Source organism: Xenopus laevis, chromosome 7S, assembly GCF_017654675.1.
Source record: "Xenopus laevis strain J_2021 chromosome 7S, Xenopus_laevis_v10.1, whole genome shotgun sequence".
Lineage (NCBI taxonomy): Eukaryota > Metazoa > Chordata > Amphibia > Anura > Pipidae > Xenopus > Xenopus laevis.
Genome location: NC_054384.1, coordinates 110,318,181 through 110,390,269, shown reverse-complemented (window position 1 = coordinate 110,390,269; position 72,089 = coordinate 110,318,181). Strand labels below are relative to the sequence as shown.

General features: G+C 42.9%; 2 protein-coding genes across 4 annotated transcripts in view; one reads left to right on the top strand and one right to left on the bottom strand.

Moving 5' to 3' along the window:
* Window positions 1-11,683: 11,683 nt before the first annotated feature.
* On the bottom strand, window positions 11,684-42,136 carry tmco4.S (transmembrane and coiled-coil domains 4 S homeolog). Of its 2 annotated transcripts, XM_018228340.2 has the most exons (15): window positions 41,793-42,127; window positions 38,116-38,207; window positions 34,350-34,509; window positions 34,082-34,256; window positions 33,743-33,770; window positions 32,869-33,001; window positions 27,067-27,164; window positions 26,075-26,218; window positions 24,844-24,963; window positions 22,540-22,704; window positions 22,323-22,459; window positions 19,188-19,272; window positions 17,668-17,785; window positions 16,249-16,366; window positions 11,685-13,230 (listed from the first exon to the last, which is right to left on the bottom strand). In XM_018228340.2, exons 3-15 carry the CDS (start codon window positions 34,478-34,480, stop codon window positions 12,835-12,837), a joined length of 1,848 nt encoding a protein of 615 aa, XP_018083829.1. In that variant the 5' UTR covers window positions 34,481-34,509; window positions 38,116-38,207; window positions 41,793-42,127; the 3' UTR covers window positions 11,685-12,834. The 2 variants fall into 2 exon arrangements, with proteins under 2 accessions (XP_018083828.1, XP_018083829.1); XM_018228339.2 differs by lacking the exon at window positions 38,116-38,207 and having other exon boundaries at window positions 11,684-13,230; window positions 41,793-42,136.
* Window positions 42,137-53,026: 10,890 nt separating this feature from the next.
* Window positions 53,027-72,089, top strand: part of otud3.L (OTU deubiquitinase 3 L homeolog) — a 27,177-nt gene continuing 8,114 nt past the window's right edge. The window contains exons 1-5 of one of the 2 annotated variants that reach the window (XM_041570550.1): window positions 53,027-53,171; window positions 62,480-62,628; window positions 62,714-62,826; window positions 64,738-64,860; window positions 68,703-68,813. In XM_041570550.1, coding sequence (XP_041426484.1) covers window positions 53,152-53,171; window positions 62,480-62,628; window positions 62,714-62,826; window positions 64,738-64,860; window positions 68,703-68,813 — 516 coding nt within the window. In that variant the 5' untranslated portion in view covers window positions 53,027-53,151. 2 annotated transcript variants of the gene reach the window in all.

The window sequence follows — 72,089 nt, the reverse complement described above, 5'->3', positions numbered from 1 at the left end:
CCACAACTGCTGGCTTCTCCTCTGCTGAAAACCAGTGATAATATGCTTTGTGTGCCATGAGCCTTAAAAACAAATATATATATATATTAAAGTGGACCTGTCACCAAGACGCAAAAATCTGTATAATAAAAGTCCTTTTCAAATGAAACATGAAATCCAATTTCTATTTTTTATCAAAGCATTCATAGCTGTTGTAAACTCATTTAAAAATCTCAGCTGTCAATCAAATGTTGTCTGCCCCTCCTCTATGCCAATGGCAATTACTTTCACTTTCCATTCAGCACTTCCTACATGTCACTGCTCTCCCCACATTCCCCCCAATCTCTTCACCATTTAATTGTGTAACCAGGACATGGGGATGGACATCAGGTCCCCCATTCTGGTGCACAAACAAGATTCTGAGATGATACAAGACTTGTCTTAATAACAGTGTCCACAAAATGGCTCCTGCCTGCTTGTTATAATTATGAGTTCCCAGACTGAAGGAAACAAGATTCAGATAATTTATACAGTGTAATTAAAGTTCATTTTGCTTGACTAATGTGATAAAATAGGATTATGAATAATTTTTTTGGGTGACGAATCCCCTTTAAGGAAATTATAGAAAGCACAACGAGTACCAGACCATTTTCAGCCCGACATCTGCATCAGGAAAGGTAACACAGGTCCATGGGGGAATCCGGGCTCTACGGCTGCAAAACACTAAGTATAAAGGCCATAGTCAGTAAATGCTAGAAACAGGCCCGGAAAGCTTTCATCCTCTTCGGTAAAGTCAATGCTGTGCATCCATGGAATGGTTCCACTGTCGGGTTACATTAGTGAAGAAGCACAATATAAAGTGCTCTCAGTGGGAATGACATATCCATCATATCAGAGCTTAGCAACGGTACAAGAGCAGCGGAGAGAATATAGAGCTTTTTGAAAGGGTACATCTCCCCCTAATAAAATAAAATGTTAATATGTGGGAGACAGTGGCCATCGTATATTTATTGAGTGTTTTAAATCGGATATAATGCAAAAATGGGGAGAAATAGGAGACCATAAGATACCTAGGGCAAGTGAAGGGAAATGTTGTCAGGAAGGCTGGAAGATTGGGGCAGGGGAGCAAAAGGTGGTATTATTAGTATAATTCTTTATTTATAAGCAGATAGGCAAGGGGTTGACTTGTAGGGGGTTTTGTAGGTGAGAAAACCATTCTACACACGTGGGATAAAATTCACTGTCCAGCTTTATTAGAATGATTAAAACAACAAAAGGCATCTATTACAGATGTACTCCTACCCTATGACATGTTAAGTCACCTGACGCGTTTCATGCCTCCTTCTAGCACTTCATCAGAGGTGAGGTCACAGGATATCCTGTGCCTTATATACCTGTGTTCATTAAAAAAAGGGGTTGACTTGCTTTGTTCATGATAGCACAAGGCTGCTGCCTCTGAAATGATGCTGAGAATATGTTATGTGAAGTCTGAACTAGATACTTGGGTAAAGATGGTGATGGACTTTTCTACAGGAAAGAACCCCGGGCAGGTGAACCTTTCAAAAAAGTTCAATGGTGCCCAGGGTAGGAAGCAAATCATTAGAGTGACTAGGGGGTGACAAATTAGTCCCCACTGGCCCCCTCCATTGGCCTGCCTCCCCTCTGCACAATCTTACCCCAGAATTCTGTCCCCTCTTGAAATAGTGACCTCACGTGCAGAGTGAGAGCAGCGGAGATTACAGGCGCCATCTTCTTCTCTTCGGCAATCTTCATGAAGTGAGCGGCATTGCCCCAAACTGGAAGTGCTGGTCTCTTACTGCCAACATGAGAACTACTTGTGAGCTTGGGAACATGGAGATTGATTGAGGTCATGAAGCTTTTGGGTTCCATGAAGGCTCCAACTTGAACTTTTGATTGTGAATGAAGACATTTAATTGTTTTAAGTTTAAAACTGTTCCAAATGTACCCTCCTTTTTTTGTTACCAGGAACAGGTTGGAATAGAATCCTTTGAATTTTTGTTGTTCCGGTACTGGCGTGACGACTCTCAATTGCCACAGGGATGTCACCTCCTGATGTAGTGCGTGTTGCTTGTGAGGGGGTACTACTCAAGGACGAACCATCTTGGTGGAAGAGTAGTGAAGTGTATCATCTTTAATATCTAATGTTTCTAGAATGTCTCTTAGGAGTTTCTTGGAGATCTCTGGCTTTGCTGTGACCAGTTTATCTAGAAGTCTCCTTCTCATTGTGTCTCTTCACTGTCCTGTCCTTCTAAGGTGACTGAATTGGTCTCCTGTGCAGTATCCTAAGGCAGGGATCTCTAACCTTTTGAACCCGTGAGCAACAATCAGAATTAAAAGTAGTTGGGGAGCAACACTAGCATTAAAATTGTTCTTGGGGTGCCAAATAAGTGTTGTGATTGGCCATTTAGTAGCCCCTATGTGAATTGTCAACCTACATTGAGACTCTGTTTGGCAGTGCACCTGGTTTATATACAACCAAAACTGCCTCCAAGCCTGGAATCCAAAAATAATCACCTGCTTTAAGGAAACTGGGAGCAACATCCAAGGGGTTGGAGAGTAACATGTTACTCATGAGCTACTGGTTGGGGATCACTGAGCGTATGGGGATAAGACAGGTGGTTCTGCAGCTTTACAGTTAGAGCAGTATGAGGTCTCAGACTTTCTAAAAGTATGCCCGCACTTTTTGCATTTCAGCACTCTTTCAGTCTTTTTTGTAGACTGACCTAGAGGCTTGAAAGTCTTCTCTTAGGCCCCTGAGTCAGACTTTTCCATTGTGGGCATTAAAGCATAAATTGACTTATAGTAACCGGCAGCAACACTTCCAACTCTTGGTGGTTATTTGCAGTGAACTCTGTGCTGTTCCCAGTCTCGTGTGATCCGCAGCGGTCAGAAAACTCTTTGCTTAGGTGAGATCTGTGTCCCTAAGATGGTGGAGTGTAGTGACGTCACCACAGGTGACACGGCCACATATGATCGTTGGCAGAGTCAGACTGGGGGCCCCTATGACCCCCTCCCATACTGCAAAGCCCCCTCTGGGCCCCTGGCGTGCACATACACCCCCCGAACACGTGATTGTACCCCCCTGCGCGCATAACCTTTACCAAGTGCATCAAGGGCAGGAGGAGGCATTTTGGTCAGCAGTGACGGGGAGCGCCTGGGCCCAACGGTTTTTTCTCAGTGTCCTGCCAGCCCAGTCTGACCCTGATCGTGCGTGAATGGCGCCAAAGGTTAAGTGGTGCCAATTTCCAAATTGCCACGCTGTACTTGCCCGATCTGGTGCCGAAAATGTACCATGCCTGTAAGGTTGGAGAATGACTTAGAGATTCATGAATTAATGGCACTGTAGCTGCTGCCTGAGTGTCAGGACTGACCAAAGGTGCGTGGTTGGCAGTTGGGAGCTGAAATGGTAACTTGGTGACAGCATGTTTGGTGTTAGAAGATCCAGAATACAGGAATTGTGCTCAGAAAGATGGTTAATGGGTAACTAGAAAGAGCTGGTGCTGGTGAGACAGAAGACAAATGAGAAAGTGTATAATCTAAAAGATAAGTCAATATAACAAACCAGAGGTCGGGGGCAGGCTGATGCAAGTCCATGTCCACACGCAACACAAGTCTGTGAAACAAGTGAAGGGTCAAAACCAGGAGATCAGAATTGGAGCAGGGACAAGGTATAAACAGGACTGAGGAACAAGCAGGAACAGGGCAAATCAGGAATCAGGAACACTGGCATAAAGGGGCTAGAACACAGACATAGGTCAATGATCCAGCAATAACTGGCAGGAAGGTAATGGCTTATATAGGGCCTTGATGATAAGATTACCGACACCTGGCCTTAATCAGATTAGGGTGGAAATAAAGGGAATATCATTAATCTATACGTCTGAAGTGTGAGCTCAAACTGCCTCCAGTGGCTCAGCAGGAGAGTGCACCATCCAGTTAAAGGGACACTGTCATGGGAAAACATGTTTTTTTCAAAACACATCAGTTAATAGTGCTGCTCCAGCAGAATTCTGCACTGAAATCCATTTCTCAAAAGAGCAAACAGATTTTTTTATATTTAATTTTGAAATCTGACATGGGGCTAGACATATTGTCAGTTTCCCAGCTGCCCCAAGTCATGTGACTTGTGCCTGCACTTTAGGAGAGAAATGCTTTCTGGCAGGCTGCTGTTTTTCCTTCTCAATGTAACTGAATGTGTCTCAGTGGGACCTGGATTTTACTATTGAGTGTTGTTCTTAGATCTACCAGGCAGCTGTTATCTTGTGTTAGGGAGTTGTTATCTGGTTACCTTCCCATTGTTCTTTTGTTAGGCTGCTGGGGGGGGGAGGGAGGGGGTGATATTGCTCCAACTTGCAGTACAGCAGTAAAGAGTGACTGAAGTTTATCAGAGCACAAGTCACATGACTGGGGGCAGCTGGGAAACTGACAAAATGTCAGATTTCAAAATGAAATATGAAAAAATCTGTTTGCTCTTTTGAAAAACAGATTTCAGTGCAGAAGTCTGCTGGAGCAGCACTATTAACTGATGTGTTTTGAAAAAAACATGTTTTCCCATGACAGTATCCCTTTAAAATGCAGATCAGGGATTGAATCCCCAATAGTCCTGACACTGAGCATGGGTATCACAGCAGCCCATCTGGTAATGGTGCTTACATGTCTGACCCCATAGTACAAGTGCACACCCAGGGTGTCTAATAATGTTATTATAGGCAGCTTTGCACTCCAGTCCTGGTACAGAACAAGCCTGTGGACTGTAGCTCAGTATAGTAATTCTCTGTGTCCAGAATAAGTGCTGTGTACTCATTGGGCATAATGGTAGCTCACCATACCTAACCCACAATCCAGGAGAAAGATGTGAATAATACTGGCTGCAATAGTGGAAATAGTAGGGGTGTTGGGAGTCAGCTAGGGTTGCCACCTTTTCCGAAAATTTTAACCGGCCTGGTGGGGGGGGGGGGGGGCGGGAACAAAAAGGGGCGGGTGTGACGTCAAAAAGGGCGGTGCCATGATGTAAAATGGGCGTGGCCACAACACCGACATTTCAAGACGGGGACAAAGTCACAAAAGCTATATTTTTACAGGGGATTGGGGGCAGGCCGAGGGGTCTTAAGGGTATTACAAATTTACCGGCATGCTACATTGCCGGCAAATTTGTAATACCGACCCTGGCCTTGGCAGGTGTTTTACCGGCTAGGCCGGTAAAATACCGGCCGGGTGGCAACACTAGAGACAGCTCACGCCTCTTTTAGTATAGAAAATCAGATCAAAGTGGTAAAAAGGAAATAACAATGAAAAATAATAAAACAGAAAAGATAGAGAGACAGATTTCTATCCTTCACCTTCAAGGCAGGACAAAAGAACTTGGAAACAGAGGTGAAACAGTCGATATATACGGAGGGAGCGGTCAAGAGTCCAATCCTTCTGTTCTGCCACCACAGGTGAATCTGGATATAACCCACACCTATACTAGAGAAAATATACTTATATATACACTGCTGAGCAGTCTCCCCATGCATCACTGAAATGAATGGTGGCCATACCCCGGCAGATACTCTATGCTAATACTCGGATACTGTATGGGTGGTCATATATACTGTATGTATAGCACCTGCACGATCACAGGATGATCTGTTGTAACTGGGGGACCTGACATACATGTACCAATGTTAGACATTATAACTGATAAAGGATAAAACCCCTGAGCAAATGTGGGTACCTTTGGTCCAGCATTACCTACAAACACAGCCCCCTCTCCCACTAGCACCTCCATTCAGAGGGAAAACTGATGAGGAGCAGCAGCACAGTGAAACTGTACAGTATATGGAGATCAATGTTGACTCTAGGGGGCAGATTTATTAAAGTGGACCTGTCACCCAGACTCTGTATAATCAAAGTCCTTTTCAAATTAAACATGAAATCCAATTTCTATTTTTTATTAAAGAATCATAGCTGTTTTAAGCTCATTTAAAGATTCTGAGATGATGCAAGGCTTGTCTTTATAACAGTGTATATTTATATGCCTCCTTGCTATAATTATGAGCTCCCAGACTGAAGGAAACAATATTCAAATCATTTATTTGGTGTAATTAAAGTTTATTTTGCTTGACTAACGTGATAAAATAGGATTTTGAATCATTTTTATGGGTGACGGGTCCCCTTTAAGGTGTCAGAATGAAAATTTGAATACAACTTCTCGAAATTTTTTTGGTAAAAACTATGAAATTTGAATTGTGAATTATACAAACTCTGGCCTTTTAGAACTTGAATTTGACTTTCCTGGTCACTCCATATCAGCATTACAACCGGGAGGCCCCTCCCATCCCTGCCCCCAGACCAGATAGTCCCTCCCTCTCTAAAACCTTAAAGGTACTCACGAGACTCACCTACCTCGTCTTTTTCTTTTCTGTTTTTGCCTTTAGACTACTAGAGGGCTGGCTTGCGTTTCCCTATACGATTAAATCTTGAAGGTGAACATGGGGCAGAGCGAGGGACCCTTCCTCCTTTCCTTGTATGGCTTGGAGCGGGATATTAGGGGGTTTTCTCCTGACTATTAGGTTAACTATAAGTCAGTACCCACCTGTCCCTAGAGGCGTGTCATGTGGGTGGCCATGAAGGTTGCTCGTGACACAGAGGATCCGTTGTTGGTGGCAGGTAACTTAGCCTTAGCATTGTCAGCAGCGATAAGCTCTTTATTTGGTTTTCTCTCTAGGCGCTGATACGCTTAGGCGCATCACACCTGACTTCCCAGTCCTTCTGCGCCGCCTGGTTAGCGCCTTGGCAGTTACGCTGGTTGGCTCTCCTCCTTCAGACGCGGGTCTTCGGCAGCGTCTTGATGCTGCAGGGATCCGTAGTGAGCGGAAGCGCACTTGCGTGCGGGGAAAGGGGAGAGAAGTGTCCTTGCCACATCCAAGATGGCGCGGCGTGATAGTCGGGGAGTCAGGCGGCGGCCATTTTGGGGGAGGAGTTAGCCATATTAGGTTATATATACTAGTTCCTGTTTGTTCTTCGATCTCTAAGGAGACAGTCTCTGTTTGCACATTGCATTTTGGTTGGATTAGTCTACCTTGCAGGTATTTTGGTTTACTGTTTTTGGTGGGATAGAATGTGGTTTCCTAATTGTTACTTGAATTGTTTTTCTTGGGGATTTTTTAGACGGTGTTGTTGGGATTGAATTATGGATCCTTTAGCCTCAGGTGCCTCTGCCTTCCAAGATAGGTAAGTCCCTCCTTTTTTCTGTGGGTGTTTTTTCCTTCTCTCTCTCTCTTTCTTTTTCTAAAATATTTTTTTTTTTTTTTGGTTGGTCTTAGCTTACCTGAAGAAAATCTTCCTAGAAAACGCAAGACCAAAGGAAACCAATTGAAAGTACCTGAATGTGTGGGATGCTTTAAGCCACCTCTATTGGGCAGAAAATTCTGTGACACCTGCTGGAAAGATTTTTGCAGGTCTGCTTCTGATTCCTCTGGTTTGGGCAGGGAGACCTTGGAAGAGGAACAAGGGCCTACCCTGGAAACAGGGGAGGTTTATGAGGAATTTTCTGAGGAAGAAGGGGGGTTCCCAAGGAACGCAACTGAGTCTTTTAGAGATTCAGAAGACGAGTCGGAAGTTATGTATGAATCCTTTGACTTTTCATTAGTTCCTCCCCTAATTAAAGCCTTAAGACTCACCTTGGGAGTGGAAGAAGAAGTGGAGGATATTAAAACAATTAAAGTTTTACCTACCCCTTCAAAGAACCGTCAGACTTTTCCTTTGTTTGCAGAGGTCTCAGATCTGATTAAGACAGAGTGGCAGAAGGCGGCTAAGAAAGTCTCTTTTACTTCGCCAGGCTCTAGGTTTGCAAGATTATACCCGTTCAGAGAGGCAGATATTAAAGATTGGATGGTTTCTCCATCAGTGGATCCTGCTGTCATTCATCTGGCCAAAAAGACAACACTACCAATTGATGACTGTTCGGCTCTAAAAGACCCCATGGACAGAAGAATAGAATCTGACCTTAGAAAGGCGTTTATGATTTCAGGGGCAGCATGCAAACCGGCGGTAGCCTTAATTTCGGTGGCCAAGGCTATGTCATTTTGGATTGATTCAATCGACAAGGCCGTTATGGAGGGAGCAGATAAGAAGGAGATTTCGGATAGCCTAACGGAACTGAAGATTGCTACAGGTTTTATCTCAGAGGGAGCAATAGATCTTACAAGACTATCTGCCCGTTCTATGGCGGTTTCAGTGGCGGCTCGACGGGCTCTTTGGCTCAGACCGTGGGCTGCAGATACCTCATCCAAGATGAGTTTATGTACCCTTCCTTTTGAGGGTTCTCGGCTCTTTGGTGCAAAATTGGATGAGGTTATAACGAAAGCCTCAGGAGGAAAGAGTCAGTTTCTGCCACAAGACAAAAAGAAACCAAGATACCAGCCATTCAGGTCTTTTATGTCTCGAGGATCTGCAAGGGCAGGATTCTCTAACTATTCGGCTAGAGGAGCCAGAGACAATTTTAAGTCCTTTCCCTGGAAAAGGGGTCAATCGACCTTTGTCAGCAGTGATAAGTCCAGACCGACCCAGCAGCCGAAGAAATCTTCCTGACTATCCGCCGGCAGAGGAAAAAGTGGGAGCAAGGCTAGGGGAGTTCTGTCAGGTTTGGCACACTACCATTTCAGACCAGTGGGTTCTAGACATCCTGACGAGGGGTTATCGTCTGGAATTTTCCGCAGTCCCAGTGGAAGACAGAATGGTGGTATCTCATTACCCGACTTCGGGAGAAAAGAAAAGAACCCTGGATCAGTATGTGCAATGGCTACTAGAAGTAAGAGCAGTAATTCGGGTTCCTCCTCAAGAAGTGAACAAGGGAATTTATTCAGTCTTATTTCTGGTGAAAAAGTCTTCGGGGGGCTGGAGACCAATTCTGAATCTCAAAGAGGTAAACAAGTACCTGAAGTTTCAGAAATTCAAGATGGAGTCCATTTTTTCCATCATTGCGGCAATACTACCAGAGGACTGGCTTCTCTCCATAGACCTGCGAGATGCCTACTTCCACATTCCAGTCATAGAGGCTCATCAGCGCTTCCTTCGCTTTTCTCTAGCAGGAAGGCATTTCCAATTTCGTTGCCTGCCGTTTGGCCTATCAACCTCACCAAGGGTTTTTTCCAAAGTTCTGGTAACCCTGATTGCGGCTCTAAGATTGGAGGGGATCTCCATATGGCATTACCTGGATAATAAATTGGGAGAAAAGCCATCTGGTCCCCTCTCAGTCCTTGCAGTACCTGGGAGCCCGGTTCGACACTTTGAGGGGGACAGTGTCACTTCCTCCAGAAAGAATTCGGCTCAGAAGTTCATGTCTCTGATAGGTTCCATGGCAGCAACCATTCCAGTCACCAAATGGGCAAGGTTACATATGAGACCAGCACAATGGCTCTTTTTGGATCAATGGAACAGAGTGAAGAAAGATTGGAATCAACAGATACATTTGTCACAGACATTCAAGAAGTCTCTCAGTTGGTGGCTATCAGAGAAGAATCTCAGCAGAGGCCTTCCATTAGCTCAACCTCAATGGAGGACGCTAGTCTCGGATGCGTCCACGTTTGGGTGGGGAGCACATCTGGACTCGGAATGGGTTCAGGGACAATGGTCTTGCCAACAGAAGGGAGTTCCATCCAATATATTAGAGATCAGGGCAGCGAAGAATGCTCTGTTTTCTTTTGCCCAAGTTCTCCAGGGCTCATCAGTTCGAATGTTGATAGACAATACTTCTGCGGTGGCATATGTCAAGAAGCAGGGGGGAACCAAGAGCAGATCCTTACTGCAGGAAGTACAACCGATTTTGTCTTGGGCAGAGAAAAATCTGGAACTCTTGACAGCGGGTTACCTTTCGGGAGTAGAAAATCAGAAGGCGGATTTTCTGAGTCGGAATATACTGTCAGTGCACGAATGGTCTCTACATCAGGAAGTATTCCAGATGCTGGTGGAGAGATGGGGGTTGCCAGAGGTCGATCTGATGGCTTCGAGGTACAACAACCAATGTCCAGTCTTCTTCTCCAGAAGGTTATGCCCGAAGGCGAGAGCAATGGATGCACTTTTACAAAACTGGACAGGTCTTCTACTATATGCCTTTCCTCCATTTCCACTCATTCTTCAAACATTGCAGAAGGTCATCCAAGACGAAGTGGAAATGATATTGATTGCACCAAAGTGGCCACGCAGACCATGGTATCCACTTCTGTTGAAGCTGGCAATTGCACCACCTTGGCCTCTTCCACGGAGAAAAGATCTTCTGAAACAGGGACCTGTGTTACATCCAAACCCTGGGGCCTTGTCTCTTCAGGCGTGGAGACTGAGCGCAAAAGGCTGTTGGCCTTAGGTCTTTCGGAGGCTGTAGTATCTACTCTCTTAAGATCTAGGAAACCTTCTACTTCTTTGACATATTATAGAATTTGGGAAAGGTTCTTATTATGGAAAGGACAACTTGAGGATTCAGAAGAGATCTCATTATCCCAGGTCTTGGGGTTCCTTCAAGAGGGTCTGGAAAAGGGTCTTCAGTACAGGACTCTTAAAGTTCATGTCTCTGCTATTTCAGCATTATCTAATGTTTCATGGGCCGGAGAACCTATGATTAAAAGATTCTTGTTGGCTGCTCTTAAATTACGTCCACCAGTGAAGAGGGATGCAGTTGTTAGGAGTCTGCCTTTGGTGCTAAAAGCCTTGTCATTGGATCCTTTTGAACCGTTGGAGACTATTACAGTATGGCTTTTGACTCTTAAAACACTTTTTCTGATAGCAGTGGCTTCCGCTTCTAGAGTGGGGGAATTGCAGGCACTTTCATGCAGTCCAAGTCATATCTTGTTTTTGCATGATAAAGTCGTGTTAAAGCCAGATAAGTCATTTCTACCTAAGGTGGTATCTCCATTTCATTTGAAGAAGGAAGTTACTCTCCCTATATTTAATGCGGGAAACAAGGAAATGGAAGAAATGCATAATATAGATCCAATACGTTGCCTAAATCGCTATCTTGAGGTCACAAGTGACTTTAGGAAATCGGAGAGACTCTTCGTAGTACCAGCAGGTTGCCACAAGGGACAGGCGGCTTCATCATCAACTATCAGTAGATGGATCTGTTTATGTATCTCTAAAGCATATCAATCTCAGGGTAAGCTAGCTCCAGAAGGCTTGAGAGCTCATTCATCTAGGGCAGTTGCTGCATCCTGGGCAGCATTGGCGGAAGTCCCAACATCACAGATTTGCGAAGTGGCTTCCTGGTCTTCAGCAAGAACCTTCATAAAACATTATTCTCTGGATGTTTCGGTCTCCAGTAATCATGCTTTTACAGCAGGGACTCACCTTGCTTTTGTGTCATGAATTAAATATTTTTTGCATTATTAGTTTCTGGAGAGTGTTTGTTTTCCCACCCTTAAGTGCTGATGGCTTGGTAGATCCAGTTGTAATGCTGATATGGAGTGACCAGGAAAAGGGAGAATTGTTTTCATACTTACCGTAATTCTCCTTTCCTGGTCACTCTCCATATCAGCATTCCCCACCCTTTGGTTTGAACTTGGTATTAGACGAGGTAGGTGAGTCTCGTGAGTACCTTTAAGGTTTTAGAGAGGGAGGGACTATCTGGTCTGGGGGCAGGGATGGGAGGGGCCTCCCGGTTGTAATGCTGATATGGAGAGTGACCAGGAAAGGAGAATTACGGTAAGTATGAAAACAATTCTCCCTTTTTCGCCATCTAAAACCTGCTGAATTACTTATAAGTCAATGGGAGAGGTACAGGGATCAGTTTGGCGATGTTTGTTGCCTTCCTGACATTCAAGTTTTTTTTTTGGAGAAATCAAGTTTTTGTTAATTCGATTCGAGTTTCCGGGTCGTTTAGATTAGTTTGAGTTAAAAAAATTTGATCTTATTAATAAATTTAGACTAGACAAATTTCACATTTATGGGAGTTTAAAAAACTCACATGAATTTGAAATTCGACCATTAGCTGCGATAAATGTGTCTCTAGTGGTACGTCCCCCTAGCTATAAATGCGGACGCTACTGAGGTATAATTGTGTCGCTGCAGTGTTAATTAAGGTCTATAACTTTCTTATGATTCTGAATTTTTTAATAAAACCAATTACATTTTTGCTTTTTTTTTCCCCAGTTTCTCAACAATAGAATAAAAGTTAATTTTGGTGATGGATCCCCATTAAATTAAACACGACAGTGCTTATACAAGAATTTAAATTGATTAAAATATAATTTCATTAGTATTACTTACGCAGAAATGATGTACTATATTTTCAAGCAAAGATCTGACTGGTTGCTATGGAGCATATTGATTATTGTAGCATTTCCATTGGCCGCGGGTCACATTAGCACAAGAGAAGGCCAATTTTTCAGCTGCCATCATCACTAAGAACATGTTCCAGTATTTTTGGACTTCAGCCGGCCCACTATCCCATACTGACCTACACTATCCTATACAATACTTTGCCATTATTATTATATATGTTCATCACAGTGGAGTGAAAGGGTCAGTATGAACTGGGCTAACTATAGGAGATAAATACTAATCTAACATCTTTCTGCACAGGCTGTTCCTGCTGGAGTGTGCTTAGTACTCAGGGATCCAGATTTTTTGTATCTGAACCCAAATAAATACTGATTACGTTGTATAATCACTGAGGTTGTTAATACTGTAAGGATCACGGGACAATCTATCCCTAGTCACAGCCTTCTAGCCATGACAGCCTGGTTAGTAGGTTCCAGTTGTAGTTAGGCAGGTCTGCTAAAGAGTCACTGATATTTTATCACAGATGTGTGTGATTCGCTGTTCCATGGGTGCAACAAAACGCATCACTTCCTTGCAGTTCTATTGTGAGGCAGCTCCCACTTCCTCCAAGGGGTAATCATTATTGTTGGTAAAGTCCGGGCACCGCTTCCCTGTTTCTTTCCCAGCACAGCCCTTAACAGAGCAAGAGTTTGTTTGTTCCGCAGCTTGCGAGTCTTCTGATTGGCTGTGAGTTGGACAATCTGTCCATGAAGACTGAGGGGTTTTGGTTCTTGCTACAGGTTCCCAGTCCCAGGAGTCGTCCTTTCCTGTGTCTACTAAGTCACCTGGAGCCAGCTTGCTTTCCTGCACTGTAGCAATGACTGGGGGCTGGTACAGGAGGCCGCTCTGCTCTCCCAGACGGCACTCTTTGGTTTTGATGCCAACAGCTTTAAGTAGGGTGTCCATCTGCTTCATGTAGTCCAGGTGTCCTTTCACCTGTGTAGACACAATGGCAGGGGTAATGAAATAAATTGGGGGTAACAGAAAACACAGTCTACAGCTTCTGTAATTAAATAGGTGGTGACTGTTTTACTTTGCTTTACTATAACTCCATTGTCTATAATATAGTGAATAAAGTATTGAAAAATATAAGGATATTATAAGTCACGAGGAGTTCCATGACCATATAAAATACAGGGCATAGAACTCCGAGGTTACTTCTAATATCCTCATATTTTCCAACAAGGGGGACTTTATTTGTTATAATACACAAGTTTTATTGAGTCATGTGACAGAAATGACATCACTACTCACCGTTTATAACTGATGACATCACTAGTTGCCGTTTAAAAGGATATAATTTACAAGATATTTATGGATTTTGTGTATTATAATATGATACAGCTAAATGAGAGGGTTAGGATGGTCCAAGGACCATATGGTAATAGGGCCCAAGGACCCATTGGGAGAGGAAATCATCAAGTTGTTGATTCAGTCCTATTCTAATGGGATTTTTTGACCTTCTGATAGACAATCTGGCTGATTTCTGGGCAGATATTGGGTGGGCGGCTGTCAGCAAGGCCACATACACTGACTTAAGGCTGTGTCCTGGGTCCTGGTGGTGGATTCGGTTATAAGGATGCAAATGGCAGAATATGTGGACGAGGCAAGGACACCGAAGGTTTAAACTCCATGAAATAAAACATGACTAATAAAAATGCCCACGAGACAGACATTATGGGATGAAACAGTACTTTTAAGGTAAAAACTCTTTAAACTGTTCTGTAAGTGAAGGTGCATGTGGGCTAAATGCAACTAAGTACAGGAATGCAAATGTTGCCATTTACATGCATATTTATTAGCACTCATTATGCAGCAACCACAACAGAATATTAATCAGGCGGGTAATCCTTCACTAGCTCAATCTTGTAAAAAACTAGAATAAAGGGTAAAAATCTCCTTCAGCCGACTGAAAAGCAGGTTTATAGATTTATAACAGTCGGAGAGTTTGATTGGTTCACGAACTATGAAATAAAGATAAAAAGGAATTATTTATATGTTTAGATATGATCTCTTTCTCTTTAGCAAGGGGATGTTCACCTTTGAGGTAACTTAGTATGATGTAGATCAGGGATCCCCAACCTTTTGAACCCGTGAGCAACATTCAGAAGTAAAAGGAGTTGGGGAGCAACACAAGCATGAAAAATGTTCTAGGGGTTCCAAATAAGGACTGTGACAAATTGTGGCAATTTAGTAGCCCCTATGTGGATTGTCAACCTACATTGAGACTCTGTTTGGCAGTACACCTGGTTTTTATACAACCAAAACTTGTCTCCAAGCCTGGAATTCAAAAATAATCACCTTCTTTGAGGCCACTGGGAGCAACATCCAAGGGGTTGGGGAGCAACATGTCACTCACAAGCTACTGGTTGGGGATCACTGGTCTAGAGAGGGATTTTCTGAGACAATTTGCAGTTGGTTTTCATTTTTTATTATTTGTGGTTTTTGAGTTATTTAGCTTTTTATTCAGCATCTCTTTAGTTTGCAATTTCAGCAATCTGGTTGCTAGGATCCAAATTCCCCTAGAGACGGAAATATGAATAGGAGAGGCCTGAATAGAAAGACGAGCAATACAAAGTAGCAATAACAAATGTGTAGCCTTACAGGGCATTTTTTTTAGATGGGGTCAGTGAGCCCCCATTGGGAAGCTAGAAAGAGTCAAATAATTAATAAACTATAAAAATTAATAATGATGACCAATTGAAAAGTGGCTTTGAATTGGCCATTCTACAAAATACTAAAAGTTAACCTAAAGGTGAACCACCCCTTTCAAGACAATATTCTAATTCTAATTGGCTGATGGCGTAAGGCTTCTGGGTGCTTTCAGGTGCATGAACTTTGCTGTGCCGTCATCATGTTGTCCTACTCTCTTGCCTTACAGACACCACACTGACCATCTGCAACTATTCTGGTAGTCCTCACTCTTCCTACCTTATATTGAGCTGTTGAGCACATATTTGAGCCCCTTTAAAAGAGCTGTTTAGCCCCCAAACGGGTGTGTGTGTGTGTGCGTGCATGTGTGTATACACCAACCGGGGATTCTGTGCATAATTAAGGCTGCTCAATTCCTGCTGCTATAAAACCAAAACAACCTCAGCCACACTGTTAGGGCAGAGACACACAGTCAGATTCGGAGAGATTAGTCACTCGGCAACAAATCTCCTGTTCTTCTGGGCGACTAATCTCCCGTCACTGCATTCCCGCCGGCGATTTACATTCAAGCCGGCGGGAAGGCACTCGGAGCGATTCGTTCAGCGCTCCGAGAGCCGACGGGAAGGCAGTTCGGGGAAATTAGTCACCCGAAGAAGAGCAGATTTGTCGCCGGGCGACTAATCTCCCAGAATCTGACCATGTGACTCTGCCCTTAGAGACAGAACATAAGTGCTTCGGACACCATTATCCTGTGGGGGGATAAATAGAGACTTGTGAAAGGGTCAGATCCCCCCAATTAGATCTTTCAGCCCAAGCACATTGTTTGCAGAAGAGCGACGGCAAGTAAAGTGTAATGAGCAGCATAAATATGGAAGGGACGGGGTTGCGGATTTAGAAATAATTGAGTTTGAATTCTACCTGAAACATGAAACTGCTCCTTCATTTCTTACAAGATCCAATCGTGAGAGGTGCAAAAGAGCGAGGAGTGAAAGAGCGAGGAGGCAATGTATATATACACAATTACTAATATACACAATTACTAATATACACAATTACTTGCTAATGGTTCTGTTTTGAAATCGCTGCACGATTTTCACCGGAACAGCACAGAATGTGATGAACTTTAGTATTAGAAGAGATTAAAGTTGCGCAAAGCGGCCAGTAATCAGGCACTTACAGGTTCTGTATATTGGGGTGTGGGTTCTGTATAACTAATTGTAAGCCTAGATTTCTACTGATGTATAAAAATAAAGAGCAGACTATTTGTTCTAGGTCAGACAAGCCAACAGAAGACAAACGTACCACAGAGGAGAGGTCCATATTAACCATTCGCCTGTCTTTTAAGAGCACTGGCTGCAAACCTGCCACGTTCAGTTTGGCCGAGGAGCTGCGATACACAAAGCTCAGCAACCAGTCCCCCCTGCAAGCGAAAGAGACAATGAGACAGACAGCACTGACATTTGGTACATTCATAAAGGGAACATAGTTACTCAGGAGGGAATCCAACCTGTGTCTCACCAGCTGCTCATTCACTAACTGAGCCACAAACTGGCTGTATTACAAAGTGGAAAGTAGATAGGAAGGTAGGTATTAAAGGGCCTGCTCACCTTTAGACAAACTGTTAGTATGATGTAGAGAGGGATATTCTGAGACAATTTGCAATTGGTATTCATTTTTTATTATTTGTGGTTTTTGAGTTATTTAGCTTTTTATTCAGCAGCTCTCCAGTTTGCAATTTCAGCCATCTGGTTCCTAAGGTCAAAACGACCCCAACCATGCATTGATTTGAATAAGAGACTGGAATATGTATAGGAGAGTCTGAATAGAAAGATGAGGAATAAAAAGCAGCAATAAAAATTTGTAGCCTTACAGAGTATTTGTTTTCTAGATGTGGTCAGTGACCCCATTTGAAAGCTGGAAAGAAGGCAAATCATTAAAAAAAACTATAAAAAAATAAATAAGGAAGGTCAGTTGAAAAGTTGCTTAGAATTGGCCATTTAATAACATACTACTGTATAAGTTAACATAAAGGTGAACCACCCTTTAAAAGGCCCCCCAAAGTACCCACACACCATTTCTGCATTATCCCGGCAATGTTATTAACCAATTTTAATCCTTTGCATGCCAGGGAAGTAGATCATCGAACATGTTACAAAATACGGGAGTTAAAGGGTTACATAGAGCCTAACCATGCTTCAGTTTTGTTTTTAAGTCAATAGTTTGGTTTGAGGCTGGTACAGATGAGAGTACGTATGAGCTCTCCTAGATAGTCCTGCAAGCCCAACCCGAGGGTTAAAATGGGTGAAATAAGGCTCCCCTGGATATTATTTTATTTACGGCTAAGGATTCTGCTTTTCTATAACCTTGATATGAGCCAAGAGTGGAAACTGATCAAATGTTTAACTGGGAAAAGTGAAAGAAACAGGCCAAGCCATCAATGGAAGTGAATGGGTTAAATTGTAACAACTTGTCTGTCTATCACTGAAGTTAGTCTGTAGGCAGCAGTAGAATGGGAGGCCAGGCCTGGGCGTCAAAATAGGCCCTGGCATTTCAAGTACACAGAGGTTCTAACAGCCCCCACCAGCCCAATAAATAGTGAGTGTCTATGGGATCTTACAGCAGCCAGTTGCCAGAATCCAAAAATTGCCAGTTTAGACCTACATGACCCCCATGATCCCCTGCGTGCCTGGGATTTGCTTGAGCACCAATGAAAAGCATTACCTGCAGTAACCATTAACAATTCTCCCAGCCACAACCCGAGTTAGTGGCTCCCATCGATCTGCATCACCTTCCACTGGGGCCCCCAGCAATACCACGTCCTCGATGATCCCCTCTGAGTCTGCAGGGGACAGACAGAAAGCAGGGGCTCAACTGCATATTTGTATCATCAGCAAATGTGAGTTAAGTGTGCAAGATAAAATGAAAGCCCAGGTGTAAATAGAAAAGTGCTTTATTGTTTTACTAACTAGCTGACTGCAGCATAATAAACACTGTGCTGTGCAAGCCGGCCAATAGGAAACTAAGAACACAAGATCATTAACATCCTACGTTTGCTCATAGTCTGTACAGAGAGATCTGATAAAACTATGGCAGCATAGGTATTCCCTGTACTAAGCACAATTCAGCAGGAACAGTCCCCTAAATTTGCTCATCGTTTGTACAGAGAGATCCCATAAAACTATGGCAGCATAGGTATTCCCTGTACTAAGCACAATTCAGCAGGAACAGTCCCCTAAGTTTGCTCATAGTCTGTACAGAGAGATCCATAAAACTATGGCAGCATAGGTATTCCCTGTACTAAGCACAATTCAGCAGGAACAGGCCCCTAAGTTTGCTCATAGTCTGTACAGAGAGATCCCATAAAACTATGGCAGCATAGGTATTCCCTGTACTAAGCACAATTCAGCAGGAACAGTCCCTAAGTTTGCTCATAGTCTGTACAGAGAGATCCCATAAAACTATGGCAGCATAGGTATTCCCCTGTACTAAGCACAATTCAGCAGGAACAGTCCCTAAGTTTGCTCATAGTCTGTACAGAGAGATCCCATAAAACTATGACAGCATAGGTATTCCCTGTACTAAGCACAATTCAGCAGGAACAGTCCCCTAAGTTTGTTCATAGTCTGTACAGAGAGATCCCATAAAACTATGACAGCATAGGTATTCCCTGTACTAAGCACAATTCAGCAGGAACAGTCCCCTAAGTTTGCTCATAGTCTGTACAGAGAGATCCCATAAAACTATGACAGCATAGGTATTCCTCTGTACTAAGCACAATTCAGCAGGAACAGTCCCCTAAATTTGCTCATAGTCTGTACAGAGAGATCCCATAAAACTATGGCAGCATAGGTATTCCCCTGTACTAAGCACAATTCAGCAGGAACAGTCCCTAAGTTTGCTCATAGTCTGTACAGAGAGATCCCATAAAACTATGACAGCATAGGTATTCCCTGTACTAAGCACAATTCAGCAGGAACAGTCCCCTAAGTTTGCTCATAGTCTGTACAGAGAGATCCCATAAAACTATGACAGCATAGGTATTCCTCTGTACTAAGCACAATTCAGCAGGAACAGTCCCCTAAATTTGCTCATAGTCTGTACAGAGAGATCCCATAAAACTATGGCAGCATAGGTATCCCCTCTACTAAGCACAATTCAGCAGGAACAGTCCCCTTTAGTTTTCTCATAGTCTGTACAGAAAGATTCCATAAAACTGGGAGTAGAAGGAAGTGAGTGATTACCTGCTTCCTGGGCCAGCTCTTGTAAGCAGAAATAAATGACTCTGGCACCGAGGCTGAACCCTATCAGAGTCACAGGCCTCCTCCCCTGTGAGTGAAGAGACAGTGAATAACAGATAGGAATTGTCAAACAGTTCCTAACTGCTCTGCAGGGAAACAATCATACTTATGAACAGCATGGGGAACTTACTTCCCAGCCATGCAGAACGGAAGCAGCTTTGTTTGTTTCCCTGTAGAGCAGTTGGCGATTGTGTAGAGATTTGTATTGGATTTCATTTTTACCTTTACATCCCCTTGAATTAGAGCTCACTCAAATAACTGATTCCTGTACAAACAAAATCTAACAAAATAACTGCCTTTTGCACAATTCCTGCATGTAGAGAGACATGATGTCTGGTGAGTTTAATAGAGTGACCTCTAATACATCTTCTAGGCAAAAGAAGCCCCCCTATAAGATATATTGGATCTAACTGTCAATGAATATCTGACACCAAACTGCTGCATGAAGAGAGAATAGTGAAGGAATAGTGAAGATAAAACTTTTAGAAAGTTTCTTATTTCAGTGTGATGAAGCTTATATTAAATTTTCATTTTCGCGATAGTTCCCCTTTAAGAACTTATACCCTGAGATGGATGCTGCTGTGGTTGGCATAACAATTAGGGTAAAGTGCCCAACTATAATCTACACCTAATGGTGTAATTAGCATTTCAGATAAAGGAACATACGCTCATTAAAGTGGATACTGACAAGAATGCAGAACACTTCTCCACATGCATGCTGCCATAATGCTCTAAGTGGCGCCTGCTCGCCCCCGCTAACATTATTCTGGCCCCTTCACATGTGGGGGGATTAGTAACAATCTTCCCATAAGTACAGGAATATGATATCCCACTGTATAGAAAATACAGGAATGCGGTTGGGGGGTTATGGGGCCACGGAATCCTTTATCAGCCCTCTAGTTCTGCAGAGCATATCCTTATAAACCAATTTAATCATTGGATCATAATAGACCCTGGTTACTAGTGATGTACAGGCCGGTTAACTCGCAGGTCGGGCGGGTTTGGGGTGACCCCTCTGCACTGTTTGTGGGTCGTGGGAGAATTCTGATTTCCAGTTTTATAGGTGTGCACCTGCTCCATCCCACCCCTTTTGTGATGTCACCGGTGGAGTGGGCGGGTGCAGGTCTATAAATGGAGGACGAGTGTAGATTCGGGTGAGGTCGACCCGTAACATCACTACTGGTTACAATCCAGCTGCTGGTGACTAGGACTAACCAATCTGATTGTACCGCAGAACACACACAGTCCCCCAACAGCAGCCACCTTGCACAAGAGAAACTATCTACAGTGAAACCTCGATTTTAAGTTTTCCCGCATTTTACATTTTTTCTTTGTGGTCCCACCAATTTATAATGCATTTCAATGGGTGCATTTCCGATTTTAAAGGGGAAGTAAAGTGTAAAATAGAATAAGGCTAGATACTGTATGCTGTATTTTGTATATTAAACATAAACATGAACTTACTGCACCACAAGTCTAATCAAACAAATGATTTATGCTTTTAAAGTTGGCCACAGGGGGTCACCATCTTGTAACTTTGTTATACATCTTTGCAAGACCAAGACTGTGCACATGCTCAGTGTGATCTGGGCTGCTTAGGGATCGTCATAAATGATCAAAACAGCACAAGTCAAATAATATCTGCCAGAAGCCGATACAACAAGACTGATTAATAATCAGAATATACAGACTGCACTGGGTCCTGTGTTGTCTTGTAATCTAATGTGGATTTTATAGTTTTTGTACTGTTTAATATAAACTTTCTCCAACTCTGCAGAACCAGTGGCTGCAGCAAAATAATCCTCCAAATAGAATCCCAGTTTATCTGTTTAAATCTGGCTCCATGATCTTTGTCCCTGCAGCTGGAGTTGGAAACAGTAAAGGGGATGTAAAGGCAAAAAAAAATCCAATACAAATCTCTACGCAGTCGCCGACTGCTCTACAGGGAAACAAACAAAGCTGCTTGAGTTCTGCATGGCTGGGAAGTAAGGCGGGGGCTCCCCCTGCTGTTCATAAGTATGATTGTTTCCCTGCAGAGCAGTTAGGGACCGTCTGACAATTCCTATCCACAGCAGTAAATGAAGGGGGAATTTCACTGCATACAGTCAGGTTTCGTACACATTTTTTAATTTAAGTATATTGGAGATAGGTTTCTTTTTCATTAAAGAAAGTAAAATGTTTTATTTTTTACCTTTACATGCCCTTTAAGGAATGTTTTCCTGTATTTTACATCAAAATTGTGTCCTGATGTTCCCAAAAACTGCTTTTTTTCCTCTATGAATATTATTTGTGAAATAAAGAGGTTTAAAATACTAACCAGATATATTTTGCCTGTAAGGGCTAGTCCACACGGGGAGATAGCGACGCGTTTGCGGTGACAAAGCGCCGCGACAGTCGCCGCGACCGGCGCAGGCGACAGTTTTGTATGGGCGCCTATGTAAAAACGCCTGTGCTAACCACACGAGGCGATGCGCTTTTCAACAGTCGCCTGAAAAAGCCTGGCGAGGCATTTTCAGGCGACTGTTGAAAAGCGCATCGCCTCGTGTGGTTAGCACAGGCGTTTTTACATAGGCGCCCATACAAAACTGTCGCCTGCGCCGGTCGCGGCGACTGTCGCGGCGCTTTGTCGCCGCGACCGCAAACGCGTCGCTATCTCCCCGTGTGGAATAGCCCTAAATGGTCAATTCCAATTAGTCTTCCCCTTATACAGTCCTGCACCAATCACTTATTGCTTTAGGTTGTGTATGTGACTGACAGAGAGTCTTGCACATGCCCCCCCCATAGTGTAACATTAATGCTGCAATGCTTAACCCTTGTTAATAACTAGTAAATATTGTATCTTAAAATAAAACTGACTGCTGTGCTTCTATCTTTTCAGTATGTGAAGAAATGGTTAATTTAACACATTCCCCTGATTTAACATTTTCCCAGATTTTACATAAATTTTTCCTGGTCCCCTGAAATACTTAAAATGGGGGTTCTACAGTATATATATATATATATTTGCTTTCAGGAGTGTATGACAGACAGCAAGTGCCACCACTCTAGTGCCACACGGTCAGCCATTACCAGCCTTACCTGTTGCCTACTGAGCAGTATGTGTGCCAGGTGTTTGCCAACCTCTGCCGAGCGGCTAAGACACACCCCCCATGGATTATCAATCACACTGGCCACAGTGATGAGCGACGCTGGCCACGTCAGGGCAGTCACAATCCCTGCAAGAATCAGAGAGAGAGGCTGCAGGAAGGACGGGTTTATTTTGCAGAGGTTTGTGGGTGAAAGAGGGTTCTCTTACCTGATAGGATGGTAAACTTCAATGCTTCCTGTGCCACCACATTCATGAGTCCGTTTAACAAGGTGTCCAGTGCATTGCCCAGCTCCATCAGATATTTGGACTCCCACGCTAGGCAATACTGCTCTGACGAATGGAGCAAACTCTGCCAAGGGGCCACAAAGCTTCCTGCAGGGGGAAAGCATTATCTTATGGTTTAACAAATCATAACAGTAAAGAACCCCTTCCTATGCTGATGGTGAAATCGCCTTTACTTACCACCAATGAATCACTCATCCCCCTATCTTGGTAGGGAATCCCATAACCTGACTGTCCTTACAGTAAAGAACCCCTTCCTATGCTGATGGTGAGATCTCCTTTCCTCCCCACCAATGAATCGCTCATTCCCCTCTCTTGGTAGGGAATCCCATAACCTGACTGTCCTTACAGTAAAGAACCCCTTCCTATGCTGATGGTGAGATCTCCTTTCCTCCCCACCAATGAATCACTCATTCCCCTCTCTTGGTAGGGAATCCCATAACCTGACTGTCCTTACAGTAAAGAACCCCTTCCTATGCTGATGGTCAGATCTCCTTTCCTCCCCACCAATGAATCACTCATTTCGCCTCTTGGTAGGGAATCCCATAACCTGACTGTCCTTACAGTAAAGAACCCCTTCCTATGCTGATGGTGAGATCTCCTTTCCTCCCCACCAATAAATCACTCATTCCCCTCTCTTGGTAGGGAATCCCATAACCTGACTGCCCTTACAGTAAAAAAACCCTTCCTATGCTGATGGTGAGATCTCCTTTCCTCCCCACCAATGAATCACTCATTCCCCTCTCTTGGTAGGGAATCCCATAACCTGACTGCCCTTACAGTAAAAAACCCCTTCCTATGCTGATGGTGAGATCTCCTTTCCTCCCCACCAATGAATCACTCATTCCCCTCTCTTGGTAGGGAATCCCATAACCTGACTGCCCTTACAGTAAAGAACCCCTTCCTATGCTGATGGTGAGATCTCCTTTCCTCCCCACCAATGAATCACTCATTCCCCCTCTCTTGGTAGGGAATCCCATAACCTGACTGCCCTTACAGTAAAGAACCCCTTCCTATGCTGATGGTGAGATCTCCTTTCCTCCCCACCAATGAATCACTCATTCCCCCTCTCTTGGTAGGGAATCCCATAACCACATGTCAAAGAATGAATTGCTGTTTTACTTTTGATTCCAATCACCTTGGGGTGAATGAAAAGATTCACCAGAACACACTAGTGCATTGGCCTAATAGTATTTCATAGAAAAGAGGGAGCAATGTCACTCCCACAATTTAAGATTTTAAGCAGCTTAAAGGGAACCATTGCCTGTTCCAACACCCCACAGTGTCCAATTTATGTTACTTCAAAATCCAAATAAACCTTTATCCTTTAAATCAATCAGTTTAATTTGAGGGCATGGATCTCTCCGAGGGAATGACTCACGTGTTGTGAGCAGCAGCAGAGTCTGGGTCTGAATCCAGCCAGAGAGATTATAGAGAATAATATTTTCTGACATTTCTGCCTGTTATGTAACACTTTTGGCTTCCCTTACGTAACAGCTTGAATGGAAGGGAGAAAATGTTTCTCTAGTACATGTTTACAGGGTTCTAAAAGGAGAAGGCAGGAATACGTGAGCCACACATGAATCCAAGAATTGTCTGTAGCTAAATCCGTGAGAGGTAATAAAGGAGCAAATGTGGGCCATGACGCACATACAGAAAGATAAGCCTAGAAATATACGAAACTGCAACTGGGACACTGTGTAATGTGTATGTTGCCTTATATTAGATGTTCCTCCAATCTAGGTGGGTTTTGCCTTCACTGATTCAATTATACAAACAATGTTCCAATATGTTGCACTGATGAGATGTGACAAGATTGAAACACAACAAGTTTGGATATAAGGCTCTGGATCATTAGGCTGTACCTGTGATATAAACCAGCGGTTCTGGATGCAGAGTTGGCCAAAGGGACATAAAGAAGTGATTTGCATGACTCTTCCCATGATGCTTTATGGGAGAATTAAAACTCAAATTGTTGGTATCTAGGCAGTGCTGTGTATATGGCATGAGACAAGTAAATACCTTCTGTTTTCAGAAGGCTTTACTTTGCATGTAAATGCATGTAAAGGGCTTTTTGGCTCCTTTTAGCCCAAATACAGAGAGAATGATGGGTAAGCAGGAGGAGCCTGTAACAAGTAGTTGATATGAAGTTGCTCCTAAAACTCAGGTTTGTTATACTGATTCAGTGCACAGTGTTATTGAGAGGGATAATGCTGGGCCTGGACTCACCATATTTGCCGGTAGAAAGCCAGCCAGTAATAGCAATACTAATGTGCAGCTGCCGTCCTCCAGTGAGGGGTAAAAACTCAAACTCCTCTATGGCTCCAACTCGTTTCTTCATCTTGTAACCTGAGGGCAACACAAACACCAGTGAAACTGTGTTCAGGCTAATGCCATGGGGGCGTTTTACCTCTGCTGCTCTCTTATTGCCCACCTATCAGCACCCGTCAAGTACCTCTGTGCAAAAATGCTCAAGCACACATTTTCTCTTGACCATGTTGGTCACACAAGGAGCTTTTAATTTAGAAACATTACACGGGTCACACACACAGGGCCGCCATTAGAAATCACGGGGCCCCGTTCAACAGCATTTTCAAGGCCCCCTGGACCCCGACCTCCAAGCCCCACCCAGATCCCGCCCACTCCACACTACAGTTAAAAGACCACACAGACATCAGAGCTAAAAAAAAAAATTGATGGCCTAGGCCCCCCCCCAAGTTATAAAAAGCCATTGGTGATCAGGGGCCCACCTGCAAGTAAAAAAAGAAATTCGCCAGATCCCCCCAAATTTTTTTAAAAAATTGCTTGCCAGGGTTTTGTGTCTAAGGGGGGGGCAGACATGCTTCACTTAAGGTGGCCATACACGGGCCGATAAAAGCTGCCGACAGCTTCCCCGATCGAGATCTGGCCGAAAGTCGGCCAGATCTCGATCGGATGGGATTAAAAATCCCGTTGGATCGCGGCCGCATCTGTTAGTTGATGCGGTCCCGCGATCCGACCGCCCGTTTGGCGAACGCTAGGATCCGATCGTTGGGCCCTAGGGCCCACGATCGGATCAGCCCGATATTGCCCACCTCAAGGTGGGCATATCGGAGGGAGATCCGCTCGTTTGGCGACATCGCCAAACGAGCGGATCTATCCGTGTATGGCCACCTTTACTTGATTAGCCGGGCCCCGCTGCTTTCAGCGTGCTGCCGGCTTCACAAAATAGGACACAGCAGCTCTGTGCACGGAAGCTTTTCTCCTATTAAGATTTCCTGTACCCTCATTGGTCCTTTAAGAATAAGTCCCGGTAAAGCTGTACAGGTATTGGATAAGGGGATCCACTGATGGAGATTTACCGGGACTCATTTCAAAATGGTGCGTGCCATTAGTCCAATGCCATCTACCATGGTATGCGTTCTGATCCAAATGGAGCTGTAGCTCTGATTTTTGGGATAATGGACAAAGCTCTACTCACCTGTCAGTCCAGCTCCGGCTGCGCCAAAGAGCGACGCCATAATGGCAATGCCAGCTGTAGATCCCAGTACTGCTGCTCCTGCACTGCCGATAATTGTTGCAGCCCCTGCAGCTACCAGAGGAGCGGCGAGCCCACCTGTGAGACCTGTGTGGAAAATTCATACAGTATGTAAAACTGCGACAAGAACCAGGGTTTATTTAACGTATTTAATCCTTCTGCACTTAAAGGAGAACTAAAGCCCAAATAAAGAAGAAGGTAGAAATGTTGTACATGATGTTTTGTGTTTCTGTACCAGCCCTTTAGCAGTAAAGATCTGTGTCTCCAAAGATGCCCCAGTAGCCCCCCAACTTCTTTTCTGCTGATTCACTGCACATGCTCTGTGCTGCTGTCACTTATTGAGCTTAGGGACCCACTCACAATATACAGTACACATAGAATAGAAATGTCACAATATAAGGCTGATTAGTAATTAATACACATAATTACTACATGGCAGCACTGAAACCAGTGCAATTAGCATCAGAATTGAATAATCAGCAAACCTGTAGCATCAGCTTATATTACAGCCAGGGAAGCTCATTTTCTGCTGGATAATTAGTGACGAGCCCTAAGCTTAGCTTCTCAACAGCCAATCAGAGCCCACTGAGCATGTGAGTGTCACAGACACTTTCCAAGATGGTGACCCCCTGTGACAAGTTTGAAGTCCTGGATCATTGCTGCTATTGACAAGCTCAAACTTTAGCCTCGTGCAATAAGTTCACTATATAAAAGATGCCATTTTTAGCCATATTCATGTTTAGGGTGAAGTTCTCCTTTAACTGTTTATTTTGTGGATTTCTTTATTGTATTTGATATAAGCTTCAAGAGCAGCCAATAAATAAAGGGCGCAAAGATAAACACACAAGAAATAAAAATCATATTCAAATTTTCTAAGATACAGACAAAACCTCACTGTACAGAGATTTATACAGAAATCATTTTTAGAGACCTACCTATCACAGTACCACCTCCAACAGTGGCCAGGCCAATCAGAAGGTATCTTTTCAACTTTTTCCGGCTTTCCTTCTTTCTGCGAGATGCCTGTGCCGACCTGTAAGAATCAAGCAAAGAGTGAGATCAGTTTAGGCAGTGCAAAAAGACAAGAGTGTTATTTTATACTCTTTCCCTACTATGCTACAAAGGATCCACAGAGTCACTGTGGGAGAGGAGGGAATAGTCTATACCTGAATACTCTAGCAGGGTAAGGTGGGATAATTCATTCTGTTTAATGAGCTGCTCACCCTTTTCTCCAGCATAATAACTATAGAGAAGATTCTTATACAGAGGTAATTGATTGGGCATGGGGACTATATTATTTTATTATTTATTATTATTATTTATTCTCCATCCACAGCGACTCTACAGTCTGCCCTATCAAAAAGCCAACAGCCCCAGCAGCAAAAGCCTAGTATGTGGGTCTCTGGGCTGGTTTATATCACCTGTCTCTGTATATGGGGAACCAGTACATGCACGTCACACATGTGTGGTACAAACCAGTTACCTACCTGTGACCCTCCTCCTTGGGCAGCAGCAGAAAGAATAGAGAGAGAAAATACCATGAATTGCAAAGTATTTATATCACATTTGTGCAGTGTAAATCGGTGTGTATTAGAGGCATGGAACTGCAGCCACTGAGCTGGAATAAAAACTGCCCATTGAGCAAGAACCTCTCACAAATGGTTTTTTTGGCCCCAACTATGATCCACTCGTTGTGCCTGGGGCCAAACAATAGTCCATTCTGATTTGGCCCAGCATGGTGCTGTTTGGTGCCAAAACACAGGCAGCTTCTCATAAAGGAGCACTGGGAATAGTTGAAGAGGGAAAAGCTGAATTGATAAGAGCTTAGAGAAGGAATCCAATCTAATTTGTGTGTGCTTATATAAGAATAAGTAAACCTTAATAATAAGTGAATGTAAAATTGATGAGGGGCTATTCTTAGCACTTTTGCAATGTACATTCATTATTTATGTTTTTTAAATTCCAAGATATTAAGGGACACATGTACTGTTAATAGGAATGAATTGTGTTACAACAGCGCCACCTGCTGGTCATTTTCCCACCAGTCTGACCAGCAAGTAGTCAAGGAAGTTGTAAGGACAAAGAAAGGTTTCTACTTATTTTCCTTAACAAAAGAACATCAGATCAGCAGGTGGCGCTGTTGTAAAAAAATTCAGTGCTGTTCTTAGATCTACCAGGCAGCTGTTATCTTGTGTTAGGGAGCTGCTATTTGGTTACCTTCCCATTGTTCTGTTATTAGGCTGCTGGGGGAGAAAGGGAGGGGGTGATATCACTCCAATTTGCAGTACAGCAGTAAAGAGTGACTGAAGTTTATCAGAGCACAAGCCACATGACTGGGGCAGCTGGGAAACTGAAAACATGTCTAGCCCCATGTCAGATTTCAAAATTAAACATAAAAAAAATCTCTTTCAGTGCAGAATTCCGCTGGAGCAGCACTATTAACTGATGAGTTTTGACAGTATCCCTTTAAGCTCTTGAACACCCAAATGTCAGGAATTTGGGGCCAATGTGAAGTTGTCCTTTAAGTAGATCTGTGATTGGTGGTTGCCCGGTGGTCTTGCCCCGAAGGAGCGTGTGAATGAAGAAGTGCTGTGCTATAGAAGATAATGTGATAATAGTGCTGCTATTGTAAACAAGATAACAGCTTTATTGGGGCCACATAGCACAGCAGCTCTCCGGCTCCTCTCATGCATATCCAATTTATTGCTCTGATAAAGAACTGTTATATTGCTGTGTATATATACTGCTGATTAGTGTCCCACTGTGCTGAATTGCCTCTCACCCCAGGGAAGCCAAAGGTAATTAATACTAATGCAGATTAATATTTGTAAGAATAAAGAGAAGCAGTTGCAACTCTTGGGCACAAACAGGTTATTTTACTGCTGCTGAGCCAGTGCCATAGACACAGAACTAACCCCCATATATAATAAAAGGCACTAAGCAGGAGCAGTAACCCATAGCAACCAATTAGGGATGCACCGAATCCACTAAAACAGTAACCAAAATGAATATGGAGCAGGCACTCAAATGAAGGCAATCTTCCATCAAATAGTTGAAAGAAGAAGATTTATTGTGTCCTCTGCCTTACGCGTTTTGTGTTATAAACACTTTATCATAGGCCATACAAGTTGTAGCTTATCCCCATCTGACTAAAAATCGTGCAGATATCTGTCGGGCATGAATAGAAAACGTCACCAGATGAGGGCTTCAAAGACCCATCGATGTGGTCCTTTACCAACAGGTCCGCATCAGCCAAACTGGGCAAGGGTAACCTTATTTCCAAGCGAGCTAACAGTAAAGTATAAACAAGTCTGTGCACAAAATAAGCAGAATCTTCACACTTTTACATTATTGTAGAGAGAAGCTGCAAACACAGCAATATTCTTCAGATGCCTCTATGATAGGTACGTGGGCACCAGGACTTGGAGAAGAAACTCCCCACATCTCTGCCTTATCCATGCCAATTAGTTCTACAAAATCTCAGGCACAAGATGAAACTCATGATTTAAAACTCCCCCAGCCAGCACCCCCGGGCTATCGCTTGGCACCAAAATAGTCTGTTGTGTATGAGAACAAACAGTTATGTAGGAGGAGTGGTGAGGCAGAAGAATAAAGCCATCATAGACAGGTACTCATTAATACTCAGCATTATAAATAACCAGCGCTCCCTCCATACAGTGCTCCCCATAAACTTTTAGTTCACTGCTTTTTTACATATACTGTATATAGGAAATATGGAGCTAAAGTTCTTTGATAAGCTGGACTGGGGGGGGTCTGGGCCCAGCACCCCCTCCACCACCCCCTGACCCAGCCGCAACACCACTACTACCCTGTACCCCCACCAACACGTACCCTCTGTTCTCTGCTCTTCACTATCAGGCAGGGGGAGCAGCAATCAGGTGCAGGGAACATAATATAAAGGGCCCATGGGGAGTGGGACTGGGTCCACCGGGTTTTTTCCTGGTGTCCCACCAGCCCAGTCCGACCCTGCCTTTAGTTACTGAGTGCATCTGATACATTGTTATTGGGTGAGAAATAACACTATGGTTTGTGCCAATGAGAACGTTTAAGCCACTGTGGGAGTTAAAGGAGAAGAAAAGGCTAAAACAAAATAAGCTTTGTCAGAAAGGTCTATTTAAATACACCCTCAAAGTAATGCTGTTTTGAGTCCTCTGTCAAAAGAAACTGCATTTCTTTCCTTCTATTGTGTACTCATGGGCTTCTGTATCAAACTTCCTGTTTTCATCATAAACCTCCAGGGCTTGGGCTTGAGCATGCTCAGTTTGCTCCTCTCCCCCCCCTTCTCTGCTGTAATCTATCCTAAACAAACTGAGAGAGCTTCTAGAGCTGTTTAGCTGTGTTCTAGCTTGCAATATTGTGGCTGATCTATTGGCAATAAACTGCTTTGATAGCTTTCCTTCTCCTTTAACTCCAAAGTTCCAGCTGGGGTTCACTAGCGACTTACTGTTGAGAGCTGCTTGTGAACCAATTTTCACTCTGTATAGGGCTGGGCAGGGCTGAATTTACATAGTGGGCAGCCCTAGGCCTGCTGTTGTTCGCCACCCCCGTCCTCTCCCTTTTACTCGCTCAAATTTTCATCATCAGGACCAGAACAATGGGGATTGGCGCATGGGAAATTTAAAAAATCGTATCTCCTGTGCATCCCCAGTGTTTCTGAACCAATGTGGGTGTGGTTGGGCAGCATGCCGTCCCCTAAAATTCTGCCGCCCTAGGCCCGGGCCTTGGTGGCCTCTCCACAAATCGGGGCCTGGAGCTGGGTCAACACAGGAGCAAATATTGCACTCAAGCCACCAGCAATGCCAACTGGTCAATATCTACTGCTATATAAATTATGGTGCAGCATAGAGCATGGAGCCTTCCTAGGCCAGCTTTATGTAGCTAAAGTGTGAAGAAACTTGACTGTGTGTGAGGCGCCAATAAAGCAGGGTATGTAGCTAAAGTAAAGCTACACCTGCTACTGCTTATAAAACTGCAGGAAGGTTGCCCTGTGAGTGCAGTGACAGGCAGATGCTGCTCAGGTCAGTTTTGGGGTGATATCTGGGCATATCATGATTGTGTGCCAATAGCCTGAACCTCTTTTATCTTACAACGGAGTCTTTTCCCTGAGCACAAGCACAGTCGTTTAATATTAGATGCTACTAAGAGTTCCCAATTTGGCTCATTAAATATGCAGGTGAAACGACGGCTTCTGATATTTCATCTCCCTCGCAGATGAGAAGAATATCAGGGAGAGGCAGAGAGATGAATGCTGGCACATACACTCACTGTGACAATCAGAGATAATCAGCAGGGGAAACACTGTCACTGACAATATAAAGGAGTCGCTGGCATAGATGAAAAGACTTGAACAACAGAACCGGGTTATCAGAATAGAAAAGCACTCACAGAGCTGAGCTCGGAAGGTATAGTGAAAGAGAATACTATTTTGTGCATGCAGATTTCCCTTGGAGCCCCCCTGACTTGAATCAATTCTGTTCTCACTTTAGTCTTGGTCACTAGTACCCTGACCTTGAGGCAGATCCACCTTCTTGGCTCTAACAGCAGTTCTATGCTTTTCTGTGCTGTAACATAAATTTTTTTATTAAAAAGTTTGTAGAAGGAAAAAAAACCCACAAAGACATATTAAACTTTTAAACTGCTAAGTCTTTATTAAGAAATAACTTAATAATAATAATAACCAAAACTCCGCTTGCGCTCCTCTTCAGAAAAGGAGATCCGGCGATCCATCGTGCGGCACTCAATTTCTCCTCCCTGCCTTCCTTCTCGAGCGAGAGATCGAGCGCCGCATGATTGATCGTCGATGTGTCGCCTTTTCTGAAGAGGAGTGCAAGCGGAGTTTCGGTAAGTTATTTCTTAATAAAGACTTAGCAATTTAAAAGTTTAATATGTCTTTGTGGGTTTTTTTCGTTCTACACGAATTGATGTTACTAATCCTTTAAGAGATCTCTCTTTGCTCTCCCACCAGTAACTCCCTTTCATTCCTGTGTCAAATAAACTAGGGATGCACCAAATCCACTATTTTGGATTCTGCCGAACCCCTGAATTCTTCGCAAAAGATTAGTCTGAATACCGAAATAAATCTGAATCCTAATTTGCATATGCAAATTAGGGGTGGGAAGGGACAGACATTTTTTAACTTCCTTGTTTTGTGACAAAAAGTCATGCAATTTTCCTCCTGCCCCTAATTTGCATATGCAAATTAGGATTCAGTTCAGCCTAGCAGAAGGATTCGGCTGCATCCGAATCCTGCTGAAAAAGGCCAAATCCTGGCTGAATCCCGAACCGAATCCTGCATTTGGTGCATGCTTAAAATAAAATTTGCCTTAACCTCAAGTGGTCTCTGGTAACTGAATTACCATGACACAAGTATACAACTCAAAGCATGAGGAACAACCCAAAGAGAAAAAGTGTAATGCCTTGCCGGTGAACTAATTTGATACGTCGCTTTTTACTGAGTATATTAGTGCAAAACTTTGCAAAATAATGCACCTGTGCAAAAAGATGCATTGGTGTGCAAAATAATGCAAATGATAGACTGGTATAAATTGCTACACATATTTCTCCTCATTTATTAACACAGACGCTGAAAAGTTTCAGTGCAGTTGCCCATAGCAACTAACCATTAGCCCAAGAAGGAATTCAGAACTAAGGCCGTGAGCTGATTCTATGTTGGAAGATATGACATTCCACAAGTAAAACATGCAAGTTCTCCTTACTCTGAGGGCTCCTCTGTGTGCTGCTTCAGGCTCTGCATCAAGGACTCCTGGCAGAGCTCTAATGTTTCCGGTGGGACACGGAGCAGCCAGGAGACATGTGATGTCAGCACTCGGCTTCTAGAATCATAAAATCCTGTACAGATACAGAGAGAAACATATTAAATCTTACTTTGGAGAAGAAACTAGGGGTAAGCAGAAAGATGAGGTATCCAATTAATCCACTTCCTAGTTCTGCCAAGACACTCATTGCAGAGGAGTAAGTAGTAAAATAAATGACCAGTCCACAGATAGGCCAACTGTACAAGTAGTCACATTTTGGGACTGCAGCTTAGAGAAGGAGGGGTTTGTTTATACAGAGCTCTTTATTATCATTTCAACAATCAAAGAGAGAGAGAGTGTGGAGCGAGCGCAGGTTAAAGATAAAAAAAATTCCATCGGTGCTTTACAATAGGAATAGCAATATGGATAGACATAATACATTTTAACATAAGTCCTATTTATTGCCCTCATGAAACTTCTGTATATTCAGCAGATACACCTATTTATTGTACAGTGTTTTATTTATTAAATACATCTTAATAATAATGATAAACATGAATAATACCATAGTACTGTCCTGCATGGGTCCATGAGTCCCTTTATCTAACAAAGAGACACTACTCCGGCTCCTAAGCTCCTATGTATCCAATAGAATAAATGACAGAAAGACATTTGACATTCTTTGTTGTTCCCCTTTCTCTGAGATCACCTACAGATCTCACTGATAGTAACTAACACAATTAAGGGCTACCAACAGTTGTGGGTCAGGGGTCAGAAAGAGGCTTCCTCTTATTAAAAGTAATTTCAACCATGTCATTGGGAAAAATGAACTTACCATCACGGAGAGAAAAGGACACCAGATCCTGTAAAGTAAAATAAAAGGTGTCACAATGCAATACACAAACAAAAAAAGCTGGTGTGGAGTGGAGATGCTATGGCCCTTTAAAAAACCCACAGCAGAACATCTGATAAATATATAAGGCCAAAATATATGAATATTTTAGTGCCTGTGATTGCCTTTCGTGGCTCCCCCCCACTCAACTGAGGGTGAAACGTGCAGAAGCAAAGTTGTGCTATTTATTTGGTCCAAATTCACTCCGAGAAGCAATCATGGGTTGTTTTCTAGCCAGCTGAACAATGCTGTGAGTGACATTGGCTTGCACACAGTTCTTACCTGAGTGATGATAGTTGGGTTGGACTTCAAGGCTGGATCCTCCAGAAGAAGTTTAGTAAAGGTATCGGTTCCCTCTCCCCCTAGGCCACTAGCAAAAGCCACCATTGCTGGAAGCACCGACTTGGACAGATCCAGCCAATCCACCAAGTCTTCCACAAACTTGGTGCAGAAGCTCCTGCATAAAAAGGTTGGAGAATTCAACCAATGAGCATCCGGCATGATTATCAGATTCTATTAATGGTTTCCCTTCCAGTTCTATGAGAATTACCTCTGTTCTTTTTCAGGATAGAGCTGCGCCAAAGAGATGCCACAAAGCCCAGCATAGGCAAATCTCGCCGGCTCACCGAGGGTTCGCCCCAACACAACAGCGGCTGCCTTTCCGTCCAATTCATCCTGCATAATGACTGCTGCTTCACCCAGAAGACAAGCTGCAAACATCAATAAACAGTTAAAGGGGTAGTTTAAGTTAAATTTTTGTATGTCATAGAATGGCCAATTCTAAGGCAACTGTTTTTGAATTATTTGCCTTCTTCTGACTCTTTCCAGCTTTCAAACGGGGGTCACTGACCCCATCTAAAAAACAACAGCTCTTTAAGTCTACAAATATATTAACTAAATTCATACTAAACATTAGCTCAAAGGTGAACAACCCGTTTAATTCAAGCTCATAAATAGTTCATTCTTCCTTGGTTTCTCTTAGATAAATCAGTAACCAGCAAATCCAGCCATCAGTGTAAATGTAAATCAGCAAGTTAAAGATGCGTTACCTGTGAGACCACTGCCCAAAATTCAGATCGTTATCTCACTATACATTTTGAGCGGCTATTGTTTAAAAGGTTTAGCCTTACTGTACTGTATGGGGCACATTTATTAAGGGTCGAATTGAAAATTCAAATTCACATTTTTTTTATGGTCAAAACTATCAAATTTGACTAGGGAATTATCCAAACTCGATTAGAGTTTTTAAAATAATTAGGTTTTTGAAATTTATCATATTCCAGCACTTTAAGAATTTGAATTCGACTATTCGTCACCTAAAACCTGCCGAATTACTGTATAAGTCAATGGGAGAGGTGCAGTGACCAATTTGGAGATGTTTGCAGCCTTCCTGACATTCGAGTTTTTTTCAGAGAAAAAACGTGAATCGAGTTTGGCTGAATTTGAATCGAATTCGATCTGAGTTTTCAGGTCAGTAAAATTCATCCAAGTTTGAAATTTGTGATTTTTTAAATACATTTCCGCCAATCGAATTTTGAGTAAAAATCAAGAGTTAAAAAAAACTCGCATGAATTAATTCGAATCTTGATAAATGTGCCTCTATATGTGCCAATTACCAGCGTTACTATACTGGCCATGCAAATGTTTGATAAGTCTAAAGGGCATTTCTCACCGAGAGGAGCACCAACCAGGGGTCAGGCGTTTACACACTAAAATCATTGGGGTTTACCTAACCTTTTGGCACCCTCCCAGTTATTTACTAGTCATTTCATTATATCTTCCTCTGGCAAATTCAAAGCATTTAGCATTATCCTTGAAACCCTATGAGCCAGCAGCATCCTTAGTAGCACTGTTAGGACGTCTAACTGGGTGTCTGGTCGGAAGACGAGAGGCAAATAATGTTGATGATTTTGGACAGGGGGTTATTCATAATAAAAAAGGCATATGAACTGACCTGTAGAAGAGGAGGGGTGGGGCAAACAACAGTCCATGCCCAGTGTAGCCTGTTGGTATCCCCTTGAGATAACCAGCTTGGTGGGCAGGAGGGAAAATCCTATTCACTATCATTTAAATCCCTCTGAACCTGTCAGTCTTTGCAAACGGGTCAAAGATTTTTCTCAGTGAGGCTTTCCAATTAGTAACTGACCGTGGGTGCCTGGCATCCACAGCATAGTATGAAATGCATATGCAAACATTCTGCCACCCACCAGCCAGGCTGAAAATCACAAGGGCTGCAAAAAACTACAATCTCGACTGTGTGCCACAGCTCTTACCATGGGCGTCCACAAATAGGGGCAAGGGAGGGCACTTGCACAGTCAGAAAAAAACACAGAGGGTAATAGTGAGCCCAATTAAGCACCCTGATACCTCCCCAAATGGTTAACATACAGGTCAGCAATTAATAGAGGCCAAGAGAAGACCATTCAGCAGGTGGTGCTAGCAGTGGCTACCCAACTATCCATGCCTTCATGCGAGCAACGAATGAGTGGGACAGCTGAAAGACGCAAAGTCGATCCGCTAAGCGATCTATACAGATTCCCTCATTACCGCACCTAAAATCCCAGGAGCCGCTCCACGGGCAACGCAGCGTATCCTTATCCATGTAACCACATTGTGAGTGCGATCTGTTGCACCCGGTTAAATCGTCTGCTCTGAACGCATCTGCTCATCTGTGTTCCGGCCCAATATATGTTGCTAAACTCCTCTGGATGCTAAAATGTGTAGTTCAGGAGGGAGCAGGGCAACCTGCTGGATATTATTGGGATTTCTAGCTCAAGGGATGTGGCCAGCGCAGCCCAGCATTGTGTATTTGATACGTGGGAAGGCAGCAAGTCAGCCTATGTATAGCCAAGTTTAGCAATTCATTATCTTCTAGCTTTGTGTCTTTGCCACCAAAATATTGGAAAAAAGTATTATTTGCCCCCCTTGGAAAATTTTCTGCGGACACCCATGGCTCTTACAGTATATACTATATCCAAATTTTAAAGCCAAATGATAATATATCCAATTTTTTTCTCATTGTGAATTTAAAAAACGAGGACACCCCCTGTTTAATAGGGTGCGAAAATGTTAGAAACCCTCTGCATAACTATGTTTGTTCCCCCAGTGCACAATTTAGGAAAGAAAATACACCGGCCTGTGCTGTTATCATACCGTACCAGTCTTTCCACCAATCCTACCTTGGTTAGATTTAAGGTGGCCATACACAGGCCGTGTGCTTTTGACCTTATAGGAGCATTAATTTGGCCAAGAGACTTGGGGTGCCCTCCAGCAGTAAAGAGGGGGTAAATTAGACAAACACTTCTGTTTCTCCCCCACCTGGCTCAATGTTTTCCCAGCAGCCATTTTTAATGTCTGTTGAGAACACGGAATTTATTTAGGTGCACAGATTTGATAAACCTGTACAATTAACAATCAATTCTGTGTCCATTCTCTGTGCTCAGTGACCACTAATACATTCATCTGATTGGAACTAGCACATTCTTATGTATACTGATTTTCAGGTTCACTTCAGAGGAATAAACAAATGAAATTGCAGCAAATGTAAAATTTTTAGTGCACTTTTTCCATTTCCATTTTCCAGGCAATTTCATATATTTAATAATACTGTGAACAGATTTTTGCATAGCAACTGAGCAGAGCAGGAAGTGAACTAAACAGACACCTTGCCAAGTCCTGTGTATGTAATGAACATTGATCTGAAGTCTTTGCTCCTAGTCCTGCTGAATTGTGCTTAGTGAGGCTATGAGCAAACCTAGGGGCTGCTCCTGCTGAATTGTGCTTAGTACAGGGAATACCTATGCTGCCATAGTTTTATGGGATCTCTCTGTACAGACTATGAGCAAACTTAGGGACTGTTCCTGCTGAATTGTGCTTAGTACAGGGGAATACCTATGCTGCCATAGTTTTATGGGATCTCTCTGTACAGACTATGAGCAAACTTAGGGGCTGTTCCTGCTGAATTGTGCTTAGTACAGGGAATACCTATGCTGCCATAGTTTTATGGGATCTCTCTGTACAGACTATGAGCAAACTTAGGGGACTGTTCCTGCTGAATTGTGCTTAGTACAGGGGAATACCTATGCTGCCATAGTTTTATGGGATCTCTCTGTACAGACTATGAGCAAACTTAGGGGACTGTTCCTGCTGAATTGTGCTTAGTACAGGGGAATACCTATTGTACAGGCAGTGCAAGCTGTAGTGCCAGACAATGTAAGCTCCTGTAAAATGAAGAAAATAGCATAGAAAATTGAAGTCTGAGCTGATCTAAATGTTTTAGGAAACCTTATACCGACTGGACTGAATAAAGCTCTTACCTGATCCACTAAACTAAAAACACGGCTGTTACCCGGAGAGTCTTCCTTTGCGTGAATGCTCATTACATTGTATTAATGGTGCCGGGAGAAATCTGTAAAGTACAATAAAAATAAATAAAAAAAACAGCCGATACTTGAGCAATACACATGCAAGTCACACACCAAAAGCAATATTCAACTTTAAAAAAAAAAAAAATTGGAATGTTCTGACAGCTTGCTGTAATTATCTTAGTTATCTAATAATGGTATCATCTTTATATCACTTGTAATACTTCCAAGTGTCAGGTGTTGTACCCTATAACTAGAAATGGCATTTTAACACATGTAAATTAGGGGTGGGGAGGGAACTCACGTGACTCTTTGTCACAAAACAAGGAAGTAAAAAATGTTTCCCCTTCCCACCCCTAATTTGCATATGCAAATTAGGATTTGGTTCGGTATTCGGCCCGAATCTTTCACGAAGGATTCGTGGGTTCAGCCAAATCCAAAATAGTGGATTCGGTGCATCCCTAAAAAAGATGCAATAACGATACATTTTTAGCCTTACAGAGCATGTTTTTTAGACGGGGTCATTGACCCCTGTTTGAAAGCTGGAAAGAGTCAGAATAAGGCAAATATTTCAAATATTTCATAAACAAAAAGAAGACCAATTGCAAGGTTTCTTAGAAAAAATCTATTCCATTGGGCTTATTTACCTTTGAGTTAACTGTTAGTATGACATAGAGAGCGATATTCATTTTTTATTATTTGTGGTATTTGAGTTATTTAGCTTTTTATTCAGCAGTTCTCCAGTTTGCATTGTCAGCAAGCAGGTTCCTAGGGTCCCAATTCTCCTAGCAACCATGCATTGATATGAATAAGAGACTGGAATATGAATAGGAGAGGCCTAAATAGAAAAATGAGGAATAAAAAGTAGCAATAACAATACATTTGTAGCCTTACAGAGTGTTTGTTTTTTAGATGGGGTCAGTGACCCCCATTTGAAAACTGGAAAGAGTCAGAAGAAGGAAAACAATTGATAATTCAGAGATCAGTTGCGTCTAAAGGTGGCCATACACAGGGAGATACGCTAATTTCGCCAAATGAGCCAATCTCTCCCCATATGCCCACATTGAGGAGGGGGGCGATATCAGGCTGATCCGATTGTCGGCCCTAGAGCCCAATGATCGGATCAGAATGGAGGCAATATCTTTTGGCCAGATATCGATCGGGGATGGCCATCAGATGGCCCCCACACAGGGTTGCCACCGTCATACGTCAAAGCGCAATGGATCGAAATTTAAAAGTACATAAAGGTACATTTTCTTTTATCACATTGCCCGTTATAGGAGTTTACTGGGGATCACTGACCTTCCTATATATTTATCTTTATTCCCTATTAATAACATTGGGATCACTGGCCTTCCTATATATTTATCTTTATTCCCTATTAATAACATTGGGATCACTGACCTTCCTATATATTTATCTTTATTCCCTATTAATAACATTGGGATCACTGACCTTCCTATATATTTCTCTTTATTCCCTATTAATAACATTGGATCACTGACCTTCCTATATATTTATCTTTATTCCCTATTAATAACATTGGGGATCACTGACCTTCCCTATATATTTCTCTTTATTCCCTATTAATAACATTGGGATCACTGCCTTCCTATATATTTATCTTTATTCCCTATTAATAACATTGGGATCACTGACCTTCCTATATATTTATCTTTATTCCCTATTATTAACATTGGGATCACTGACCTTCCTATATATTTATCTTTATTCCCTATTAATAACATTGGGATCACTGACCTTCCTATATATTTATCTTTATTCCCTATTAATAACATTGGGATCACTGACCTTCCTATATATTTATCTTTATTCCCTATTAATAACATTGGGATCACTGACCTTCCTATATATTTATCTTTATTCCCTATTATTAACATTGGGATCAACCATCATTTTTTTTTTTTTCAAACATGTTTTTATTTATATATGAGACAGGTAAAAATTGTCTTCATTTTGCATTGAATTGAATAGTAAGAGTAAGCATTGCGTAAGATTAACAATTTTTCAATATAGAATTATCAATTACATACAAGTACATTACAAAACATACAGCTCATAATAAATTAAATGATGTTATGTGAGACTCAGCGGGTAGGATGCCAATAATCTATTTATCCGATGACTCCTGGGGGGTGCGAAAACCAGTAGTTCTTGTTCACGTTGCCAATTGTCGAAGTATTGGGATGCTTCCACCACAAGTGGGTGTTCTCTAAGCGTTTCTTCGTCATACCATGTCGTTTTCCTAAACGTGTAGACCGTAAGATATCTGGTTTGGGGTGGGAGTGTCATTATATAAAATATCCATGTATCAAAGAATTTTGTCGTGTTGTGTTCCTTTTTGGTTATTGCTTCCAACCAATCCATATGGAATAAATGGTGTAGTTTTGTTTGACCATCAATATAGGCGGGGAGTCAGGACTCAACCATTGTTGTAATATCGCTTTCCTAGCTGCTGCAGCAAGTCTACCTATGACGTTTTTCTCTGATTTTGAAAGTTGGGTATAATTTGTGGTATGGCTGAATAACGCCCATTCAATTTGTGATTGGATAGTCAACCATCATTTTTACTGGCCAGGCTGGTAAAATCCAGGCCAGGTGGCAACCCTACGCATGGCCAAATAAGCTGGTGACTCGGTCTGTCGGCAGCTTTTATCGGCCCATGTATGGGGGCCTTTAGTGATGCAATAACCCCACCTTAGTGTCATAACTCCACCTACTTCAATGTGTCTGCCTCTCATGTCTCCACTGCTCCACCCCCAATGCTATCTGCCCCACCCCTTTGTTCGGTTTTAGGCGCCAGCAAAAGTGGCAACCCAACCCAAGCCCGCTATTTATATATTCCCGCCCTGCAGTGATGTCACAAAAGGGGCGGCCGCAAGTCTATACATTTAGGTCAGAAGCCGACAGTGCTAGGGGGGAGACCAGCAGAAGAGCTCAACTCGCCCCTGCCTGTGACCCGAAGATTTTGTGCAGAAGCCGGTCAGAACCTGCCCAACCAGCGCGTCCCAGGCCAGCCTGTACATCACTACCATACCCCCATTTGAAAGCTGGAAAGAGTAAGAAGAAGAAGGCAAATATTTCAAAAACTATAAACAAAAAAAAAAAATAATGAAGACCAATCGAATAGTTGCTTATTATTAGTCATTCTATAACATACTAAGAGTTTTCATAAAGGCAAAATACCCCTTTAAGGCAGCAGCCTGGTTCAGTGACAGTCAGAGGAGTGGAGTGACAGTCAGTCAGTGACAGTCAGTCAGTTAGTGACAGTCAGTCAGTCAGTGAGAGTTAGTGAGAGACAGTCAGTCAGTGACAGTCAGAGGAATGGAGTGGCAGTCAGTCAGTGACAGTCAGTCAGTTAGTGACAGTCAGTCAGTCAGTGAGAGTTAGTGAGTGACAGTCAGTCAGTGACAGTCAGTGACAGGAGGAAAGGGGACAATCAATAGGGCAGTGTGGCAGTTGTGTGAGTGACAGGAGAGACCATGTCCCACCCCCATGTATACAGTACAACTTCCTTCACCCACACACCCCATATTCCCATATAAACTCCGGACACTTATCTCCACACTATCACATGCCAACCAGCCCCCACACAGTTTCCCACTTACCTCCCTTCCCACCAGGACCTTCCACTCCCATCTCTTTCTCTCAGTCCGCTGGGCCAGGCCGCAACTACGCCGATAACGCTCCACTTTCGGGAATTCCGGTGATAATCCACTGACGAGCAGCCAATGGAAAGCGTCCGCTGATTTTACGCAAAGAACGGAGATTAGAAACGCAGCTTTGTGAATAGACATCACACGTAGGATGCGCAGTGAGCTGGCAAATGGACTTTGAGCTTTGCGAAAGGTTGCCACGGAGACGGAGAGAACTTCCGTACTCCCATCATGCCCCGCGCTCATAGTTAACTTGTGTTTAGTTGCTGAAAGCTGGAAGTGTTTACATTTCAGTCAGTAAATATTCTCACTGTCCAACCTGTGAGCAGTTCAGTTGTCCTTGAACCCATTGTGCTGAATCGTCTCTTCACCTACATAGTGTGTAATAATGGCCAATGTTCCTAAATACAGGAACGGCTGTGCAGACTCCACTAGGGAGGGGGTGTAGCTTTTCCTGAGGTACAAATGTCTCCTCTGGGTCTTTTGTCTGAAGGTTCATAACTGCCTGGGGTTGCCATTTTGCCTGCAATTAAATCCTAACAAAGGGGGAGCATTGATGGGAAGGTTCAGGCTTGATACATGGCCTGTGACTGACTGTCAGCTCTTGTGATCAGTAACTACTGGGGGAGCAGGGGGTGTGATTGGGCCAGGGCCCACAGCCCCTCAGGTCCCCCCAGCAGCTCACGCACCGCTGATTTCAGACCTTAAAATCGTGTACGGAGGGGGGTGAGGGGCCCAGCTGCACGTTCCGCACCACGGCCCACCCCCCTCTAGTTACGTAACTGCTTGTAATGGAGGTGTTTGGGTCTTCCTTACGGAACAAATTGTAGGACATCCTGCAGCAAAACACCTGTCCTTCATGCGATGTCTTATATCTTCTGAATGGCGCATCGGGTGCTTTTACCGTCACTCATTGTCCAAATCAGCAGTCACACCTCAGTCCTCTACCCTCCCTTCTGAGCTGTCAGTCATACGAGCTCCGCCCTCAGTCCTCTTCCTTCCACCCTCTCCCCTCCGCCCTCCCTGCTCAGCCCTCCACCCTCTTTCCTCAGCCCTCCCCCCTCAGATCTCTATTTTCAGCCGACAGTCTTAAGGTGGCCATACATGGAGTGATCCGCTCATTTGGCGATGTCGCCAAACGAGCGGATCTCCCTCCGATATGCCCACCTTGAGGTGGGCAATATCGGGCTGATCCGATCGTGGGCCCTAGGGCCGAAGGATCGGATCCTAACGACCGCATCAACTAATAGATGCGGGCGCGATCCGACGGGATTTTTTGTCTCATCCGATCGAGAGGCCAGATCTCGATCGGTGAAGCCCGACGGGGGGCCCCATACACGGGCCAATAAGCTGCCAACACCGTCTGTCGGCAGCTTTTATCGGCCCGTGTATGGCCACTTATCCATAAGTTTCTAAAGTGGTGAGCGAGGCAAGGCAGAGGACTGGGGCAGAGGATGGAGGGCGGAGTTCTTATGACTGATGGCTGAGAAGGGAGGGTAGAGGACAGAGGAGTGATTGCAGATTTGGACTATGAGTGACGGGGAAAGCAACCATTCAGAAGGCATAGGACATCGCATGAAGGACAACAGAAAATCTTAACATACTTACCGTGATTTTCATTTCCTGGACTGTAGCATGGCAGTGGGCCAATAAGGGGTTAATCCCCCGCCGGAAGGCGGCACAGGAAGTACAATAAAAGTCCATCCGGGTCCCCCCGCGCCCATCTCAACGACTGGAGACAATACCCCCTAATAGGGAGGGAAACCCCTGCCCACTGCCATGCTACAGTCCAGGAAATGAAAATCACGGTAAGTATGTTAAGATTTTCTGTTTTCCTGTCCTTTGCATGGCAGTGGGCCAATAAGGGGATGTAAAAAGCAGAACACATAGGGAGGGATTATTCAGGAACTTTTATTGCAGCAGCTGAGAGGACACTTAGCCCAAACCCAGCTAGGTTTTTTGAATAAACATCGAAACAGTAGTGTTTTGAGAAAGTATGTAAATTTTTCCAGGTAGCAGCTTTGCAGATCTCGTCAGCTGGAACTTGGGCATGGAAGGCCCAAGACGCCGCTATACCTCTGGTGGAGTGTGCTTTGACTGATGATGGCCCAGGTACTGTTTGAGAGGAATAGGCCATGAGAATGCATTCTTTAATCCATGCTGAGATTACTTTTTTGGAAGCTCCCATGCCTTGTCTAGGACCTCCGAAGAGAATAAGAAGATTTTCAGATTTCCTGAAACTTGACACCTTGTGTATATAGCGCTTTAGGCATCTCACCACATCGAGATTGTGGAGTCTATTCTCTTCTTCGTTCTTGGGATTCTCAAAAAAAGTAGGAAGCACTATGTCTTGGGACATGTGGAATTTTGTGGTAACCTTGGGAATGAAGTTTTCTCGAGTTCTTAGAGTAACTTTATCATGAAGGAACTGGATCTTAGTTGCATCAGATGAGAGAGCGTGTAGTTCTCCCACTCTTTTTGCTGAGGAAATGGCAAGTAGGAAGACCGTCTTCAACGTCAGGATTTTTAATGGTAAATCATCTAAAGGTTCAAAGGGTGCTTTGGTCAGTGCATCCAGTGCTAGGGAGAGGTCCCAGGGAGGGACTGTGTCTTTAACTGGAGGATGGATTCTGATGAGGCCCTTGAAAAACTTTTTGATCAGAGGATATGAGGACCATTGAATGTCCGTATAAGCAGATATGGCAGAAATCTGACCTTTCAAGGTAGAAGCGCTGAGACTGGCCTCTAAACCTGACTGCAGGAATTCGATGATGGTGACCTCTGAGATGAGGAAAGACGATCCAAATTTCTCTAACCCCCAGCTGGAAAATTTCTCCCAGATTTTGTTATATTTGGAAGAGGTAGACATCTTTCTAGAAGAAATAAGAGTGTTGATTGCTCCCTCTGAGAGTCCTTCCTTTCTGAGTTTTATCCTTTCAATCTCCAAGCAGTCAGGGCCCAGTACCCTGGGTCTGGGTGCAGTAGGGATCCCTGGTGTAAAAGGTTCGGAGTTACAGGGAGTCTGAAGGGCTCCTCCTGAGACATCTGAAGTAAGAGGGGGAACCAGAGTCTTCTCGGCCACCAGGGAGCTATGAGGATGACTTGAGCTTTGTCCTCCTGAATTTTTTTGATGGTTTTTGCTAACATCGAGATTGGAGGGAAGATGTAAGCCAGTTGAAAGTTCCATTGGAATGAGAAAGCATCCCAAAAGGTCGCTCTGGGGTCCTTGTCCCACGAACAGAACACTAGATTCTTCTTGTTCTGAAAGGTAGCCATCAGGTCTATGGATGTGTGACCCCACTTTCGGCATATTAGGTCGTAAATCTGCTGGTTCAACTCCCACTCCCCGATAGCCGGAAATTTCCTGCTGAGGAGATCCGCTAAGGTGTTCGATGTCCCTGGTATGTAGGAGGCTTTGAGGTGGTTCGCATTGTTTTGAGCCCATTCGAAAATAGTTGTGGTCAAGCACAACAGTTGTTTGGATCTGGTTCCTCCCTGGTTGTTTATATAACTCACTGTGGTTAGGTTGTCTGATTTGATCAGTATAGATTTTTTTCTGAGGTGTTTTTGGAAGTGTAGGATCGCTAGTAGCACCGCCTTCAGTTCCCTCCAATTGGAGGATTTTTTGCTTTCTATGGGTGTCCACTTCCCTTGAATTTGGAAGTGTTTGAAGTGTGCTCCCCACCCCGCTCTGCTTGCATCCGTGGTCAGTGTTTCCCAAGTAGGGGAGGCGATAGATACAGGAACTTGCAAGTTCTCTCTCCTGAGCCACCATGAGAGATGAGTGATCGTCGTCTGTGATAGGTGAATCAACTGGGAGTTTTCCAGGTGATTCCTGTTCCATTGGTTCAAGAATTCTATCTGGAGAGGTCTTGCTTGAATTCGTGCCCATTTCACCGCCTCTATGGTGGACATAAGTTTCCCCAGAATTTGTTGACATCTCTTGGCAGTCAAGGATGGATGACGAGACAGATAATCTGCTTGGTGTTGTATGTCTGAAATCCTTTCCTCTGTTAGACTTACTTGAAGTTTTTTGGAGTCTATGATAACTCCCAGAAATTGAATCTGTTGTGTTGGCTCCAACATGGACTTTTCCCAGTTGACGAGCCACCCCCATTTTTTCAGAGTATCTAGAACTATACTCAGGTGTTGTAGGAGGAGTTTTTTGGAAGGAGCTTTCACCAATATATCGTCTAGATATGCGAAAATCTGGATCCCCTTTAGCCTTAAGAAAGCCATCATGGGAGCAAGCACCTTGGTGAAAACTCTTGGGGCTGAAGCTAGTCCGAATGGGAGCGCTTGGTATTGAAAGTGCTTTCCCAGGATCAGGAACCGTAGGAATTGTTTGTGTGGTTCCCACACTGGAACATGCAGATAGGCATCTTGTATATCTATCTTGAGCATCCAGTCTCCATGGTTTATGAACTGGCATATAGACCTCAGTGTCTCCATTTTGAATTTTTTTGTTCTGAGGAATTTGTTCAGATGGCCTAAGTTCAGAATTACTCTGAAATCCCCATTCTTTTTTCTTCTTAAGAATAGGTGAGAATATATACCTCTGTAATGTTCTCTTTTGGGGACTTCTGTGATGATCTTTCTGTCTAGTAGGTCCCCAAGGATCATCTTTAGGGTAGAAACAGCTAGTGGGGATCGAGGCTTTTCTGAAGACACAAAGTAAAACGTCGGAAATTTTTGAAGATCCAGGGCATAACCATTGCTTAGGGTTTTTACAACCCATTGATCTGATACGTGTTGAGCCCACACTGTCCTGAAATTCTGAAGTCTTCCTCCAAGGCAAGACAGAGGGGCTCGCGCACCCTCATGCCGATTTTTTGTCCTGTTTGAAGTCCCTTCTTCCAGGTGCCCCTTGTCCCTGGGTTCTTCTCCAGGGTTGCCTAGTAAAGGGCTTTCCCGGTCTATACTGTTTGGCCTCCTGCAGGGGATTTTTTCTAAAGGGCCTCTTGTCTCTTTTGTCCTGAGGAAGAAAAGCCGATTTTCCTGCAGAGGCTTTGGATATGATTTTGTCGAGTCTTTCACCAAACAGAAGTGACCCTTCAAATGGGAGGGAGCAAAGGTTATGTTTACTTTGCGGGTCAGCATGCCAGTGGCGCAGCCAGAGAGCTCTACGGGCCGCCACACTAAGGCCCATAGCTTTGGCCGAGAGTCTGACAAGATCCATGGATGCTTCCGTAGTGAATTCGTTTGCGGTTTTGACATCTTGGATCATTTCAATAAGCTTTTTTCTGTCTGTTCCCGCTTTGACAGCTTGTTCCAGTTCTTCTATCCAAATGTGGTTGGCTCTGGCCAGAGTGGTAATGGCTATGGAGGCTTGGTTGGACATTCCACATGTTAGATACGATTTTTTGAGTGTCATGTCTTGTCTTCTTTCCATCGCATCTTTTAGCGAGACTCCTTCGTCCACAGGCAAGGTAGTACGTCGAGCCACTCTAGTGATGGCCGCATCCACCTTAGGGGAGGCTTGCCAGAGTTTTGAGTCCTCTTCTTCGAATGGATACATCTTTTTAAGTCTTCTGGAGAAATTAAGTTTTTTATCTGGCGTCTTCCATTCCTCTAAAATGGTTTCTTTAATGACTCTGTGTACCGGGAATTTTTCTCCTTTTTTGACCGCTGATCTGAACATTTTGTCATGTTTAGGAGTATCCTCAGTATTGTCAAGTTCCAGAGAAAATCTCATTGCTTTGATGAGTGGCTCTAGGTATTCAAGGTTGAAAGAACAGGTATCTTCAGACTGTTCTTCTTCTTCTTGATCGGTTAAAGATAGCTCCCCTTCAGAAACACTGGAGTAGTGCGTGTTCCTGTGAGGTCTGTCACTGACCTCAGTCATAGAGGAGGGCGCCTTGTGTCTTTCATCTAGATTGTGTAGTACTTTCTCAGTAACTACATTGACCATATCACTCATAGATTTTTTTATGGTAGTCTGCATCCAGTCTTTAATAGAGTGCAGTTGATCAGAGGAGGGCCCAGCCACTTCCTGCAGACACTTCTCACAGAGCCTTTTGCCTAGAATTGCTGCTTCTCCGCATGCAATACAATCAGTTCTGGGAGTCTTCCTTCTTTGAGATTCCTCTCTTAATGGGGGACTCCTGAAAAATAAGGTATTATAATTACTCACCGCTGCTTGTAGTTTGTATCAATCACGATGGAAAAAAACTCTCTTAGTGCCTTACCCCCTGGAGCCTGAGCGTCTGCAGCTCATAATTGACAGTCTGGAGGAAATAAATAACATTGTCAAGTAATTAAAAAGATATTCCAAAGAATAAGGCTCCAGCGTTTAAAACCTCCATGTAACTTACACCTGGGATCAATCGAGAATACAGGTGCACACAGATTCCTCAGTCTTGTCTTGCCAGAAATGAACACCAGCCAGTTCGTTTGAAATCATAAGAGGAACTAACCTGTGATGCGTTCGTCCTTTTAAACCGGCGCGAAAAGGCGCGTGCGTAAATTCGCAGCGTGAAAACGTAGGCGCCATTAGAGAGATGGGCGCTGGCGTCTTATCGTGCATGCGCTACCTCCGTTAAGGCAGCATTGCGGCTGATTGCGCAATCGGCAACAAAGGCCAGAAGCCCGCCGGCTTCCCCTGGAACACACACAAGGTAAGAACCTCGGTCCCAGGCGCTTCAGAGGGAGAGAGTAGCACCTCTGGTATGGGGGGTATCTTCGACAGGAAAATTGAGATGGGCGCGGGGGGACCCGGATGGACTTTTATTGTACTTCCTGTGCCGCCTTCCGGCGGGGGATTAACCCCTTATTGGCCCACTGCCATGCAAAGGACAGGAAAGCAACCATTCAGAAGGCATAGGACATCGCATGAAGGACATGTATTTTACTGCAGGATGTCCTAAAATGCATTCCATACTTCCTTTTCTTTTTCATGTAAGTGGGTAATCTCTTATAGGCAAAGGGCTTTGTTGGCTGACAGGCAGTCTTTGACATGGATTGGAAAGTCCTCTTGTGATTGGTCAACTTTGACTGATATGGAAATGATGAAGACTTGGTAGGTTTTACTCTCCCTATGGTATTACGGGATGGGGAAGTTGAGGCTTACTAGGCCAGCTCAACACTTGGATTTGTGTTGGAATCTAAGATTTTATTACGGGAGTGCTTGGGCAATGGCTAATTGCCATAGAGCCTAGGAAAAGGGCTATGTGACTGACAGCTCTTGTGATAAAAGAATTGTTTTTCATGTAAGTGGGTAATCTGTATTAGGCAAACAGCTATGTTTTTTGACAGGCAGTCTTTAACATGGATTAGAAAGTCCTCTTGTGATTGGTCAACTTTGACTGAGATGGAAATGATGAAGACTTGGTAGGTTATTCTCTCCTTATGGTATTATGGGATAGGGAAGTTGAGGTGTACTAGGCACAGCTCAAAACATGGTTATGTGTTGGGATAGACAGCTCGGAATAGTACACGCACAAAAACCATAATGGGGCCAGGTGAGCACTCTATCCAGGTTTCCAAACGCTCCACTCTGGTCACGTGGATAAATCAGATTCAAGGATGAATGCGCACACGTTGGTGAACTTCTTTGGATAGACTCCACATATGTAGATGACTGTATAAAATATTTTCCTTTATTAAATCTCATTAAAATCACAAAATCCAGAAGTGCAAGGCAGGGGAGTGCATGGCTCTACGCGTTTTGTGACTGCAAGGTCACTTCATCTATGTGTTGGGATATCAGATTTTATCATGGGAGTGCTTGGGCAGTGGCTAATTTGCTATAGAGGATAGGCAAAGGGCTATGTGACTGACAGCTCTTGTGCTAGAAGCGTGTGGGTCTTCCTATTCTCTGTTATGGAAGGGGATAATCTATAATAGGCAAAGGGCTATGTTGTTTGACAGGCAGTCTTTGACAGGGATTGGAAAGTCCTCTTGTGATTAGTCAACTTTGACTGAGATGGAAAAGAAGAAGACTTGGTAGGTTTTTCTCTCCCTATGGTATTACAGGAAAAGGAAGTTGAGGCTTACTGGGCACTGTTCAACACATTTCTTTGTGTTGGAATGTCAGATTATATCATGGAAGGGCTTGGGTGATCTCTAAATGCCATAGAGGCTAGGCAGAGGGCTATGTGACTGACAGCTCTTGTGCTAGAAGGTTGTGGGTCTTCCTGTTTTTTTTTAATGGAAGGGGGTAATCAATAATAGGCAAAGGGCTATGTTATTTGACAAGCAGTCTTTGACATGTATTGGAAAGTCCTCTTATGATTGGTCAACTTTGACTGATATGGAATGGATGAACACTTGGTAGGTTTTTCTCTCCCTATGGTATTACGGGATAGGGAAGTTGAGGCTTACTAGGCACATCTCTATGTGTTGGAATGTCAGCTTTTATCATGGGAGTGCTTGGGCAATGGCTAATTTGCTATAGAGTATAGGCAAAGGGATATGGGACTGACAGCTCTTGTCATAGAAGGCTGCGTGTCTTCCTATTCTTTAGTATGGAAGGAGGAATCTATAGTAGACAAAGGGCTATGTTGTTTGACAGGCAGACTTTGACATGCATCGGAAAGTCCTCTTGTGATTGGTCAACTTTGACTGATATGGAAATGACGAAGACTTGGCATGTTTTTCTCTCCCTATGGTATTACGGGATAGGGAAGGTGAGGCTTACTAGGCACAGCTCAACACATAGTTATGTGTTGGAATGTCAGCTTTTATTACGGTAGTGCTTGGGCAATAGCTAATTTGCCATAGAGGCTAGGCAAAGGTCTTTTTGTCTGACATATCTTGTCATAGAAGGTTGCGGGTCTTCCTATTCTTTTGTATGGATGGGGGAGTCTAAAGTAGGCAGAGGGCTATGTTGTTTGACATGCATTGGAAAGCCCTCTTGTGATTGGTCAACTTTGACAGATATGGAAATGACAAAGACTTAGTAGGTTTTTCTCTCCCTATGGTATTTTGGGATAGGGAAGTTGAGGCTTACTAGGCACAGCTCAACACAATGCGTTGGAATGTCAGATTTTTATTATGGGAGTGCTTGGGTAATGGCTAATTGGCATAGAGGCTAAGCAAAATTCTATGTGACGGACAGCTCTTGAGATAGAAGGGTTTGGTTCTTCCTATTTTTTTTTTATGGAAGTGGGGGGAATCTAAAATAGGCAAAGGGATATGTTGTTTGACAGGCAGTCTTTGACATGGATTGGAAAGTCCTCTTCTTATTGGTCAATTTGACTTATATGGAGATGAAGAAGATTTGGTAGCTTTTTCTCTCCCAATGGTTTTACAGTATAGGCAAGTTGAGGCTTACTGGCAAGAGCTAAACACATGGCAGTGTTTTGGAATATCAGAACTTGTTATTGGCTAATTTCCATAGAGGCTAGGCAAAGGCCTATGTGACTGACAGCTCCTGTGCTAGAAGGGTTTGGGTCTTCCTATTCTTTATTATGGAAGGGGGTTACCTATAATAGGCAAAGGGCTATGTTGTTTGACATTCAGTTTTTGACATGGATTGGAAAGTTCTCTTGTGATTGGTCAACTTTGACTGATATGGCAATGAGGAAGACTTGGTAGGTTTTTCTCTCCCTATGGTATTATAGGATAGGGAAGTTGAGGCTTACTGGGCACTGCTCAACACATGGCTATGTATAGGAATGTCAGATTTTATTGTGGAAGTGTTTTGGCAATGGCTCATTGCCACAGAGGCTTGGTGAAGGGCTATGTGACTGACAGCTCTTGTGATGGATGGTTGTGGGTTTTCTTGTTCTTTATTATGGAAGGGGGTAATCTATAATAGGCAAAGGGCTATCTTGTTTGACAGGCAGTCTTTGACAGGGATTGGTCAACTTTGACTGAGATGGAAAAGAAGACTTGGTATGTTTTTCTCTCCCTATGGTATTACGGGATAGGGAAGTTAAGGCTTACTGGGCAGTGCTCAACACATGACTATGTGTTGGAATGTCAGATGTTTTCACAGAAGGGCTTGGGTGATCCCTAATTGCCGTAGAGGCTAGGTTAAGTGCTGTGTGACTGACAGCTCTTGTGATAGAAGGGGTTGGGTCTTCCTATTGTTTTTCATATAAGTGGGTAATCTGTAATAGGTAAAGGGCTATGTTGCTTGATAGGCAGTCTTTGACATGGAAAGTCCTCTTGTGATTTGTCAAATTTGACTGATATGGAAATGATGAAGACTTGGTAGGTTTTTCTCTCCCTATGGTCTTATGGGATAGGGAAGTTGAGGTTTACTGGGCACTATTCAACACATGGCGATGTGTTGGAATGTCCGATTTTTTCATGGATGGGCTTGGACAATGGCTATGTGACAGACAGCTCTTGCGATAGAAGGGGTTTGGTCTTCCTATTGTTTTTCATGTAAGTGGGTAATCTATAATAGGCAAAGGAATATGTTATTTGACAGGCAGTCTTTGACATCGATTGGAAAGACATCTTGTGATTGGGCTGGTATGGAAATGCTGAAGACTTGGTAGGTTTTTCTCTCCCTATGGTATTACGGGATAGGATAGTTGAGGCTTACTGGGCATTGCTCAACACATGATGATGTGTTGGAATGTCAGATGTTTTCATAGAAGGCCTTGGGTGATCTCTAATTGCCATGGAGGCTAGGTGAAGGTCTGTGTGACTGACAGCTCTTGTGATAGAAGGGGTTGTGTCTTTCTTTTGTTTTTAATGTAAGTGGGTAATCTATAATAGGTAAAGGGCTATGTTGTTTAACAGGCAGTTTTTGACATGGATTGGATAGTCCTCTTGTGATTTGTCAAATTTGACTGATATGGAAATGACAAAGACTTGGTAGGTTTTTCTCTCCCTATGGTATTATGGGATAGGGAAGTTGAGGTTTACTGGGCACTGTTTAACACATGGCTATGTGTTGGAATGTCAGATTTTTTCATTGAAGGGTTTGGACAATGGCTATGTGACTAACAGCTCTTGTGCTGGAACGGTGTGGGTCCTCCTATTCTTTTTTATGGAAGGGGTAATCTATAATAGTGAAAGGGCTATGTTGTTTGACAGGCAGTCTTTGACATGGATTGGAAAGTCCTCTTGTGATTGGTCAACTTTGACTGATATGGAAATGACGAAGTCTTGGTAGGTTTTTCTCTCCCTATGGTATTACGGGATAGGGAAGTTGACACATCTCAATACATGGCTATTTGTTTGAATGTCAGATTTTATCATGGGAGTGCTTGGTCAATGGCTAATTGCCATAGAGGATAGGTAGAAGGGTTTGGGTCTTCCTATTCTTTATTATTTAAGGTGGGTAATCTATGATAGCCAGTCTTTGACATCGATTGGAAAGTCCTGTTGTGATTGGTCATTTTTGACTGAGATGGAAACGAAGAAGACTTGGTAGGTTTTTCTCTCCCTATGGTGTTACGGGATAGGATAGTTGAGGCTTACTGGGCATGTAAGTTCATGTTTATGTTTCGTATACAAAATACAACATTTCTAGCCTTATTCTATATAACACTTTCCTTGTCAGAGCAGTCTGCAATGCCGGTTCAATTCAAACCTGTTGCTATTGTGGAAGCTGAACCTGACATGTTTCTTGGAATGGTTCCTGAATCAGAATTGTCTGTGGAGGGGGATTAGGAAACACCTGTGCAGGGTGGGGCCCCTGATGAGCTGCAGGTGAAATCAATCAGTCTGAGGGTCACGAGATTGAAAGTGTTCTTAGCCCTGTAACTGAAACTCATATTGCTGAAGAGATTTTTTGGGATCCTACAGAAAGTGAAGAGCAAGAGCAGATACAAATGGAGGTTCATAGCAGCAAAAATAAGTCAAGTTCAAGTGAAGCTGAAAGTCCTGCAAAATGGTCTAAAAAAACTAACGCGCTTGCAAGTTTTCCTGTTTTGGGTGTAGTGGAGGAGGGGTCTGTATTTTCAAGCCCTGAAACTCCTGTTATTTTTGAACTGCTGAACAGTCTCCTGATCAAAGTTTTCTTGAAACCGAAAATGTGTAAATTCTACAAAATGTGTGTTTCTTTAGCAGCAGCAGTGCTATGGAGTAATGTTTTTTTGTGAGTCTAAATTTCTTTTATGTTTCTGAAGGTAGTCTCCCTAAATGTAAGAGGCTTTACTTTAGTGGTCAAAAGAGCCTCAGGATTTGCATAATTTGGGTGGAGATATTTTCTATCTTTAAGAATGTTCCTTTGCTTATAAAAAGAGTGACTGGAGTTATGGGGACAGTTGTTGGTCAAAATCAGAAGAGAAGATGCTGCTGTAGGTGTGTTAATAATTAATGTAAATATTTCAGTTAATTCTTATAAAGTTCTAGTACCAGGAAGGCTTCTATTAATTGAGTTAAGTTATTTTGGCGGAAGGTTCTGTCTGTTTAATTTATATGCACCAGCAGTGCAAAAGTGATAGATTAGTTTTTTTTGAAAACTTGAAATATTTTTTGTGTGGAAAGAGTCCAACTTTTGTGGCTGGGGATTTTAATTGTATTTCGTAAAGTCTCTGATAGGGTGGGAAGTGGAAATGTTAAGTTAGATGCTACTGGGAATTTCTTAAATAATATAATTTTAGACTTAAAACTTAAGGATGCGCATGAAGTTGCAAAGTTTAAAGATATTCAATTTACGTTCTTTTCAGATTCAGGTACAGTTAAGTCTAGATGAGATTTATGTTTATTTTCAGATCATTTTGTCTTTAGAAAAATGAGTCATGTTCATTCTGTTATTTATTCTGATCATGTGGTGGTAACATGTGAAGTTTCCTTGAGAAGTAAGGGTTCTGGGCGTGGGGTATGGAAATTAAATTTAAAGTTAGCTGAAAATGAAAAGAAAAAAAAGAACAGTTTTGTGAGTTGTATGAGGTGTGGAGAAAAAGTCTTTTAGTAATGTCTTAGATTGGGTCAAGGGGAAAAATAAAGGGCATGCAAAGGCAAAAAAATGAAATCCCATTTTTACTTTCTTTAATGAAAAAGAAACCTATCTCCAATATACTTTAATTAAAAAATGTGTACCATTTTTATAAGAAACCTGACTGTATGTGGTGAAATTCTCCCTTCATTTACTGCTGTGGATAGGAATTGTCAGACGGTCCCTAACTGCTCTGCAGGGAAACAATCCTACTTATGTACAGCAGGGGGAGCCCCCGCCTTACTTCCCAGCCATGCAGAACTCAAGCAGCTTTGTTTATGACGATCCATAAGCAGCCCAGACCACACTGAGCATGTGCACAGTCTTGGTCTTGCAAAGATGTATAACAAAGTTATAAGATGGTGACCCCCTGTGGTCAACTTTGAAAGCATAAATCATTTGTTTGATTAGGCTTGTGGTGCAGTAAGTTCATATTTTTATTTAGTATATAAAATACAGCATTTCTAGCCTTATTCTATTTTACACTTTACTTCCCCTTTAAAGGTTTTTTTTTTTTAAACGTAAAGGTTAAGAAAATGTGAGGTTGAAAAGGAAAAGATTTAATGGGTTGCAGAATAGACTTCAAATGTTATATAAGTTAAGCAATGTGGGGGTTTGTGTGGAGGAGGATATTTTGAATGCGAGAGAGAAAATTCAAAATGAAATTAAGGAAAAAGGGAAGGAAATTATTTATCATTCTAAAGTTCCGCATTTAGAATTAAATGAAAAATGAATGCGTTTTTTTCCCCCCAAAAAAGTATGTAATAAAAAACTTGTTTTGAGAATGTCTTTAATGAATGTGGTGAAATGAAATGCTTGCACTGATGAAGTATCGCTAGCGAAAAGTCGCCAGCGTTTAGCACCAAGGACCTCGCAGACTTACACTTAAAGGGATTCTCTCATGGAAAAACATGTTTTTATCAAAACCCATCAGTTAATAGTGCTGCTCCAGCAGAATTCTGCACTGAAATCCATTTATCAAAAGAGCAAACTGATTTTTTTATATTCAATTTTGAAATCTGACATGGGGCTAGACATATTGTCAGTTTCCCAGCTGCCCCAGTCATGTGACTTGTGCCTGCACTTTAGGATGGAATTACTGCGATTTGTGTATTTTGGGAAGGGTATTGTATATAATTGGGACTCTAGGGAAATCAGAGCATAGAAAACAGTAGGTATCTTCATCAAGCCAGCCGGCTGATAAGGCTGCCTGTAGTTTGCAGTCCAGTTCTTTTTTTGAACACAAAGGTAGGGTCACTTGGAAGTGTTTGATAGGGAGATGCATCAGAGAGTTGGCCTAGCAATTCTGTTTTGTAGTAGTAACTTAAAAGGACAATCCCTGGATTAAACAATTGCAGCAGCACTCCGATGTTTGATCAAAAACTTTTAATTCGTGCAACAACGGCAACGTTTCGGACTATTCCAGCCCTTTATCAAGCCAGGACAATCCCCCCCCCCCCTCCTTTATCAGCAGGTCGGATGAATAATTAATGGCTTGTCTTTCTATTGGAGAGAGATTGTGATGGGGTCTATCATGTTGTAAGGAAGATGTTGTTTCTTTTGACTTCAGACTCCCAAAGGTACGAATGGAGGCAGGTGTGTTTTTGGAATCGAATTTGCTGGTACTTTAGAAACAAACCTAGGACAACTGCCCCGTTGTGTAAAAGTGTTCACGTAGTTTACGTCTCCACCGGACTGAGTGACCATGATTACTGAAGCAAATTATTAAATAAACGCTTGAAAAAAACGAAGAAAAAAAAAAAAACCTCATTAAAATTGCCCCTCAATGATGGCGTCCTAGACAGCCGCCTACTCTGCCTACCCCTAGTTCTGGCCCTGATCCCTGCAGTGAGCACCAACCATCTGGCTTTTTGGTGTGTTATTAATGTGGCCATGGTCTTACGGTAACATGGGTGTGGTTTAAAGTGGGTGTGGTCTAAAAATAGGGAGTGGCTTCCATTATGGGCCCTCCACCATGTAGATTAGAACATTTCCGGCCCTCTGTACCATATAAATTGGACAACACTGTTCTAGAAGGTCTCTATCATACCCCCTTTCCCGAAAGTGACCTCGTCAGTGAGGTCTCTAAAAAAGGTTGTTCACCTTTGAGTTAACTTTCAGTTGCAGATTTACTAAAGGGTGAAGTGGCTAACGCTAGTGACTTTTTGGCAGAAATCCCATCCGCAGGGACATCGCCAATTCACTAACAGGCGCAGACGACAATTCGGTAGTGAAAGAGACCGCCGCTATCGTTTGTTTGCACTCTCTGGCGAATGGTCATTGCTCCACAAATTCACTAAATTGCGGATTTTACTTAACGTTACCTCTTTTGCGAGAGTTTCCTTCACCACCTCAGACCAGGCGAACTGCTGAAACAAAGCTACATCTTCCTCAATCTGATGTCAGTGACATCATATCCTGTACCCTGGAAAGTCATAAAAAGTGTAAAAAACTCAGGCCACTTTTCTATTTTTAAAGCGGGATTGCCTTCAAAAGTCCGAACTATTAAAGATTTTTGTGTGAACATTTTTTTAACAAATTTGATGGGCCGGCCACATATATTTTAGGGTGGACTCATGTCTAGGGGATTAGAGGAGCTTTTATGTCTGTATTGAGCTCCCTTGGACATTTGAAATAAAAAGTGGCCACTTAAAGGGGAAGTAAAGTCTAAAATATATTAAGGCTAGAAATGCTGTATTTTGTACACTAAACATAAACATGAACTTACTGCATCACAAGTCTAATCAAACAAATGATTTATGCTTTCAAAGTTGGCCACAGGGGGTCACCATCTTGTAACTTTGTTATACATCTTTGCAAGACCAAGACTGTGCACATGCTCAGTGTGGTCTGGGCTGCTTAAGGATCGTCATAAATGATCAAAACAGCCCAAGTCAAATAATATCTGCCAGAAGCCGATACAGCAAGACTGATTAATAATCAGAATATACAGACTGTACTGGGTCCTGTGTTGTCATGTAATCTAATGTGGATTTTATAGTTTTTGTATTGTTTAATATAAACTTTCTCCAACTCTGCAGAACCAGTGGCTGCAGCAAAATAATCCTCCAAATAGAATCCCAGTTTATCTGTTTAAATCTGGCTCCATGATCTTTGTCCCTGCAGCTGGAGTTGGAAACAGTAAAGGGGATGTAAAGGCAAAAATAAAATCTAGTACAAATCTCTACACAGTCACCGACTGCTCTACAGAGAAACAAACAAAGCTGCTTGAGTTCTGCATGGCTGGGAAGTAAGGCGGGGGCTCCCCCTGCTGTTCATAAGTATGATTGTTTCCCTGCAGAGCAGTTAGGGACCGTCTGACAATTCCTATCCAAAGCAGTAAATGAAGGGAGAATTTCACTGCATACAGTCAGGTTTCTTATAAAAACATTATTTAATTAAAGTATATTGGTGATAGGTTTCTTTTTCATTAAAGAAAGTAAAAATGGGATTTTATTTTTTTGCCTTTACATGCTCTTTAAAACATTTACACAAACATCTCTTAAAAAGACATGTGTACGACTTTTATGCGGCTCCCCTAATCAAATCGGCCTAAGATTACTAGCGAAATTTCTCTAGGCACAAACGAACATTAGCCTAGGGGCGTCTGCCCCTGAAATCTGTCCCTGTGAATAGGAGAGGTCTGAGTTGAAAGTTGAGGAATAAAAAGTAACAACTACAATACATTTGTAGCCTTACAGAGCATTTGTATTTAGATGGGGTCAGTGACCCCCATTTGAAAGCTGGAAAGAGTCCGAAGAAGAAGGCAAATAATTCAAAAACTATAGAAAATAAATAATGAAGACCAATTGAAGTTGCTTAGAATTAGCCATTCTATAACTTAAAGGTGAACCACCCCTTTAACATTGGTGATGTCACTAATGATAATATAGAAAGCATGGCAGGTAGTACTTGCTGCATCAAGCTGCCAAACTCACCTGCATTTTTTTTGGTATAGGGCCCCAGTGGCCACAATTAGCTATCACCATGCCGGGCTTTGGTGCTTTTACATTAGGGCTCCTTTCCTAAACGGAGTAAATGTGCAAAGAGAAAAAAACCTAGTGGATGTAAGAGGCGGCACACGGGTACATACCTGCCCTGGCCTTAGCCTGGACCTCAGATTCATTATTGTTATACAAATATATTGTGGTGTTCTCAATAAAGTGAATCTTTTCTACATTATACACATACTGGGGCTGAAGTATTGTATGGTAGAACACTGCCACCTGCTGCACATATCTTGTAGTTTTTATTTCTAAATGACACTGTTTACACTGCAAATAATTCACTGTACAATATAAAATGTCATTCCTGAACCAGCAAGTGTATTTAGTTGTAATATTGGTGTGTAGGTGCATCTCAGCTCATTTTGCCTGGTCATGTGATTTCAGAAAGAGCCAGCACTTTAGGATGGAACTGCTTTCTGGCAGGCTGTTGTTTCTCCTACTCAATGTAACTGAATGTGTCTCAGTGGAACCTGGATTTTACTATTGAGTGCTGTTCTTAGATCTACCAGGCAGCTGTTATCTTGTGTTAGGGAGCTGCTATCTGGTTACCTTCCCATTGTTCTGTTGTTAGGCTGCTGGGGGGAGGGGAAAGGGAGGGGGTGATATCACTCCAACTTGCAGCACAGCAGTAAAGAGTGACTGAAGTTTATCAAAGCACAAGTCACATGCCTGGGGCCAGCTGGGAAATTGACAATATGTCTAGCCCCATGTCAGATTTCAAAATTAAATATTTAAAAAACAGTTTATTGAAGTATGGATTTCAGTGCAGAATTCTGCTGGAGCACTGCAATTAACTGATGCGTTTGATTTTTTTTTTCCCATGACAGTGTCCTTTTAAATAGTTACAGTTGTATCTTTGCTTGTCTTAAATTGTTACAAATATATCTAAGTGCAGGTGCTCCGTGTTCTGGGTTCTCTGCCAAATAGACTCTTATTTTAGTTAAGTTTCAGAAACGTTGTATCTTGTTCTCGAGTGCAGGAGATCAATGAGAAAATCAAACAGGAGCTGTCAAAAACAGGACTGTCCCACAGAAAACAGGACAGTTGGGAGATATGTCATATCAGGTGCTCCCAACTGGTTCGAGTGTACAAGCACAGGCTGGGCCAATTTTTTTTACAAAAACCTACTGTTACCCCAACAGGATTGCAGACTCTATTACATTGGGGGAAAAGGTTTGTTTTGCCAACACGTGCCCTTTAAGGAAAGAGAGAATGAGGACGTGTAACAGTGTCTTCTCCAAGATCGAAAGCGGCTTGTCTGGTATCTATCATCTCTATGGTGGCACACTCTAGAGTCACGTGACTGGGACCAGTTTAGCGAAGGTTATCCCGGAAGTGCCAGTCGCTGCTGAACGTTGATCTGACTAGAGGCTGCCGATACCCGCACTCTGGGAGTCATGTCCCGAAAGCAGTCGGGACGGAGTCGGCCAGACAAGAAAGCCGAATTAGAGCGGAAGAAAGACGAAAGGGCGGCGCGCCGGGCGTGGGTTAACGAACGTAAGAATCGGGCTGCAGAGAACTCGGACGCCGAGGAATTTGTCAGTTTCCGGAACCAGCTTCACGTTTTGGGTCTGAGGGTTCGGGAAGTCCCAGGAGACGGGTCAGTAGTAGAGGCTTGGGAAAATAGGTCGCCATCTTAGTACTCCTATGTTTTCAGTTATTTTGCAACCGCTCCGCCATATTGCTACTCTTATTGCCGAGCCTACATTATTTCCTGCCCGCGCCGCCATCTTGATACTCTCATTTCCTCGTTTACAGCCTTACCTGTTGGCGCCGCCACCTTTGTACTCTCATTGGCTTGGAAACTCTTAACTGGAATTTAATTTTACGTTACTAAGTATTTGGGCTCTTGGATTCTTACTGTAACACAGCTGAGCTCATTTGTAATCTTTTTGCCAATCATTATGGACTTGTATGAAGTAGGGTAGGTGAGAAAGGCATTTGTGTAAAGATTCATCCAGTCTGCTGTACCTTTAGGCAAAACCATTTGTCAGGTGTTTGTACCCAGGCTTCTAAAAGTGGTGGGCGCAGTCCAGCGGGAATAGGTTTCAGGTGTTTTATTCTGCCCTTACAATTCAGGTGATTACTTGCAGGGGGCACCCAGGCCCAGACTGACAGTCTATAGGTTCTGGCAAATTATAAGTTGCCACTGACTATATATTGGGCTGGTAGGGAGCTGATTGTCAGGACCCAGCAGGGTTGTCAGGTCTCATTTTCAAAACCAGCCAAAGTTGGCTACAAAACCAGTATATTTTATGTGAAAGTATGCCTTTTTCAATTTTCACTGATTTTTCGGTAAAGCAAAATGGGAAAGATTCGCCCCATTCACCAGTAGGGTTGCCACCTGGCGGTATTTTACCGGCCTGGTCAGTAAAAATGTTGCATGATTGCAAAGAAAGCCGGTATTTTTTTCTAGAAAAGATGGTAACCCTATTCACTACAGAGGTATATGGGTCCGAATACAGATACAATTTCAATAAATATTGGTAAAACAATTCAACCTCTAGACATTTTGGCGGCCAGCAGATTTTTGCCCCAAAATTGTCTGAAATTGAATAAAGTCACCGGAAAATACGAGAATACAGAGCCTAAAATCTGGTGACTCCCAACTTCTACACAAGTCCCATTGCATGCTGGATATTGTAGTCTTACATTCAAGTTGGCAAATTGTTAAACAAAAACTACATTACCCAACATGCATTGGGAGACATAGGCTTGGCACATTAGAAAAAACTTTGGCTTGTTTCCAAAGTAAAACCCAGCCAAAGGCCCAAAAAGTAGCCCAAAAACGTACCATGGCTAAGTTGTACTTTCAAAACCCACCTGGGCTTTAAATTAGTAGTCCAATTTGGCTGGAAACCTGGCAACCCTGGAGCCTAGTGTTAGTCCAGACCTGGAGGCACCAGAGGCGTAATTATGTATGTGACTCCATATGTTCTTTGTATGTAACTCATGTGATTTAGTTGTATAAACACATTTATTTTATAGCGCTGCAAAATATGTTGGTGCTATATAAATACATGTTAATAATAATAATAATAATAATAATAACTATAGAGGAAGTAGACCCTGCGGCTGCAGGGGAGCCCAGGAGGTATAGGGGCCCCACGAGGCCCTAATTAATATACAATTTCAATAAATATTGGTAAAACAACCTCTAAACATTTTGTGGGCCTGAAAAGTCATTTGCTATGGGGCCCAGTAATATCTAGTTACGCCACTGGGAGGCACCTATTTAGGATAGGTAATGGAGTCACATAGATATGGATTACACTGCATGAGGACTGGTCTTGGCCCAGGAACAAACTAGGCTAGCCAGCCCTCCAAATATTTCATCTATACGGCCCTTGGGTTGATATTTCCTATTCTTTACTTACATGAGATGAACAGCCTGTATCAATATAATGAAGCTGCTTGTCCTGACAATTGGAATACTAGTTGTGTTGCTACTTTAAGCCCCTTCTTCTCCCCCGTCTCTTTTATGGAAAGCAATGAGCATAGGCACCTCCTTGTTCCCTCAGTGATCGGTATCATTAGGGGAGTGGCTAAGGCCCGGACTGGCAATCTGTGGGTTCTGGCAAATGCCAGAGGGGCTGCTGTAAGTTGCCATAGACAGTCACTATATATTGGGCTTTGTTGACATTACTATTCTTTCAACTGCAGTGGTGTTTTGGGGGAAAAGCATTGCTTCCATTATACCCTGATCTTTTATCTGTTGCCCGTGGCCTTTTTACCTATTCAGTCTTGGAGATATTGTGTTTACTAAAGTGCCCTCTGTCCTTCCTTAGGAACTGCTTATTCAGAGCCCTGGGAGACCAACTGGAAGGCCACTCGAGGAATCATTTAAGGCATCGGCAGGAGACGGTGGATTATGTGATCAAACACCGGAATGACTTTGAGCCGTTTGTGGAGGATGATGTGCCCTTTGACCGACACGGTGAGTAATATTAATGACAGGGCTTTGTATAGTGAGCTCCAGGGCTATGGCTACAAAACTGTATCATTTTTCTCTCTCTCTGCAGTCGCCAACTTGGCCAAGTCTGGTACCTTTGCTGGCAACGACGCTATTGTGGCTTTTGCTCGGAATAATCAAGTCAACGTAGTCATTCACCAGTTGAACAATCCTCTGTGGCAGGTCAGTGCTGGAGAATAAATGACAACTCAAGACAATGTTTCAAATGGCCCTCTCCGGTTTTCACTCTTAAAGGAATTGGTTCAGTGTAAAAATAAAAAAAAAAATTCTAATATAGTTAGTTAGGCAAAAATGTAATGTATAAAGGCTGGAGTGATTTGATGTATAACATGTCAGTCTAAACACTACTTCCTGCTTTTCAGCTCTCTTGCTTTCCACTGACTGGTTACCAGGCAGTAACCAATGAGAGACTTGAGGGGGGGCCACATGGGACATAACTGTTGCTTTTGAATCTGAGCTGAATGCTGAGGATCAATTACAAACTAACTGAACAGTTATGTCCCATGTGGCCCCCCTTATAGTCACTGACTAACTCAGAGTTAGAGAGCTGAAAAGCAGGAAGTAGTGTTCTGGCTATTATGTTACACATCCACTCACTCCAGCCTTTATATATTACATATTTGGGTAACTATATTAGATACATTTTTTATTTTGCACAGCCTATCTTATTTACACAGTTTTTATTTTCACACTGAACTATTCCTTTAAGGTTTTCAATCAAACCAACATTTATTCATTGATTTTGCACCAAAGTCATCTGTTCTACAAGTGCCCCATAGGTCATTGCCATTATAGCGGATCCACTGAAAGGTCAGGTAGCAGGACATCCAAGGAGGAACAGTAACATCAAAAAATAAGTGTTTTAAAATAATAAAAATATAATGCAGTGTTGCCCTGACTGGCAAAACATCTGTGTTTGCTTCAGAAACTCTACTATTGTTTATATAAATAAACTGCTGTGTAGCCATGGGGGCAGCCATTCAAGCACAGGATACACAGTAGATAACAGATAAGTACTACTATAGTTTATATAAACAAGCTGATGTGTAGCCATGGGGCAGCCATTCAAGCACAGGATACACAGTAGATAACAGATAAAGTACTACTATAGTTTATATAAACAAGCTGCTGTATAGCCATGGGGGCAGCCATTCAAGCACAGGATACACAGTAGATAACAGATAAGTACTACTATAGTTTATATAAACAAGCTGCTGTGTAGCCATGGGGGCAGCCATTCAAGCACAGGATACACAGTAGATAACAGATAAGTACTACTATAGTTTATATAAACAAGCCACTGTGTAGCCACGGGGCAGCCATTCAATCACAGGATACACAGTAGATAACAGATAAGTACTACTATAGTTTATATAAACAAGCTGCTGTGTAGCCATGGGGGCAGCCATTCAAGCACAGGATACACAGTAGATAACAGATAAGTACTACTATAGTTTATATAAACAAGCTGCTGTGTAGCCATGGGGGCAGCCATTCAAGCACAGGATACACAGTAGATAACAGATAAGTACTACTATAGTTTATATAAACAAGCTGCTGTGTAGTCATGGGGGCAGCCATTCAAGCATAGGATACACAGTAGATAACAGATAAGTACTACTATAGTTTATATAAACAAGCTGCAGTGTAGCCATGGGGGCAGCCATTCAAGCACAGGATACACAGTAGATAACAGATAAGTATTACTATAGTTTATATATATATATATATATATATATATATATATATATATATATATATATATATATATATATATATATATATATATATATATATATATATATTTATTTATTTCTGATTGGTAGCCGCATATCAATTATTAGCTTTCCCAGGCACAAGGCTGCAGCAGAAATCTGTTGTGTCCGTTTAAACAAAAACAATTTCTCATTAAGTTCATTGCCTCATCCCTACAAGTAAATGTTTGTTTAACCATTTACAAGTGTCGCTTTTCATCACTTGGAAATTTCTGCCAATCAAAATATTCACATACGTTTGGCACAGATATCATTGAGGATCTCACTCAGAAAAGCATCTCATTTCCCTGCCTTTTAGATCCGAGGGAGCGACAAGGTTGATTCCCGGGAGCTGCACATCGCTTACCGATATGGCGAGCATTACGATAGCGTTCGCCACATCAACGACAATGCAGAGGTGCCAGCAAACCTACAGACAGAGGTGAGCCCCAGCTAACATGCACAGGTTTTAGTGGTTATTTAGTGTTTTCAGCTATTTACAGTAACAGAATGCTTGATGTTCCTAACTAATATCTGATCAGACTTATTCAGCTACTGATCAGGCCTGTCTGGGTTATCATTTGCAATGTATAGGCCTCCATGTTATCCATTGGTGAAGGATGGTGTATCTGCCATTGATATGCCCTACAGACCTGACATTTCAAGTGCACAGAGGCCAGAACAACCCCCTAGAGTTATTTGGCATTTTAAAGAACTCACAGATAACCAGTCCAGACCTGTGCCCATGTGGTATCCTAGTGAAGCAGAACTTTACATTCATGACCAGCTTTAGGCAGGGACATGCAGTCTGTAGCTGACAGTTAGCAGCCTCCAGCATTGTGCAAGTTTCCTCTGTGTCTTGGGTTTCTTCCAGGGACTCTCTGATTATTGGCTCCTGATAATATTGGCCACAGTGTCTTAGAGTTTAAGCTCCACTGGGGCAGGGACTGATGGAAATGTGATAGGGACCTTAGATTGTAAGCTCACTGGGGCACGGACAGATGGGAATGTGATAGGGACCTTAGATTGTAAGCTCACTGGGGCACGGACAGATGGGAATGTGATAGGGACCTTAGATTGTAAGCTCACTGGGGCAGAGACTGATGGAAATGTGATAGGAACCTTAGATTGTAAGCTCCACTGGAGCACATACAGATGGGAATGTGATAGGGAACTTAGATTGTAAGCTCACTGGGCGACAGATAGATGGGAATGTGATAGGGACCTTAGATTGTAAACTTACTGGGGCAGGGACTGATGGGAATGTGATAGGGACCTTAGATTGTAAATTTACTGGGGCAGGGACTGATGGGAATATGATAGGGAGCTTAGATTGTAAATTTACTGGGGCATGGACTGATGGGAATGTGATAGGGTCCTTAGATTGTAAGCTCACTGGGGCAGAGACTGATGGGAATGTGATAGGAACCATAGATTGTAAGCTCCAGTGGAGCACATACAGATGGGAATGTGATAGGGAACTTAGATTGTAAGCTCACTGGGCGACAGATAGATGGGAATGTGATAGGTACCTTATATTGTAAAATTACTGGGGCAGGGACTGATGGGAATGTGATAGGGACCTTAGATTGTAAACTTACTGGAGCAGGGACTGATGGGAATGTGATAGGGTCCTTAGATTGTAAGCTCACTGGGGCAGGGACAGATGGGTTCCAAGCTAAAAAGCAACACAAGCAATGCAGAAGAACGGCACTCACAGGACTTGCTCAACGTTTCGGTCCCGCACAAAGGACCTTCGTCAGGAGTCAAACAGTGCAACCAGACCCACATTAGTGTGACAGAATTTAAACCCCCCTCAATTTCCACCCACCACAACTGGCCCCAAAAGTGGTTGCCTAGCGACCACAGGAAGATTGCATGTCACCTGTTGCAACTGTTTATTCAGACATGCGTGTGTATAATGCAGCAGACATAAACCATGTATGCACTAAAAATCAGTAGTAAGAAAAAAGGATCAGGATTAAAGACCTTTAGCTGGGGATCAATAAATCTCAAGGTACTTGACATCAAACGGCTTGTCTAAATCACCCTCCTGTTTCATTCTTTTCATTCACATATTTATTATTTTAAGATTATATAAGAAACAGATGTTTGTTAAATATTAATTTTCTCATACGGTAAATCATTTACATCAAAGGTATCAATATTTAAGTAATATTTTACATGGAGCAGAATGCCAAGAAAGCTTTTATGGATGTAGATCATAATGGGAAATCATGACTTTAGTTCACTCCTGCTTTACTGCATTGCAACAAATTTGTACACCATGCGTTTTGGTTTGGGATCCACTGGTTGCAGTTTGTTGTATGCTCATCCTGACGATGTTCCCAGTGGATCAAAACACATCAATGTCCAAATTTGTTGTCATGCAGTAAAGTATTGTATTTGCTTCAATTAGACTTTTGCCTTGAGTGCTTTAATTTTCTACATATATATACAGTCATATGAAAAAGTTTGGGAACCCCTCTCAACCTGCATAATAATTTACTCCGCTTTCAGCAAAAAAAGATAACAGTGGTTTGTCTTTCATTTCCCAGGAACATCTGAGTACTGGGGTGTTTTCTGAACAAAGATATTTAGTGAAGCAGTATTCAGTTGTATGAAATTAAATCAAATGTGAAAAAGTGGCTGTGCAAAAATTTGGGTACCCTTGTAATTTGGCTAATTTGAATGCGTGTAACTGCTCAATACTGATTACTGGCAACACCACATTGGTTGAATTAGCTCTTTAAGCCTTGAACTTCATAGGCAGATGTGTCCAATCATGAGAAATGGTATTTAAGGTGACCAATTGCAAGTTGTGCTTCTGTTTGACTCTCCTCTGAAGAGTGACAGCATGGGATCCTCAAAGCAACTCTTAAAAGATCTGAAAACAAAGATTGTTCAGTATCAGGGTTTAGGGGAAGGCTAAAAAAAGCTTTATCAGAGGTTTAAACTGTCAGTTCCAACTGTAAGGAATGTAATGAGGAAATGGAAGGCCACAGGCACAGTTGCTGTAAAACCCAGGTCTGACAGGCCAAGAAAAATCCAGGAGCGACATATGCGGAGGATTGTGAGAATGTTACAGACAAGCCAAAGATCATCTCCAAAGACCTGCAAGAAGATCTTGCTGCAGATGCAGGTGTATCTGTACATCGTTCTACAATTCAGCACAATTTGCACAAAGAACATGTGTATGGCAGGGGGATGAGAAGCCCTTTCTACACTCACACAAACACACTCGCTTGTTGTATGGAAAAGATCATTTAGACAAGACACAGGCATTTAGGAACAAAGTGCTTTGGACTGATGAGACAAAATTTAGTTATTTGCTCATAACAAAAAAAGCGATTTACATGGCGGAAGAAGAACACAACATTCCAAGAAAAACACCTGCTACCGACTGTCACATTTGGTGGAGGTCCCATCATGCTGTGGGGCTGTGTGGCTAGTTCAGGGGCTGTGTGGCTAGTTCAGGGGCTGTGTGGCTAGTTCAGGGGCTGTGTGGCTAGTTCAGGGGCTGTGTGGCTAGTTCAGGGGCTGTGTGGCTAGTTCAGGGGCTGTGTGGCTAGTTCTGGGGCTGTGCGGCTAGTTCAGGGGCTGTGTGGCTAGTTCAGGGGCTACTGGGGCCCTTGTTAAAGTCCAGGGTCGGATGAATTCAACCCAATATCAACAAATTCTTCAGGATAATGTTCAAGCATCAGTCACAAAGTTGAAGTTCCGCTGCAGGGGTCGGATATTCCAACAAGACAATGACCCTAAACTCACTTGGAAATCTACAAAGACATTTATGCAGAGGGACAAGTACAATATTCTGGAGTCCCCCGACTTGAATATCATGGAAAATCTATGGGATGATTTGAAGCAGACTGTCCATGCTCGGCAGCCATCACATTTAACTGAACTGGAGAGATTTTGTTGGACCAATGGTCACAAATAGCCACATCCACAATCCAGACACTCATCAAAGGCTATAGGAGGCGTCTAGAGGCTGTTACATTTGTAACTAAGTATTGATGGAATATCTCTGTTGGGGTGTCTAATTTTGTTATGATGTATATTTTCTGTTAATCCAATAAACTTGATGTCACTGCTGAAATACTACTGTTCCCATAAGGCAAGTTATATATTAAAAGGAAGTTGTTACTTTGAAAGCTCAGCCAACGATAAACAAATCTCCAAAGAATTAAGAGGGGTTCCCAAACTTTTTCATATGACTCTCTCTCTCCTCCCTCTCTCTCTCTGTGTCTCTGCTTGTGTATAATCCAGTTGTTGCATTTTCAGATGCTTTCCAAAGACAAAGCAAACCAGAGGCAGAAGCCAAATGTATTGGATGAGAGGTTGAAACTACACAATGATGCTGTGCAGAAAGTGCGGAACGCCACTGGTTGTGCGGTGAGTGACCAATATACGTTTGCTACATTATAATGAATCAGGGGTAAGTTTAGATCAGATAAATGCAGTGGCTGGGGTTGTGTGTAGATGTTTTTATTGGATTGGCTAAAAAAGGAATTTACTTACCTGGTAAATATCTTTTGCATAGGCCGTACTGTCAGTGCAGGACGTATGGGGTTAAGTTCTCCTCTCTGGAGGCAGGACAAACAAGAATGAATTTTGACTCCTCCTCTTCCTGTGTGTCTCCTTCTATCTCCAGTTGATTGTAAAGTCTGTGAGGAGACACATAGAGTAGAGAACCCTAACTCCCTAACTAACTAAGGATCGGCAGCAACCGGCATCCACAAAAAAAGGGAGGGATGCTGCACTGACAGTACGGCCTATGCAAAAGATATTTACCAGGTAAGTAAATTCCTTTTATGCATACGGCCTACCTGTCAGTGCAGGACGTATGGGGATGTCCCAAAGTCGTCCGAAAATAGGGTGGGAAAGAACAAAAAAACTGATAACTGAAAACGTCTCTAAATTTGCAGAGGAAAACTATCAGGAAGCTAACTACGTGCTACTGCTGCTTGTAGCACCTTCCTGCCAAACTCAGACTGTTGAGAATGGAAAACATCAAACTGATAAAATCTAGTAAATGTATGTGATGATGCCCAAGTGGCTGCCTGGCAAATGGACTCAAGAGTCATGTGTTGATGGTATGCCCATGAAGTACTAACCTTCCTAGTGGAATGAGCTTTAATAGGTAATGGAGGATCCTTCCCTGCCTTGGAGTAAGCAGTGGAAATTGAATCCACGATCCACCGCGCAATTGTTCTCTTGGAGGCAGGGTATCCAGCCTTATGACCTCCAAAAAGAACAAAAAGGGCATCTGAATGCCGTAGAGATTGAGTTCTGTCTACATAAATTTTAAGGGCTCTAACTGGGTCCAATGTGCTAACTGAACTAGAAGGGTCATCAGAGTCCTGTGACTGTAATGCTGGAAGCACAATATCTTGGTTCAAGTGAAAGGCAGTGACTACTTGAGGTAGAAAACTTGGTTTGGTACGGAGTACCGCTTTGTCAGAATGGAACTTCAGCCATGGTGATTTGCAAGATAACGATGCTATTTCAGAAACTCGTCTTGCTGAAGCTATAGCGAAGAGAAAAACTGTCTTGATCGTGATAAATTTTAAATGAACCGAATCGAGAGGCTCAAAGGGAGATTCCTCTAGTGCCTGTAACACCATATTGAGGTCCCATGGAGGGACTGGGTGTCGAATTGGTGGTTTGAGTCTGTTTAGTCCCTGAAAAAATAGTCTGAACTCTGGGAGTATCGCCCATTGCTTTTGGAATAACGCCGCTAAAGCTGACGTCTGTACCTTGAGAGATGTGACACTTAAATCCAACTCGAACCCAGATTGCAAAAATCTCAAGATTTCAGGTGAATTACAACTAGTCCATGACAAATCCTGAGAGTTACACCAGGAAAAAAAGATCCTCCAAATCCGATGATAAGTTCTACACGTAGCTGGGCTTCTAGCCGCCAAAAGTGTCTGAATCACCTTGTGTGTGAAACCCCTCTGTTCCCATAATTTGGTTTCAATAGAAAAGCCGTCAGGCTGAGTCTGTGTACTTCCTGGTAGTATGATGGTCCTTGTGACAGAAGATCCTGTAACAGAGGTAGACGAAATGGTTGGTCCGCTAACATCGTCATGATGTCCGCGAACCACGTTCGTGCTGGCCAATATGGAGCTACGAGAATGGTTGGAATCCCTTCCTGTTTGATCTTGGTTAAAGTTCTCTGCAAGATTGGTAGAGGAGGAAAGGCGTAAGCCATCTGAAATGACCATGGAATAGCTAGAGCGTCTACAGCCTCTGCCATTGGGTCCCTGATCCTGGAGAAGAATCTTGACAGCTGGTTGTTGTGTCGTGACGCCATGACATCCACACAAGGTGTGCCCCACTTGACTGTGATCGTGCGAAACACCGAAGGTTTCAGTTTCCATTCCCCCGGATCCAATGTATGGCGACTGAGATAGTCTGCCTGCCAATTTTGAATGCCCGGAATATAGATGGCTGTCAGATGGGCTGAATGTTGTTCCGCCCAAGTGATAATCTTGGTGACTTCCGACATCGCTGCCGCACTCCTGGTGCCGCCCTGCTTGTTGAGGTACGCCACTGCAGTACTGTTGTCGGACTGAATGCGAATATGAGCACCCTGCAGATGTGTTGACCAGTTCAGAAGGGCATTGAGTATGGCTCTTATTTCCAGTACGTTGATGTGTATCTTCTGTTCTTGAAGGTTCCAGAGGCCCTGGCAACTGAGCTGATTCCATTGCGCTCCCCAACCTGATAGACTCGCGTCGGTGGAGATCACCAGCGGTGCTGGTAGTCGCCAAGGTTTGCCCCTGGACAGATTGCTCTGGTGTGACCACCATTTGAGACTGTGTAAAACTGTCGAAGGGAGAGTGATCCTCTGGGACAAATCTTGGTGGTCTCTGTTCCATCTTTTTAAAAACGCTCGTTGAAGTGGACGCATGTGGAACTTTGCAAATGGGACTGCGTCTATTGTTGAGGCCATCAATCCCAGTAACTGGAGAATGGAGAATGCGGATACTGTCTCCGAAAAGAACATTGGAAGGAGGGATTGAATTGTGGTCACTTTGTCTTTTGGTAAGAATAGGCTCTGCTTGCGGGAATCCACTATCATGCCCAAAAAGGGGAGAATTTGCGTGGGAGTCAGAATGCTTTTCTGATAGTTTATGATCCAGCCGTGAGCTGTTAGTTGGTGGATGCAAAAGTGGGTGTCCGTGGTTGCTTTTTCGGCTGATTCTGAAAATAGAAGGATGTCGTCCAGATAAGGAAAGATGTGGACTCCGGTTGAGCGAATGCTTGCTACGAGTGCCCCCAATATCTTGGTGAAAAGTCGCGGTGCTGATGTTAGACCAAAGGGCATGGCTCGAAATTGATAGTGGCGTTGATTGAAGAAAAATCGGAGAAACTTTTGGTGGTCTGAGTGAATGGGAATATGAAGATATGCATCCTTGAGATCCACTTTTGTCATAAAAGCTGCTAAAGGAATGCATGAAGTGATGGATCGAATCGATTCCATCTTGAAGCGCTGGTACTTGATAAACTTGTTCAGTGGTTGAAGGTTTAGAACTGGGCGGAAGCCTCCGTCTTTTTTTGGAACCAGGAAGAGGTTCGAGTAAAAACCGTGGAAAAGTTGGTCTTGTGGAACTGGCACTATAACCTCCTTTTCCAGGAGTTCGTGAATAATTGCTGTCATGG

What these genes read in the sequence shown, in the direction of transcription:
- tmco4.S (XM_018228339.2), bottom strand. Translation starts at nt 41,823, where the DNA reads ATGGGAGTGGAAGGTCCTGGTGGGAAGGGAG. An exon ending in GTCCTTTTCTCTCCGTGATG is followed by an intron (nt 33,002 to 33,742) that starts GTAAGTTCATTT and finishes GTATCTGTACAG; the next exon opens with GATTTTATGATTCTAGAAGC. An exon ending in ATTGTTAATGGTTACTGCAG is followed by an intron (nt 16,367 to 17,667) that starts GTAATGCTTTTC and finishes TTTCGCTTGCAG; the next exon opens with GGGGGACTGGTTGCTGAGCT.